Source organism: Cygnus olor, chromosome 1 (assembly GCF_009769625.2).
Source record: "Cygnus olor isolate bCygOlo1 chromosome 1, bCygOlo1.pri.v2, whole genome shotgun sequence".
In the NCBI taxonomy this organism is placed as follows: Eukaryota; Metazoa; Chordata; class Aves; order Anseriformes; family Anatidae; genus Cygnus; species Cygnus olor.
The window spans coordinates 136,667,451-136,718,317 of record NC_049169.1 but is presented as its reverse complement, the minus strand read 5'-3'; the positions used below and the strand labels follow the sequence as shown (position 1 = coordinate 136,718,317).

General features: G+C 41.5%; 1 protein-coding gene and 1 long non-coding RNA gene across 6 annotated transcripts in view; one reads left to right on the top strand and one right to left on the bottom strand.

The window, feature by feature from the left end:
• Positions 1 to 4,601: 4,601 nt before the first annotated feature.
• On the bottom strand, positions 4,602 to 39,481 carry P2RY8 (P2Y receptor family member 8). 5 transcript variants are annotated; one of them, XM_040534688.1, is made up of 4 exons: positions 39,170 to 39,223; positions 37,376 to 37,439; positions 35,558 to 35,644; positions 4,602 to 9,650 (listed from the first exon to the last, which is right to left on the bottom strand). In XM_040534688.1, the coding sequence occupies exon 4, from the start codon at positions 9,582 to 9,584 to the stop codon at positions 8,511 to 8,513; it is 1,074 nt and encodes a 357-aa protein (XP_040390622.1). In that variant the 5' UTR covers positions 9,585 to 9,650; positions 35,558 to 35,644; positions 37,376 to 37,439; positions 39,170 to 39,223; the 3' UTR covers positions 4,602 to 8,510. The 5 variants fall into 5 exon arrangements, 4 of the variants coding, with proteins under 4 accessions (XP_040390622.1, XP_040390630.1, XP_040390640.1 ...); XR_005814337.1 differs by lacking the exon at positions 4,602 to 9,650 and adding an exon at positions 31,558 to 33,674 and having other exon boundaries at positions 39,170 to 39,239; XM_040534696.1 differs by lacking the exon at positions 37,376 to 37,439 and having other exon boundaries at positions 39,170 to 39,234.
• Positions 39,482 to 49,795: 10,314 nt separating this feature from the next.
• The window catches only part of LOC121058768, a 2,900-nt gene continuing 1,828 nt past the window's right edge, over positions 49,796 to 50,867 (top strand). The window contains exon 1 of the long non-coding RNA XR_005814338.1: positions 49,796 to 50,738. This is a non-coding gene — a long non-coding RNA (uncharacterized LOC121058768). The remainder of the gene's footprint in view (positions 50,739 to 50,867) is intronic.

Genomic DNA, 50,867 nt, shown 5'->3' with positions numbered 1-50,867 from the left:
GGAACACAACAGCATCCCAGTGAGAGGAGCACAGAATGACAGGCTTTGTCCCTTTGCTGTCCACAAGGATTAGCTGCCAGCCAGCTCCGTGGCAGCAACACCAGGCTGAAATAAGAAAGGAATGCTTCCTTCCAGCTTGTGCTCATTCAGGGAAGAAACAGTGTGCTGCAAACACTTCCCAGTTTACATGATACAGAAGCAACAACACAGTTGTGCATGCTTCCAGTGCTGTCATTCACAGCTGTTGCCACAGCCCAGCATCTGCCACTGAGAAACTTCTCTGATCCACAGCTTGCTTTCTCTCTCCTGTTATCCCAAGGCCACCAACCAACCTCAGAGGAGAAGACATGGTAGTGCCTAATAACCCTGTAATCACTGGGACAGGGGGTTCAGTGTTTGCTGACAGCATCCCTAGTTTTTTGTGTGCTTGTGGGGCAGAGGTTTATTTCAGATCCCTGAATCTCTCTTAAAGTTGCATGGCTTGTTGGTGGTAGTTCCACATCTAATGGCTCTGGTAGTTCCACATCTAATCTCAGCGTTTCCCCAATCTCATTGCTGTTAATGTTTGTATAAGCTTTAGAGAAAAATAAATAGCATATCAGACTATAAAGAACACTTTTTCTAGATCGTTTATTCTAAAAAAAAAAAAAAAAAAAAAAAAAGACTTGATAAAATATTTTCAGAAAATGTGTGTACATAATGCATATATTATATGCACAGCATGTGCACACTACATATGTTTGTGTGTCTGTATTAAACACATGTACACCTATATTTGTCTAAATATGCAAAACAGATGTTTCTCTTCTCCTTGTATAGTATAATGGTTACTGGAATGAAAACGGTGCAAAGGTAGTTAAACGAAGCTAAGATGCAGAAAAGAGGTTTATTGGCTCAGCTGGAATACCACCTCTTCCAGAAAATGATTTCCCAACTGAGACTCCAAGGTCAAGCACGTTTTGTGGAGCTCTTAATATGTTCACTATACAAATCTCCACAAGAGGGCAGTACGTCCCATGTTTTTTTTCTAAGGTTTTGCTTGCATACTGTAATTTTCAAATAGCTGTAGAGACCTGTAACTGGTAAGGACAAAAACTAAGCACCACAAACACTCGAAGTCCTAGTCTGAAGTACAAGGACTGCTTAATATTAACTGTGTATGCTTGCGTGTGTGTGTGTGTGCATATAGGGGTAATCTGACACAAAGTTAATGTCAATAGGTCTAGTGATATCTGGAAAGTTAATGCATAAACGAGATTGGAACTATAAAGGGGCATCATAAAGATATTAATAGGTGCTAAGATATGTTTGTAACAGGGCTTAAGGCCCCTTTGGCAGATTTGCATGACTGTAAGAACAGGAGTAATTCCACTCTGGGAGTCAAATACCTTTATTGAATATGAAAAATTAAAGTGTATTATAACAAAACCTAGTCTAAATATTGTTAGGTTGAAGGGTTTATTTTTGTCTTTTATCTTCTTATCTATTCAGATTTGTTGATTAAAGAGAAGTTGTCTGCTGCACTGTATCTTATTTTTTACTCCTTTAAAGGCTTGATTTTAGCAGCAGTATATAGAAACAGTTGCCTTGTTACAAAAGTTCAGGTATATTGACATTTTAGGTAAAAGTGTACAGTGATTTGCATTATTCATTAAAGAACACTAATACTAAGTGGTAAGAAACTGATGCATTCTGCATATACTATGGAAAGCAGCGTGAAATACGGAAAGGAAAAATGTCAGCCCGTGGGCAATAAGTAGGAGCTGAGAAAATCGGTGTTGCACTGCGGAAACTTTTTGAAGAAGAAAAGGGCAGTGCACCTCCCTAGAGAGTTTCGAATTGAGAAGGTTGTATAGAGTCTCTGTAGAGGTAAACAGTGGGAAGAGGTTTCCAGTAACTTAACTGATATATTTGCATTTATTTTGTGAAGCCATCCAGGTTTGACAAGGTGAGGGAGACCTGCATTCTATTTAAGCATTTGCTAAGGTCCCCAGAGTATTATTTCCCAGCACATGGCTTTCTATCAGATGAACAAGCTCCCATTAGAAGCATGAAGTTGGCAGAATTAGAAGAAAACTGTCAAGAAGCAGAAGGTAACAGGCCTGGAATACCAACGTTGCTTTTGTGGTGGGGTTCAATGGTAATATGGAAGTCTACTAACGTCTGGATGTCTGAATGCAGCCAACAGCCAATGCAGCTATCAAAGAGACTTAGGAATCAGAGCAGGCAGTTGACTTGAATGTTGCCAAGCACTAAGACAGCTACAGTAACACTTAATATCTAGTTTTGATCAGATGAGTTTCACTTTTTGTGCCTGGCAAGCCCACATTTCCAGAGACCTGCGTTTTTCCGTGAGACGTTTACTCTGTATCTAGGCAGGGGTTTATTTATCTGTTAATCACATTCCTTTCCTTACGGCAAGAATCTGGAGCGCTGCTGATGATTCCAGCTTTCACACTGAAAGGGCCTCATGTTTCTAAAATGAAATTGGCTGTTTATGTAGAAAACTATTTACAGACATTCTCTAACTGTGGATGGTTTCCTGCAGACACCAACTTTCTGCATCTTTTTCCAGACTCTCACTTACTGTATTTCTTCCCCCAGCTTCCACAGAGGTTACTTCTTCAGCCCCATCCTATCTCCAGCTTGAATCTGTTAATACCTCCCTGAAGTCTGTTGCTCTTCCTTCTTTGACAAAGCCTTTAAGATATACCACAGTGAAGTCAAACCTTGGAGTTTCCTTCAATTGGAAGTACTCCATAAAACACTTCCCTATTTTTTCTGGTAGCTCACCTATGTTCCAGCAGCAGCAGTTAAGGATATGAACATACTGGGAAAAGCTTAGCCCTAGTAACTCCCAGCAGGACAACATGCACACTTTACTTTCTGTATCCACATAATTCTGGTATACCAGAGCCAGGTCATGTAGATACTGATGCAAGAACTGGGGCAACAGAACCGTCATAGTTACAGTCCTGAAAATTTCTGCAGAAGAAAAAAGCTTCCTGAAAAAGAAAAAGACTGTCTGCAGGACATCATCGTGAGTCAAGATAGTCAAGCAAGTGGCTGAGGTATTTATGCTGAAATCGTGAACGGTATTCTGGCTGACAGCTCTGAACTTCTTTAAGAGGCCTGAGAGTCTCTCCATTTGATAACATATCTCCAGCTGTTTAGGCTTAAAGGTTAAAGATTAAAAGTAATAAGACTTGGAAGCAAATCATGAAAGACTGAGTTAAATAGGAGTCCAGACTTCAGACAGGTTTTTTCTCAAATGAAGAAAGAAAGCTTTTAAAAAAATATTTCAGCAGAGCATTATCCTCTACTTTATTATGTTCTCCATAACTATACTTTCTAGGTTTGACAAGAGAACACATATGCAAATATTTAACCCAGAATGATTGTAGTCCAGAAGAATACATCAAGATGAATAGCATGACTGAAATTTTGTTCTCAGTGACTCCTTTTAATCCTATGAACTGCAGCATAATTGAAGAAAAACGGTACACAATTTATTCCAATAATGTGTTCCTCATTTTTTTTTTCCAGGATGGATTTAATTACTAGAGTACAGTAACCAAAGCTTATATCCTGGTCATTCTTGTGAGAGTCATCATATATTAGAATTTTCATTCTGGGCTGTTAAAAATCTACAATATTAACGACATCTAAACATTTTTAACCTCTTCTTGCTGCTACCCAGCAAGCATGATAGTGTTTTGTTTATTTTTTTCCCAACTCCTAACAACTTGCAATGTTTTACTTGCTTTCTTTCCACTGTCACTGAGCTAATGCTTCAAATTATGTACTATGATGTATAGTGGTCACTACCAAGCACATCATTTTGTATGCAAAGCTGTGACTGGATTTACCCATGTTCATCACTTCATGCTTACCAACACCGAGTTTCTCCCTCAAATGTTCATGCTATCATACATACCTTTGGGCACGTAGCATAATGTAGCATATACCTTAAACATCACCTTATAGAAGACCTACTCTGGTGGGCAGTGATGTAGACCTCATCTTATTTCAAATACTTTGAACTGAGAAAACAGACAAAAAATTACCAAGTGAATTCAAGACAATCTCCGGCCCTCTTTCATTTATCAGCATAGACACGCCCACACAGATCCTGAACCCCAAATGAAGCACAGTCAGTCTAGGGAAGGTTTCTATCAGGGTGTCATGTCCTGAGCATCCTCACAGCCCTGAACATCTCTAGAGGCCTGACCCACTCTGCCCTGGGACCAGGACCCCACATCAGCCCTGGGGGTTCCCCCACTTGCCCAGGCCTGGGTCCAGGTCCCCACATCACCCTGGGACCACCAGCCCCCGCCCTAGCGAGGCCACAGCAGGGCTGGGCCCCAGCTCCCCACAGCCGGGCCTGGCCATGGCCCTTGCCCAGCGGGGTCCACCCAGCAGGCCCATGTCCCAACCTGTCCCTGTCCCCAGGGAAGTGCTTGGGGCTGGGGCTTGGGGTTGGGGCTGCCCCAGTGCCCCCTGCTGCCTGCTGCCAGTTGAGTGGTGCAATGGGACCTGGCCTGCTGGCCCTCTAGAGAAATGCACTGAAATTAAAATATATATAGAGAGAGACAAAATAGCAATGGAAAACTGATTCATTTTATTTTATAACTTGATCTCCCTGCCCTGTTCTAAGTTGAGAAGTAGCTCACACATGACAGGTGCAAACAAATCTTAAATCTTAAATCCTGTCCTTTTCATGGTTTCTTTCTTGATTTTTATGTACAAAAGTCAAAGAACATTCATAGGTTAAATTGTTACACAAATAAAACATACATATATATGTAAAACAACCACCGCCACCACCACCAACAAAAACAGAACAGAAACCTGTACATTCGTGTCTTCCTCTCAGTAAAATTACTACCACAGAGGCAATCAAGTAAGCATGTCATACAGAACCCACATTTCCCAAACTGAAGGCAGTATAGACAAGAACTTTTTGATAACCTCTCAAAGGCAACCTCCATTTATGTGTATGTTTATATATATGTTTATATATATAAATGCATTTAAGCTCACATCCACTGAACAAGGTAGCAGTCTTGCGACCTCATAGTGTCCCATGAGGACATGTTTCAAGTGTTGAAGAACAGTTAATTGGGCTACTTTTAAAAAGAATTTATTCTCCTCTCTTAAAACACCCCTCTAAAACTTCACAGTATACACCATCAGACTCAAAAGATATCTGGAGGAAGCAATCAAAGATTGTATTTCTTTCTCAAGAAACAATCCCGGTAACATGAATTGGAATTTTGCCTCATCTGAGCTAATTTGAGACTAGCTTATACAATGGTGTAAAGAATGGGACATCCCTTCTATTCCTTTTTAGGCACCATTGAAAAAGGAATTATGTGCTATGGAGAGCTGTGTGAGGCTTGAGAGAAAATTTTCAGTCAGTTGTGAGCATCTTTTCTCTGTTGCAAAAGGAGCAATTCAGTATTTTTCAAAATATAGTTGCTGATGTCCAAAGTGCAAAGTCTTTGCTTTTTCAGCTCTGTTTGATGTCAGTTACAGTTGAGGCATGTTTCAGCACATTTCAGGATGCACTGAGTGCTTGAAGATTAGGTTCAAAATAAAACAGAATGAAAATCTGCATTAAAGCTAGGGGAAGTAACAAAGAAGAATATTTGCAGAAGGAAAAAAAAAAAGGGTGAGAGAAGGGGATTTTAGTATAACCTCCAAAACAGTTTCTGACACCATAAAATGCGAAAAACAGTTTTGGTAGTGAGAAAGCTGGAGTTCTGTGAAAGGGGATGGAAGGGGGATTTGAACAGCCAGGCAAAGCAGTGCACTGCTAAATTAATACACAGGTTCGAAAAACATAAATAAACTAACTGAATTTCCACCTGATGGATATGGGACAAGTCAGGAAAATCCCAGCCTGTGATTTTTTTCAGACAGTGTAGGTAAACAGAGGCACATATCCAAACAACTGAAATTTATGTAATGCTTTATGTAATGTATTGTGGTATATTTTGTATGTCTTTTTATTAATATTATTTCTTTCTTTGGAGGGGTAGAACAGGCAACTGTGTAGGGCATGTTCAAAGAAAATGGCACTGAATGAGCTGGACTTGGACACTGAAGTCCCAAGCAAGCAAGCAGTATTGTTTTGTTTGTTTGTTTGTTTTGGTTGGTTGGTTGTTTTTTTTTTGCTTTAAAGACATAAAATTATCCTTCTTCCTTTTACCTCCTCCTCTATCCTGGATCTTGTCTATCAAGGAAGCGGTAATCTCATATCTCATACCTTCACCTCAACACTCGTGCTCTTCCTACCCAAGCTAACAGCTCACATTTCCTGCCAGAAGCTTATATCCTGGTGCAAGCAGATATTGTGGAGGATGTTCTAGAGCTGACATGGGAGCTCAGAGCCCCTGACTTGTACAGGCTCCTCTCTTTCAGAATCTGTGAGGTGGTTTGTAGTTCTAAGTCCATCTCACTGCACCTGGCACACAGGCACTAATGCAGCCTAGCTTCCATGAGGCTTGATGGGAAAGTTTTGATGGGCTACTTGTGGCTAAAGCTGTGGGCAGATGTGGGCTGATGGGCAGAAAATGTGCAGATCACTTAAAGCTAATGCTGTGAAATGCACAGAACACCTCACATGGCTTTTGAAAGGTAGCACTAGGTCCACTCACTTTTATCCTGCACTAATAACTGATGATACTTTAGCAGAGGGTAGGAAGTACAAATATCTCACAATTGAATTTGTGGGTATCCAGCCTCTACAGCAATGAAATTCATGATAATTAGTGGTAGAAAAATGGCTTTAAATGATGTCATACAAGGGAAAAAAAAAAAAAAAAAAAGGAGCCAAATAGATAATAGGAGCCATGGGTGATGTCTTTTACTTAGCTACTTAGCTGCAGGAGCTCAGAAATCAGTACAGCTGGCAGCCACTGCTCAAGGGAGACGAAATGTGGTGTCTGAACCAACCATCCACAATGTCGAAGAAAGCCTCCAGCTCACTAATGTAGCACCATCCAGCTTGCAATGTAGCAAAAGGAAACAAATAGCTTCATCTTGCTTGTGAGGGGTAAGCTTGTCTGGCTCTGTCAGGTGGATTTTTTTTTTTTTTTTTTTTACTCTCCTGAGATCCAAACGTAGATAAAAAGCTGAAAATACAACAGGAAAAACTTTGTCTTTCTCTGTCCCCAGGATGTATTCTGTAGCAGTTGTCTTTCCAAGCACCCGGGCAGTTGCTGAGATGTGAGAAGAAAAACATCACACAATATATGCAAACAAGCCAGAGAAGGATATTTCCGAGAGAAATCCCAAGCACATGACTGCACTATCAACCTGGTTATAGTTACAGCCTCTTTCCAGGATACTTGGTACATCTCCCACTATCAAACCTTGCTTTCATTTTTTTCTGCTTTCTGTTTGCCTGTTTGAAAGAAGTACGTTTCTGATATCTGGCCATAGGGGTGGGTTTTCAGGCAGCTTCTGCTTGCACAGAATCACTGTGGTCAAATTCTCATATATCCTGCAGAAGGTCTGATTAATAATCCACACCAGTACCATAAGGAAGATATGTATATCCTCACACTATGTAAAGCTAAATTGTCTGCTGAGGGGGTGGTGCTTCCACATACAGTCTATAGTGATTTGGTGAAAACAACTTGTTGATACCAATCTAACACCAGAAGCATTATTACTGTAGTAGGTCAATGTGGGAAACCTGTTTTCTTAAACCAATTTCTGCCCACTATCCTGAGAAATTAATACCTTCAGGAAATGAAAATATAAGCCATGCAGCAGCTGAAGTTGTCTCAAACACTGTTAGTTCTAGGTAAAACTAGCTTGGAACTAGAAAGAAATGCTCGATTTTCTTTCATAGCATGAGATATTTTGCTGTATAAAACTGAAATAAATAATATCACTCAATCTAACCTTTTCAAAGGTTAGTGTGGTTTGATTCAGATAAACGGGTGAGTGTTGTGGTGAATTCACAGTGGCTATGCATTATGCATTGATGGTAAAATGACAAGCTATGTTTACTCATTTATAGAAATGCAACTGAACAGTAAAGCAATACATTAACCCCCCCCCCCCCCAAAAAAAAAAAAAACAGCACATTGCTTAGAAAAACAACTCCCCTTCCCAAAATCCCATTTCAATGTATGCTATAACTCATATACAGTAATATTTCACATTCACTGAGGATCTCAAGCATTGGGTAACACTGAGATTATACAACTTGAAAGTAATTCTTGTTCTAAACTTATCCCTTGGACTAATTCCAGGCCAACCCTTAATTATCTACACTGGGTTTGCTTCAGGGTCTTTTTGAATAAACTCAGTTCCTTTTGTGCTTCCACTTTTTATCAGAAAATAGTCACTTACTCAAGTAGCATGCACAATATGCATATGGTTTGACTTCTGTCACTAGAGCATGTTACTTTGAGGGTAGACATTCAAAAAGAAATATTTTCTGTCTCTACTCATGGAACTCACAGGTGCCTTTCTGCTGGGGAAGTCTAAGGCTAGAAAACACTTTCCTGCCTTTGCAAATAGACTGTTACTCCCTCTAACCCATCCATAGGTCCACTTGACATCGATCTGGCTGACATGGTCCTGCCAGAAAATAAGCTTTCCCTTCTGGTTTCCAAGCTGTCACTGAGCAGTACTTTAGGGCGAAACACTTGCATCAATTTCTGGTAAAATTCTTTAGAGGCAAAGTAGTAAATGAAGGGATCTATGCAGTTGTTGAGGCAACTGAGGCACAAGGTGAGCTTGTAGGCAGGGTACAAACTCCTCTTGTAAAACAGGCGGACGATCATATGCGCAAGTAGGATAAAGTTATTGGGGGCGAAGCAAGTGACGAACACCGAAAGGACTATAATTGCCAGGTATATGGATCTAGTCTTCTGCCTGTTACCATATCTGTTTGATGTCTGAATAAGCTTCCGAATGATGCCGATGTAGCATCCAACTGTTACAATGAAAGGGATCAGGAAGAGCACAACAAATAGCGTGAGGAGAAAGGCCACCCAGGCTGCAAAATTGGGCAGCATATCCCACTTGAGAACGTCAAAACAGGTTATAATCCCCAGTTCTTTCACTTCATAGGTCAGATCTGTGCTTTCCAGTGGATAGAAAGCTAGTAGCAAGAAAAGCCACATTACCATACAGGCACCGAAGGCATATCTTTTTCTTCTCCACTTGACCAACTTCATGGGATATACCACACCCATGTACCGCTCAATGCTGATACAAGTCATGGTCAGTATGGAAGAATACATGTTGGAGTAGAACATCACAGTCACAAGGCTGCAAAGAATCTTGCCAAAGATCCAATGATTGCTCTGGATGTGATAAGATATTTGGAAGGGAAAGCAGAAGGCCAGCATGAGATCTGTGATGCTCAGGTTGATCATGAAGATAACAGAAGGCGTTTTGGGTTTGATATGCAAGCAGAGCACCCAAAGGGAGAACAAGTTGCCAGGGATACTGATGATAGCCACCAGTGTATACACCACTGGGAGGGTGACGGAGATAGCTCTATTCTGGAGCATTGCAAGTGTTTCATTGTCCAGGTGGGATCCGTTTTCAACCATTATTCACAAGGTGGTTGTTGATCTATAAGCCAGCTGGATCATATCATGAACTCTTGGCTTCCAAACCTAGAGGGCAAAAGTCAAGAGAAAGAAAAGCAATGTGTTAAAACAAATTACAAACACGCTTCTTATGCAACCTGATCTAGTGGGAGGTGTCCCCCTGCCCATGGCAGGGGGTTGGAACTGGATGGTCTTTAAGGTCCTTTCCAACCGAAACCACTCTATAGTTCTATCATTCTATATTAATTTAATAAGAAAAAGGCCTGTGTAGTTTGACATTTTTTTCTGAATGAATTGAATCAATTAAAATGTTCTCCTGACAAATGCCTCCTCCCTCCAAATCATTGTAGTGTTTTACCTGTCTCATTTCTTTCTAGCTTTGAACAGCTACTTTTTCCCTACTGAGAGGCTTTCTGATATTTTTTTTGCAAACTACACGTTATCATACCTTATTGTTTTGTTATTGTGGCACACAGAATATCACATCACAAATTGAAATGAAATTAATGTCTGCATGAGAACACTATGCCATAAGTTTCCCAAGAGCTAAACCCATCCTATCTACGTCAGATGCCAAGACCTTGCTCTCTTGTAATATAGAATATTTTCTGATTTCTTTTGTCCAACTAAACAGAGATCCATTCCAAGTAAATGCTGGGTTTTTTTTGTTTGTTTGTTTGTTTTTTTGTTTTAATAGTTTGAAACTGCTTATTCGAGTCACCTATAATTCTGCAAAATGAGTTTCAGTTTTGCAGTCTGCAAAATAAAACCATGCTTTCACTGTCTGGCCTATATAGACCTTTCTTGGCAGACACAGTCTCTTATGGTTTAGCTTACTTATTTTACACAGTGTAGCAGCATTTAGCAGATGCAAACAGGAACTCATGCCTCAAAGCACTACATGCATGCAGGAGTGCAATTTAACAAAAGTAGAGGGTCAAAAAAAACAAAGAAGTGGTAATGAATGATGTGAAAGGCAGATAATCGATGATCAGTAAATTCTATGAAGAGTGGAACTATGGACCTGAAAAGGATCCAGGCCAAGCCAGCTGGTAACTGTGGGCACATCTATGCTGATTAATAAAGAGGACCAGAGAGTGAGTACAAGCACACAGTATTACTCATGGACTCTGATCATCTCCACTGTTTCATCTCTCCAAGAAACACTTGCCACAAGAGAGGCTAGTTTCTAAAAACATAAGCACAAGTCATTCGGTGTCATTTAACCTCAGATCCAGTTAAATAAGACCTTTAATTTAACTGTAGTCATAGCCAGGGAGCAGCATAGCAGATCTGCCCCTCAGAGAGGTGATCAGCCTTCAGTCCTCATATCTCTGGCTGGCTACTACCATTCTGACAAAAGCTTAGGTTTCTGACAAAAGCTCTTATCAAATGACTTTCACAAAATAACTGTTGATGATTCTTGAGACCTGGCAAAGATGAAGTCTCTATTGATGGCTGCAGTGCAGGAAAGAAATATTCAACCCTAAAAATAAACTGAGTGCAGATCCAAAAAGAAAAAAAAAAAAAAAAAAAAAGGCAGCTGTAGCAGTAAGAAGATTGGTGTAGGCTTATTTCTGTTATTTCTTGATTTCATCAGTAAGATATAGTACTTCAAATGTCAGCTGAAAATATTCAGAAATAGTCAGCATCAAGCAGGTAATGTTTACTAATGTTGCCAGTCTTTCACGGGGTTTCTAGCTGAACTATTGGAAACACAGAAAAAGGCACAAGAAAGTAGGAATAGCAAAGATGTCAGAGACATGTTCTGAATATGGCACAGAACAAACACGTTCTGAGTAATAAGCACATCACATGATCACAACTGCAAAAAACCCTTTGAGCCAAATCCATTCCAGATGAAATTCTGTGCTTGGTGGTGGAACGATATCAAGAATGAAACTAACTCTTCAGTTTTCAGGGGAACTTGGAAAGGCACTTAACTGACACTAAGCTCTTGAAAAAAGGTAATGCTATCTATTTCAGCTCTTCTATCTGTGACATACCATAGTAAACATCTATTCATGAACCCATTATTGCCTCAGAAATCTGTTTCAAGTGACACCCATTTGTACCTAGTAACCCTGCATTTCCCGGAACAAAGGTTTTATGTATACCAAAGTAACTACAGAGCCTTAATAATAGGCCTTTGCAAGTGAAAGATATTTGCTCTCAGGGACTGAGAGATCTCACCTCTAGATTGCCATTCCTACAGCTACTCTGTACTTGGGAGGTGGGAGTATGGGTGAAAACCTCCATTAAATCTATCGCACTATGCATAAAGCTGTTCAATATCTCTTACACTGAGTTTTATGTTAGGGCTAATCACAAAGGTATCTTCTGAAATCAGCTTCTAATTTGCTTTTTCAGATAGCACATGCTGATAAGAAATATGCAAAACAGTGTCGGGATTTGTGGCCTGCCTAAAGGTAGATTTTACATGTTTATGGAGCAGAACTGTCAGTAAAACACAAGTGCCTCCCACATTGAGGCACCTCTTGAGCAGGGTGCCTAGACTGTAAAGTTCTGAGCTTTGTGTTTAGATGCCTACAAGAGCTCTCCAAAGAGGGTGGGTCCCCTTGGCATGATTTTTGGTAAGGAAGATGTCCTTCACAAGGAGCAAAAGAAGATGTCCATCACAAGGAGTGAATAGTTCCCTAGCGTCTTCTGCAGGGGAGGAGGGAGCATGCAGAGCACACAAGACTTGCACGTTCACAACCTGTTTCACATCGTAGGAAGATGTGGAGTATAGATAATCATCACTCCCTCTTTGCCTTTCCTTTTGCCAAATCTTTCTGGGGCTCTATTGTTGAATTCCTTGCTTGTGAAAGCCTGGGCCAGCAGAAATCCCTGCACTGTCACACTTACTTTTGATACTTTGCCTTTTAAATAGCCAGATTAAGCTGCTGGACTCACAACATAGCATTTCAAAGTTCTTCAGCTCTCCCATTACTGTTTTTATTTGGGTTTAGTTAGCACTGTATTTATGTTTCCATCTCGTTCAGGGTACTTATAAGTCCTTCCTCCACCGCAACCACAGCATCTGTCTACCACTTGTGGTTTTAGTTGAAAATGTCATAAATAAAGTGAGAAAGTATTTTTTTATAAGCATTAGAATTAGATTTCCCATACATTTGTGAGTTGCTTTCTTGCAATTTCAAGCCTACAACACAATTCAAATCTGTGGATCTTGCACGATACACTGCAAAAGAAACTTTCCTGTAGAATAATTTTAAAATATCAACCCTCAGCTATGTTTACATAAACTGTAAAAATACATTCTTTCTATATAAATATCCCTGTAATAAAGACATTGTTTTGCTTTTATTTTAGCAACAGCCAGATCTGTACTATGACAAATGAACATATAGGTAGACTGAAAGAAAAACTCAGTAAGGATTCTTTAAGTGAGAAAGTCCAGTCTTATTGCCAATTACATTAGTCCTAGAGATTTTGACATAGAAAGAGAAATGTTAAGCTTTTCTGCCTGCCTCATTTCTAGAACATTTAGTGAGCAGATGTATTTCAGTTCAATATTAGGTACTAAGAGCACCTGCATCTTCTGGGGCAACCCTCACTAAATCCAGGGAGGATTTTTTCGCTCTTCTTCATACCCTATCACTCATGGCACTCTACACAGAAAGCTCACTTGGAACTTCAGTAACATCAGTTTCTTTCTGAGCTATAACCATAAGCTAAGGTGACAGCTGCTTAGTGCCTCTTTTGACAGGGATGGTGATTCCTTTCTGTTTAGTGGACAAAACATAGCGATTAAAACAGTAAAAGGTATACTGAAATAGAAAGATTAAAAAAGCAGAAAAGAAGATGACTGACTTATTTCTTTGTCATGGAAGAGTAACAACAGAAATGTGTCAACCTTTTTTTTTTAGGAGACTACTAAATAAAACTGATATATTTCCTTTCTCACATCTATTCTTTTCCTGTTATCAATGTCAAGTGCACCTGTGAACAAGACTGAAAAGCCTGTGAGTTGACTGAAAAACAGAAATACCATTTTATAAAAAGTTTGTGATTTGAGATGGAAAAAAAAATTTCAAAACATTCATTGCAACAGAAAGTCTTCCAAAGCCTATTCTGTTTCATTATTTTGGTTCTCTGTCTGTTAAAGCTCTGTTGTCTAGAATAAATAAGTCTAATTTCCTGAATCCTTTGATATCTTTGCATTTTAGAAAGACACTATTCCAGTTGAAGAATGTAGGACAGCATACTTCAGACTACAGGAAAACAAACATACAAACATGAAATGCTGAACTCAACTGCAAACGTATTCAGAATGAAATAAAATGAAAGCAGATATTTTATTCTAAGCACTTAAGAAAGTCATATTAGCTGTTTTTAATCAAAGCAAATGTGACTAAAGAATGTAATTTATTTTTATCAAGATAGTACATTTTTGGCAAAAAAAATGAAATTTTTTACTTGCTGTTCTTATGACTTATAAAACTGAAATGAGAGCTAAAGTGTTAGGACAGTTTATTTCTCATTAAATTTAGCTAAAACTGCTGAAATTTGGAATTCTTTATGTGCAATATTCCTTCTGAGGATTGAGCCTCTCATGGACCGTCTGAATTGCTGGTCAGATGACAGAATATTAGACCAGTGTAGAAAACAAACACTTAATTTCCTTTATACACTGCGTATGAAGAGAAGAACAAGCAAGGAAGGCAAAGGGATAGCATTCTGAGTTGTGAGAAAAATGACAAGCACTTTGATATTTAGATAGAGAAAAGGGTTTTAATAAGAGGAACAAGAAGAGGAAGTTCCCTTTTTAACACATTTTAGATCTTGCTCCCCAAGCGTTACTGATGTGATTCAGAGAAACACTTATTTCTGTAAATGTTCACGTTCCCCCAGCCGAGGAATGTCAATAAGTGCATCGCTGACTGCGCACTGCCTACGCTGAGGGTGGGCTTTGCTGAAAGAGGCCAAAGGCCTTGTTTGGATGTTCTTTCTCACCCTTTCAATAAACTTTTGTGGAAATTTTAACTTTTAGTGTTACATCTCTACAAGCCGAGGGTTTCCTTCACCCAGTCAAGATGTGAACATAAGTGTTCTAAGAAACTTCTTTGAATTGGGCCTTCCCTTCCCTGTTCTTTTTGCTGAGTTCTTTTTTTTTTCTTTTTTTTTTTCTTTGTTTCGGTTGTTTTGTTCAGAGCATCATTCTCGCAATCGCTAAATGTTGCTGAGTCTGTAGCTATGTTATCACAATGGCATTATTTCACATTAATCTTTCACTTATCTTCTTTTAAAAATGAATACTTTCAGGAAATGAGCACCTTTGTGCACTTGTGTGTGCAAGTACTGATCTGTATTTCTGAGTAAACAAAGCTGAAAACATCTAACTAGCTGCAATATTCCTGACCTTCTATGTCATTTAGTTTAAGACAAACAAATCTTCATATTTTTCACTGAAGATTATTCAGATAAAGTACATAAGAAAACCATATCTATGCCTTCACTGAAAAAGATGACTTATTTTTACACCGAAAGAGTGACTTCAGAATCTCTATATTGATATTTAAAAAAAAAAAAAAAAAACTCTTGCAGAGACAAACTTCAGTCTTTATTTAAGTACATTTGGTCAAAGCAAGCCCTATGGTGGTTATAGTTCTGACCTCAAATAGTTAGGGCAAGGTAAAACATGAGTGTCTTCTCTCCACAAGTATTTCACATCGAGAGGTGAAAATCCCTCTACTTTTAAAGTGAAAAAATGTAGAAAAGTTACCAGGTTTAGTGTACTGGAGAAATATGTGCCTGTAGAGCTTTTTAACTGTATCAATCTAGATGAAAGCAGCTTTATTCAAAACTGAAGAAAAGTAGTCCTATAATTTCTGCCTATTAGAGAGTGCTAGCATATAATATATATGTTCATCTTTCCTATAGACACAGACTTTGTAAGCTTATTTTATTTAAGGCTGATATTTTAATATAATTATCTTATATTAGCAAAGTTATAACAGCCCTTTATAAGGATTCAATACAACAGTTCAGGAATTAATTCCTACAGGACTCACACTCCTCTGTGGTCACACTCCACGTGCGTGCTCTTATTACCCAACAGCACAAGGCAACTCGCTTCTTGATGAAATAGTGCTACCTTGCACTTATCATGGAGCAAAAGCATGCATGCATGCAAGCAGTTACTGAAAAATTGCTGATGCCTGTCAGGGAACTTGACGTCATTAGACTCCACTCTTTGTCAGGTGGCTACCCAGGGTACGTGGCGATGGACAACCAGCTTGCAAAAAAAAACCACTCTGATGGGTGTCCCTGTAGCATGGAGTTATCCTGTGCCATAGGGCCTTCCTGCAGGTAGCTTGCCCCTAAAATATTGTTAAGTAATACTGAGTTACAACAAAATGGTGATATTTTTATAAACTTTGACCACAAAAACTACCAAATAAAGTCTAAATTTAAATAGTACGTGAACTGATTTCCTTTATAACTTTGCATCTTTTAAATATTGCCTATGTCCAGGATTGACAGACAATAGATTCCAGTCTGCAGTTACTTCACATAGTCCTTTTGAAAGTCAGAGGAAAAAGCAGTCGACCTTTTCCCTTCTGACCTCAAACGCCAGGAAAAGAATCAAAGCTTAATGGCAGAGGCCATTTGTGATAAACAATATGACAGGTTCCCAGAGGGTCCTTCAGTCTTCTGAAAACTCTATGGTCTTATATTGAATCTGTGAGGTATGATTGGCATTTTACAGTAAATAAATATTCTACTTATATATATTATATATTATATATATATTCTGCTTGAAATATGTACTTTCTATCTTTTCATCTCTCTCTTCTGTGAAACTCTTATTGAATGTTTCCTCTCCTGTTCAGTCCACAAAGGAATTGAGGTAGAGCTGTCTGCATGTTTTTGAAGATTATCTTTACAGATTAAAACACACACACTGAAGAAAAAAAAAAAAAAAAAAGAACAACCCTCATACATTGCTTTCTCTTGCAGTTGCATTAAGGATATGAGAGCCTGTAGCTGTTGACTGATTTAACATACACTGGAATACAAAACCAGGCCACTCAACCATGTTTTGCAGGTGTAGCTGAAAGGATAATTTGGCATGGTATCTGGGACATGTTTTTTTAGAACAAAGGATTAATGTAAGGTATTGCGTCAGAACTTGGAGATGATCTTGTTAGTGATGAATCAAAACTCTTTGGCTAAGCATCCACACTATCTCCAGACAGGCCTCCTTCCACTAGTTGGGCTCAGTATGTACAAAACATGGTATTGCCTCCTAGATAAATACAGAGGCACGTCCCAGAAAGCCACATCAGGATCCCTAATGACTGGTAACTCTAAATGCAGGCTGAACCATTGTTCCTCTTGCTAAGATCTATATGAACATCCCAACTCTCTTCCCAGAGAGAAGCATTAAGTAGCAGGATTTGAGTGTAGCTTGCATCTTGCTTCCCTGGTCCTTGCTACAGCTGTGGAGAAGCATCTGTAGAAATCTCAGGGTCTATTTTAGGGTGAGTTGGAAAGTCTAAATGCCACTGACTATACTGGGTGGATCTCCAGTGACTGTAGCAGGCTCATATGTAGTCAATTTTCTTGTAAAGGCAGATGGTTGAATTTGAATCCAACTCATTTTGAATGTCCCGTTGATTCAGATCCTGGTTTCCGGGAGGCCTTTAATTGCCTGGATTTTGTCAAAGTCTAAATTGGTCCCCTAGAACATAATTGTCCCCTTTTACACTTGGATCACTCAGGGGCCACTTTAAAGTGACCTGGCCAGCTTCCATGTGAAAATGAAGTGGTACAGAATAGGACCTAATGCATGATTTTACCCTCCATCTTCCACCTGTGTTTCAAAAGCTACAGCCAGCTTTATGTAAGCATGCCTGTGTTTTTGTGTAGCAAAGATGACACAGGTGGGACTCAGGAGAAAAATTATTTTGTCTTCTGCTGGTCTCACTGTGGTAATTGCTCAGCACAGGTTGTTTAGCCTTTATTGACAGCTCACCTGCAAGACTGACTGCTTTGCTTTCTCCTCAGATGTTTCCTTCTGCAATGTACTGATGGTGAACTCCTGACAGACTGGGCATTCTCCTGGCTCACACTTCAGCTAGAAGTGGTTAACACATCAGGACCAGTAGAAACAGTCTTGGCTGAAAAATGCATGACACGAGGGCCTCTGTACAAGCTAAACTAACATGCATTTGTCTGTTTTCTCTCAAGTGCGATTCTCTGCTCCTGAGTGGGCAAGAAGAGCTAGATCTGCAGAAAGAATAAGCGTCACTTTCTATCAAACCATGACCTACCAAAAGGCTTTGATACAAAAACTAGGTTGTTGGAAGCTCTTTTGTTGGAACTGCTCTTAATTGTGTCTGCTAATTCCTCCGGACCCCTTGTCAATACCACTGAAAATAGGTGCTCACATGTATTCCAGCAGGAGAGGTGTGTCTGGGCTGCCGAAGGGCCAGGAAGCAGTGATGTGAAAGTGTGGAGGAACCTGTAGATTTCCTAATTCCCTAGCACTTTGGGCAATGCTTTTTTGCCTTGCCTGAAGGGAGCAGTGGTTGGGGCTCACCTCCAAAAGAGTTCCTGCACTGTCACAACTCTTTCCTTTGCACAGTTTTACTGCTCATTGTCACAGCTCAGAGTGTGAGCCCTGAATCATCTCTGTACTACTGGGTTATATCACTGCATTTCTTCTGAGTGATGTTCAGTCACCCATGGCGTTACAAATGGTTGCAATTTTCTGCTGCAGAAAGATTCTTTGCTTTTTTCAGCTTTGCCATCAGCAGTCAGTAGCATTAAAGCTATTATCATGAGCCACCCTGGATGATTCTGCTTCTCAGTTATGGTCGTATTATGTGAGGAGTGATTTAGGGCACTTGCATGACTACTATGGAGCCCAGAACAGGATTCATTTATCTCGTGAACAGTCCTGAAAGCCTTGTATCCGTGCAACTCCCATCACAGTCTGAGGCAGCTTCGTGTGCACAGCACCTTAGGGCTCTTTGCTCAGCAGGGAGAAGCCAGCTCACCCTGCTCATGCAAACTCACTGCGTTCATTCACACGCCGAAAGAACTGAAAGCTGGCTACTCTGCAAAAGCTCTTGGCTTATATCAAACATTGATAACTGCAGCTGTGCTGCTTGTGACTGGCACAGGACAAAGTACAAATTCATATGTTCCTGAATAGCACTGAGCAGATATACCCAAAAGGCACCGTGCGCAGGTAACAGGAATCCCAGAATCAGCTAACTACAGTAGCCTACAGACTGCATGACCTACTTTTAAAAGCAACATTATATGTGCACACAAAGGAAAAAGACACAGCCAACAGCAGTTTTTTTTTTTTCCTGACTTCACACTTTTTTCCTGACTTCTTAATTTGATACCAGTTAGAGGTAGGACTGGTAACATACAAGAATTGAAGATCATAAAATGGGGGGAAAAAAATAGAAAGATTTCTAACAAAAGCTCCTCTTCTTGCTCATTTTCTTTGTAACTATGTATGCTGTCACACTAACACACAGAGGTACGACAGGAATAGCACCCTGAAACCACATCTGCTATTGTTTTATTCTTCTGAAAGTCCTCGAATGCAGGTGAGACAGTAGGTGGAAGTTCAGGTCTTTTCAGCTGAACTAAGCTGCAAGTGTCCTTCTGTTCAGTCTTTGTTCTCCTCAAAATGCCACTGCATTTCGGTAACTTAAATGCATAAATAAAGTAAAAATTGGATTCTTCCCTTGTCTAATACAGCCTTCCTGCACTGAGAAGTATATAAGTAGCCTAATTTTAATCAAGATATATGCCAGTATGTAATTATACATAAGTTTTACGTGAAATAATCACAGGCAGGAGTCGGAGTCAAACATTACACTCTGTAGATAATTTGGGGTGTGGGGAGGTGACCAGCCTGTGCTCTTATCAGCAGACAATACATTGCAAGAGCTTGTTATTGGCTTTACTTAAGTTCCCTTTTACCGCTAGCAATATGCCCTGAGATATCTGGACCATAGTTGCCATATGAATCATTGCCCAAGTTTTGCAATGTTGAGAAAAAATAATGAGGATGAAGATATTCTGCTTTGAAGGTTGTTATTTATTGACCAGTGTACTAAAAAATATTGTCTTAACAGTAGTTTTTATAACCCTGGCATTTAGCTCTGATTGATAGAGTTAATTCTGGGTATTCAATTTGTAAACAGATAGTCTGTATCTCAAAATCTCTTCTGCTACATTCAGCTGTAATCTGCTCCTTAAGGGCATGGTCAAGAAAACACATTCTTGCAGTGTAAGTGAAGGTGTGAATCCTTATCATATCAGCTACTCTATGTATTTGACCGCAGTCATAGAGGCACAGGAGCTTGCCTACCCTTCTGCAGTGAAGTGCTGTGGAACAGCTCCAGGTTACCATGTGAGAAGACGTGCTCTTTACGATACCATAGTCCATGCTATACCACAGCCAATGCACTTGGTAGTATGCCCTGGTTATGCCCTGCTTTGTCTCTGCCATGACTTGTCTGCTTGCCCACACACTTAAGGTAAATAAACCCAGCAGAGATCTTTTATATGCTGACCACAAGCAAGTAGCACACGTCAATGTGAGGTGAGACCAGCCTTGGTGTGATTCTGATACAGGAAGAGCCTCAGGACAGGGTACACCAGCAAAGTAAAGGAGAGGTGGGAAGCTGTTATGAGGACAAGTATTCTTATTTGTCCATTTTCTAAAATATATATTATGTATGTAATATTATTATGATAACATATGGTTATATACTGATCTAATATTATATATTAATCATTTATATGAGATATATAGGAGATAAATATCTATTTCTACTGGTACCACAAACTGAAATATCTATTAATCCCATAATCAACACCCCAAGTGCAAGAATTTTAGCCTGTGTTACTGAGTCATCATATACATAGATACACACTATTATATATCATATATGATATATTGTACAGTAATAGGTAATAATGTATGCTATTATTTTCACATTTCATTGTATATCTACAGTTGATAACAGTCTTTTGTTTTTAGAATTATTTTCAGAACTACAGTTGAAATTTCAGCTATTTGGATACTAAGCTCTGAAATGATAAATCTTTAAATGAAATGAAAGCAATCATACAGTGAAAACTGTGTGCCAGAGGTGAAGACACTGAAACTCATGGGATATCTAACGATAAAACTCCAAGGTAGTTTCGAAGACTAGTACAATTATGATCTGCTTAGACACTAATAACAGTAGAGCAGTAGGAGATGGTGCTTTGGAGGCAAAATGTGGGTTGTTAGGACCCCTAGAGACCTTTAAGTGACATGCTTTGAAATATCATCACATTCCTGGAGTGTCAATGTATGACTGGAAACTGATGCATAGGAAACTGATATGAATGTACAAAGAATAAAGGAAAACTTTGACACAGATGGGTCCTATACAGGAAAACATTGTTCAACCTAAACCAAAACAGGCAAGGCTTCTGTTGCTAAAAGTTAAGGTTACAGTTTTTAAACTGAAGACTAAAGAAAGCCAACTGGCACAGAAAAGCATATGGTTCAGGATGACACATACTCTGGGGTGGGAATGTTATTAAATCCTCTGTATTCGTAGAAGAAAGGACAGGAAAAGATATTAACAAAACCCAGGAAGGAACCAGACAAACAGCTTCTACAGCGTTTGAAGCAGATCATGTAAAACAACCAGAACAAACCCAAAATACTTCTGTCTCTACAGGTATGTGAAGAGTGTGAAAATGCTGAGGGTGATTGCACCATCTTACAGGTGGGAACCTGACCTCATTCGGCCACCTGAGAAGTCTGATGAATGAAGGTAGCCACTGGAAATTGTGTGGCCAGGACACACGCTGACACAGCACTGCCAGAGTAGGTCGTGCCTCTGAAGGATTGGTGCAATTGTATTCCAGGAAGCTGTGTGTCACATCCAACAAACAATTCAGCTGCATGAACAAATGATACGGAGTTTAACAGAGTGAAATACCTAAATAGGAAGGCTATAACTTCTTGGACTGTACCATCAATCACATAACGAGGATGGTTAAATGTGGCAGCAATGTGCTTAGGAGAGAAAGAAGGCTGTGAGCTCAAAAACCATGGAAATAGCAAAACCCTTCAGTTGCCACTGAATAGACTGGACAAGTGCACAGAGGCATGACCCCGTGTGCAGGCACCAGCAGCGGGGAGCTCCTTCCCAGAGGAGGTCAGCAGCTGGTGATTCAGGCTTCTCTCTGTCCTCCTGAGCCCCCTTAGTGGCAGGAGCCCTGACCTGGTGTCTCCTGCATCCCCATCAGGACGCCCCCATGTGCCTGGGGCCATCCCCTGGCATGGAGATCACCTGGCCAGGACTGGCCTGTGCCACGTTACCAGGCCTTCTCCTCAGGGAAATGGCACACGACCTGCCTGATCGCAACAGCCCAGGGCCTGAACCAGCTGCTGCTGCTCTGTGCTTGGGAATCCGTGGGGAGAAGTTACCTAGCACAACTGAAACCTGCACCAGCTGGAGCTGTCATGCATTAGCAGTGCAGAGCCACGTTCCAGTGACCAAAGACTTTTCCTTTTGATTTAATATAAAAATACAGCTTGCTGTCCCCAGAGAAATGCAGAATGCATGGAAATATCTGCCAAGAAATGAGACTTGGTAGAATAAAACTGCAAGCTTTAAACCTGGACTCTCGTGAGGGCTTCCCTATCGAAAGGTTTTCGTTCCCTTTTTCACTCCGTTGTAGAGGCATGGGTCTCAAAAGGGAATTGCCACTGGCAGCTCCTTCACTGCCTGGCCCCTGGTGCTTTGGCAGTGGCTGCGGCCTGTTCACAGCCCTCTTCCCAGCAGCCTCCTTCTTTCCCGAAACCCCGAGGATGCCCTCTACATCATGGGAGCAGAGACAGGACCATGCTTTCAAAACACAGCCCACCCTCCTTCTGCGGCAAATGCATTCAGGAAGACCAGCACCAACAACTTCCTCACTTCTCTTTCTGAGAGAATTGGAAGTCATTTAATTTTTTTCTGTGGCTTCGTTCCCAGCTCTTTTTCAGGACCATGGCTCGTGCTTGCTCATGGGAAGCTCATGGGACATGGAACCGTCCCTGGGTTTTCCCACAGAGCTGCCCAGCCCTGCTGAAATTACCCAGGGCCGTGGCAGGGTTTCTACACAAGTCTCCGTGTGGCAGCAGGCATGCAACAGGGAGGCCTGGTGGGGCGTGTGAGATGGAGTCATCCGTGCCTGTGATAGTCACCCAGCATCGCCGCCCTTGGGGCTTTCACTGTGGTTTGGCAGGCAAGTGGTGCAAAAAGGCACTGTTCTGAAAGTCATTCAGGGAGCTGAAGGAAACGGCTCCAGGTCCCTTTTATTTTAAATATCTCAGCAAGAGTCTCTTATAAAAGTATAAAGGTGATATAAATTTCATGAAAGCAGCTTTAGAATTTTTTTTTCTTGTGTGTATTTTTGTCTCTTGCTCTGCCTCACTGTCATAAACACATGTACACAGAGAGGAAGAAACAGAAAGCAGAGTTTTAAGCTTTAAAATAAATAAATTTTCTTGTTAAGTAAAGTTTGAAAATTAGATATTCATAAAAGAGCCTACAAAGGGAAAACAAATTCTTATGGCCCCTTCTAGTACCATCCATCCGGCCATGCAGGTGAGCAAAGACAGTGCTCGAACATCTCAGACAGCAAAGATAAGAGCACAGTGATAAAAGATTTTTCATCACATGTTGTGGGGAAAGTTTTGTACAAGCTAGGACGTGCTGCTCAGTGCAGGTTCCTCTTTCAGTTCTCTGAAACTCTTTTTTAAAAATTACAAAAAAAAAAAAATAATAATAATTCAAAAGAAGCTTCCTCAGTTCAAAACCTCCCAGCACTCCCACACCATCTCTGTAGACGTTGCCTCTGAGACATACTATAAGGTGCACATGAAAGTTATTTGCTTATAGACTGATAGCTTTTAGAGCTTTCTGTTACATTCCGTTATAGAATACCCTATGCAAAAACATGGTTTGCTGTTTAGTTTTGTTTGCTTGTCTTTTTAACATAGAAGAAAACTTTTTTTTTTTTTTTAGTACTAGTAGAAAGAGGAGACATCTAGCAATTCATCAGTTAAAACCTATCCTTTCTTTTTAAAGGTTATACAATCACAACAGGAAATATTTTGAAATGGTCACAGTAATCACAAGACAGACAACTTTTTAGGCTGAACATGTGTTTATACTAGTGCCCTATTTTTAGGTCATGTCACATGCCAACTCCATGCCATTGCTCTTTGTATTTTAATTGTAAATGAAATAATAATTTCTGCAGTCTTCTCAAATCATAGGACCATACTTCATTCTTGCCTTGTTCTTACTTGCTGTGCTCAAATTCATAATCTGACAGAAGCAGAGTCAAAATAGCTATTTTTGATTTAATTAAAGGTGGGGTTTTTCTTTGTCTTGTACTTATAGACTTTTTCTTTCTTTCTTTCTTTAAGAACCTGCAGCAATTTTATTCATTCAAACAATAGTTGGAAAAGATGCTACAGTTGGCCTAAGAGCACTTCCAAGGTTAAGTGCTGGGATGCAATGGGCTGAAGCCAACACCCATGCTGAGCTTCCTCATTATCACTCATGCAGAAAGCCATGTCAATAAGGAGATGAAAATGTTGTAGACTTCTTCATTTTGGGAAAATGTCTCTTTGGAATAGCAAGAGATAGAGAATTAAGAACTGGAACTCTGCTGAGATTTCATAGATGGACTGTAAATAGGTCCTTGAGAATGCTAATCAAACTGTTTTGAATTCCAGTGTTATCTCTTTCACTTGCTTGATACCTTTTTTCAAACAAGGCATCAAGCTCTCTTACACTATAATGTTTGAAAACCTTTCAGTGACTTCTTAAAACAAAGCTGTAAGCTTGATTAATCAAAACTTATGATGGACATATCTTGAATCATAGTGAGTTTTTGAGACATTTTTTGAATGCCCAGCTCAAGAAATATTCAAGGGACTGCATTTGTCAAAACTGTGTTCAGATTTATTTATTTTTTTCAAAATAAGCATTTCCTTGTACCTTAAATTGTGATACACAAATAAGGAGACACCCCAAATCAATTATCAAAATAGAAAATCCTTGCTTTATAAGTAGCGATTTTCTTTCACCCAAATTATAATAATACCAGAATATTCTAAAGGGAAAAATATCTGCAAGATGCAAGGTGCAGCTCAATTTTCTGGTTCTCGTGGTAATTAGTACCTACTTTAACAAAAGCCAGGGTCTGACTTTGTACAAAGGATTTCTAATGCCTTTTTTTTTTTTTTTTTTTTTTTTTTTTTTTTTTTGGTACAAGACAAGCTCAAGAAAGCTGCAGTACCCCAAATTTCAGCTGAAAACCAGTTAAAAGACTTTCTTTAGAAACTGGGTGTAAAAGAGATTGTGGTTAGTTTTGCTCGATTATAAAGAAAGACAGACACAGGAAAGCAACAAGTATCAAGAGGCACTAATACAGAATGCAAATCCACAGAGAGAGCCTAGCACACCCACCATCTGCACCTCCTATACCCAAGGTTGTAGAAGCACGAGTAGACAGAGGCACCTGTCTGCCCAGGAGTCTCCAAGTCCCCATCTGAGATGTCCCATACCTTGTCGATTCACAATCAAGCATTTTAGAATGAGATCCAGAAAACCAGGACACCGCGCAGTAAGCAAGCTAGACAACAGGAAACATCTTGGTCCCTGAGAAAGCTGCAGCTTTCAACACTTTGCTGAGGGTTTCAAGGAGACCTCCAGCTACAGCCATGTATTGCAACTGAAATTTCCCCTGGACTGAGATGCTTGCATTGGTTTTATTGCAAAAAAAACCCTTGAAGGATGGAAGAAACAACAGTACTGCCCATAATCCTCAAATATCACTCAATAGGGATGTGGGAGATATGAATTTATTTCTCTCTTCAGATAAATGAAGTTTGAATCTATACTTCCCACGAAACAGTAAGATCTTCTATTAGTCACTTCATATAAAACATAGAATTGGATTGAAATAGGAACTATGCTTAGGACACCTTCTCCCTTTAGGTACCGAACAAAATACTACGGTTTTTCTTTCTCACCCATTCAGGCTATACCCCAGTTGCAGCATGCAAACTGGTACAAATTCAATCCTAGAAGTAAGCCTGGAAGTTAGGTATGATGCCTTTACTCCCAATTACCAGGCTGAGCATTTGTGTTTCTTTCCCTTCTGACAGCCAGGAGTGAAGTAGGGCTGTTTCTTGTTGCACAAGCATGCCTGATTTATTCAGTGGTTTAGAGCAGGCTGATGAGACTTTGCTCACAGGGCTACAGGTATACATGTTTATAGATCTGCTTGCTCTACTTCTCTTGCTGAGATCCTTTATGTATCCTTCCCTGCAAGCCAGCATGGGAGGAGGACCGTATAAAGATCCTATATTTACACTTTACAACATTTGCCTACTGCAATAACTAACCTTTCCATGGATAAGAGGGGCACTTACTCAGGGGAGGTACCTAGAAAGCTGTTCCCCCCCACCCTATGGGCATAAAAATGAAAGCTGTGCTCATGGAGGAACAATGTGAGGCCTCATTTCTGAGGCCAACCTAATGCTTTTTTTTTTTTTTTTTTTTTTTTTTTTACAGAACTAGGCTCACAGGATATAAATGGAGTAGTTTACAAACACCTCGTTCTCAACTATTTCTCGTGACATCCTGTCACGGCTGGTGTGACTAATTCATATCAGTGCGTATACAAATGCATCACAGTAAAGGGCAGGGTAGCAGATGATCAGGTAATTTTTAGTGTTGTGTGATGGTAGGTAGCAAGCAATCTTGATAATTTTGATGCAATAAGCAAGGTAGGCTTGACAAAATAAAACACTATTAGAAGGATGAATGAGAAGAACATAAGGCTCTTGGCAGATAAAGCCTGACAAAATTCCACTCCTCCCAAACTGTTGTCATCTTTTCAACACCTTCATGCTTTTCTGATGAGAAGCTAGATTAAAAATTGCATGATTTTCATACTCCCGGATGGCTGGGGAGATCTATAGATCCACTTATTCATAGAAAAAAAAAAAAAAAAAGGCAAGAGTATCTAACAGTTTGTATATTAAAGAGTTAAGAGGAAGGGAGGAGAAATAAGGAAGTAGTGGTTGAAACAATCTGCTCTTAAGCATACAAAAACTGTGAAAGAACTTGATAACGTTTTAAACAGAGTATATAAACAACACAGAAGAGCACCAAAGTAGGTCTTCTTTTATTTATTTATTTATTTATTTTTCTAGGAGTGGGGGCATTAAGAAGGAGTGGAAAGTCTAATGGCAACATTGGAAATGGAAACTGCAGTTAGCCAAAGAACAAGCACAAGTTTCTCACCCAGCCAGGTTGAAAACTAAAGGCACCATTTGTAATTTTGAGAAGAGGCTGGTTTCCAAAGCCTTCCATTGCAGGGTAGTGCCACTTTTTTGTACTCAGATATTTAATTTGAGATGGGTTAGATGAAAAGTATATGGAAGAAAATAAATATAGTAAAGTTTTTCACCTTGAGACTTACTACAAAAGGCAGCTGAACTATCAACATGAAAGAGAGAAATGCAAACTTCTTTCAAAGAACATTTTCATAATATATTATTTTGATCTAACAATGCTACGCTGACTTCTTTAAAATTATGCTATATTTGGCTTTCTCTCCACTGGGGAAATACTCTTGTCATTTCTCATCATTGACAGCAGGGATTCAGCAGCGGTGTAGTTTTTGTAGTACTGACCTAGAAAAAACTTTTCTGATACTAAAGTCACTGTGTCCTGAAGAAGAGCATTCAGAAAAGTGTCGTTGTCTATATATATGGCATTGCCAAAATCTACAGCAACGTGTTGCTCCTGTGTGAGGGTTTGTAGAAAAGGACTGCGAGTTTAGAACTAATTTATTTCGGAAGCAAAATAAATGGGAATAAAATTAAAGATTTGAAAATATTTAATCCCAATCTTCAAAGATATTTAATAGTTTAACTGCCACAACCTTAACTTTCTGCTTCTGTACAATCCTATTTAACACTTGTACATGAAACAATAAGCCAGTGCCTAACAGTCTGTAAACAATCAGAAGTGATTTTTATTTAACAGCATCACTGATAGTTGTTTATCTTCACCGCCTTTGATAGCTACAAATCAAGAGAATTCAGCTCCGATCTCAAAAAAAAAGGAAATAAGCACCCACAAGATAATCTCTACAGCACATTTCTCTTGGGGAGGAGAACATTTAGACACTAATGTTGACACAAAGAGCACAGACTGAAAGTATTTCAGGGGAGGCTCTGATGCTCGTGTTCTTCCCAGAAGAAAGTAAAAGGTCACAACGGCACCAGGCTGCTGATCTGGGAGGTGAGGTCCAGGGCTTTGTGGACCATCGTGGACCAAAAGGGAGAAGGCACACCAAGACACTGGGCCATGCAATACCTCATACGAGTCAATGAATAAATGCAGTTCACAGGAACAGTGTAGGCTGCTCATGCCTGAAAGTGAAAGACTCTGTTTTTTTCAGTACACCTTCTTACCTGATGAATAAGGTTTGTGGATAGGCACGTGGCCTCATTTTTAGGGGAAGGATGTGATGTGGGAGAATCCAAAAGGGTAGACTCCCTTCTTCAGTGTGTTAGATGCGGGTCTCAAGTGACTGTCAGCCAGCCCAGGCATCAAACAATTTTAGTTGTTAACATTATCAATAACTTAGAAGCAAGAAAATAAATGGCAAGCAAACAGCTACTGGGGCCAGCTGCTGTTCACTTCTGTTTGAAAAGAGGCTTTGGGCTATGTTCACAAGTCTGTATTTTCTGAATCACCTTCAATAAATGTGAGCATGTTGGTTAATTCCAGGCAAAGTTGATAAAGGGTGTAGGTGCCAAGATTAACTAAGTTTCTGTGCATTGCATTAAAATATCTTGCCAATTGGATGAAAGTCTGGGATTCAGACATTTACACTTCCACAAAAAGTGTTCTTTTGACTGGTTTCTGCAACTGTATAGGCTTCCTGTGTGTCATAGCCATAATAGCTCAGGGGGAGAAGGTTGTAGACAGCTATCTAGTAATCCACCATAAATCACAGAATTGTATGAAGAAAATAAACTACCATTTTCTTCTGCTCACAGAACCACCACAGGACTTGTTGGACACAGGACTTGCCCCTTTGGGGCATTTGTCACTGGGACTCACATGCTAACTGCTCAAAAATCTTCTCAACATCCTTTTTGCAGCCTGAGATCAAGAAATAGAAGCATAGTTCGGATTAAATGGCAGAGTATTTAATATGATTACAAAAAATGGCCTGGAAATCCTTTGCTAGATCCCACTTGACTCAACATGTGACAGATGCAATGTATGAATGGGCCAAGACCCCTTGAATTTCTGTCCAGTTCTTTGTGAACAAAACCCTTAATTATAATTTTTTTCTTTCTTTTCCTTTTTTTTTTTTTTTTTTTAGGTACACTGCAAATGTATAAGCTGATGATAGACAGAAGGTAAGCCCTTTTTTCTTTGCTCAGGCAGCGGAGGGCAGAGGAGTGTGTACAGTTCCTGCAGATTAGCAGGTTAATCTGAACTTTGAAATTGGTGGCAATGGCAAGAAGCTCCAACACTACCTTTTTGACTTCAAACCCAAGGAAGTCAAATCCCCAGGTGTTCCCATGCTCTTTAGAACACAGTAAAAATGTTTCTGCCGGCCTGTTTTTCCTCCTACACTCATGATTGTACTAGTCCCAGAGCCAAGTTAGAGCAACCAGAAGCACAGGCACAACCGAAGGAGCCAATATTTCTGCAGTCCATTTTTTTCTCTTCTCTCCTCCAGCTTTCTGACACAACAATAATCTTTCCACCTGATGACATTTCCCCTACAACAAAGGGATACCCAAGCGCTGCTGTGAGACACTCCAAAGTGTTTTCTTTTTGCAGTACTGCAGCAGAAAATAATGGGATGTGCCGAAGATCCACCCCCCTCAGTACTCAGTGTATACATTCTCAAGGTCTGGGTAGATCAACCATCTACACTATTGATATCCAGATCAGTTATGATCTCTGACTCTCTGATCTCTTCTCATGCAGGGGTACATGTAGTCATGCAAGAGAGCCCACAGACATTGGTGGGAATAGATAAGTGAGTCAAACAAACATATCAGCCCGCTATATGTCCCACCCACTGTAAGCAAAGAGAAGGTTCAAGACCAGCTGATGAAACAAAACAAGTACAAGTCTATGGGGCCCAATGCCATGCATCCCAGTGTCCTGAAGGAATTTTCTGATGAAGTTGCCAAGCCTCTCTCCATCATATTTGAAAAGTCCTGGCAGTCAGGCGAAATCCCTGGTGACTGGAAAAAGGGAAACATCACTCCCATTTTTAAAAAGGGTAGAAAGGAGGACATGGGGAACTACAGACCAGTGAGCCTCACTTCTGTGCCTGGCAAGATCATGGAGAAGATCCTCCTGGAAGCAATGTCAATGCACATGCAAGACAAAGAGATGATCTGAGACAGCCAGAATGGCTTCATCAAGGGCAAATCGTGCCCAACCAGTCTGGTGGCCTTCTATAATGGAGTGACTGCAACACTTGACATGGGAAGACTGACCAATGTCATCTACCTGGACTTCTGCAAGGCCTTTGACACAGTCCCACATGACATCTTGGTCTCCAAATTGGATAGATATGGATTTGATGGGTGGACCATTCAATGGATAAGGAATTGGCTTGAAGGTCACACCCAGAGAGTGGTGGTCAATGGCCCTGTGTCCAAGTGGAGGCTGGTGACACGTGGTGTCCCTCAGGGGATCTGTCCTGGGACCTGTACTGTTTAATATCTTTACCAATGACACAGACAGTGGGATCAAGTGCACCCTCAGCAAGTTTGCAGATGACACCAAGCTGAGTGGTAGAATTGATACAACAGAAGGAAGTGATGCCATCCAGAGGGACATGGACAAGCTTAAGATTTGGGCCCACATGAACCTCATGAGGTTCAACAAGTCAAAGTGCAAGGTGCTGCACCTGGGTCGGGGCAATCCCAGACATGAGCACAGACTGGGAGAAGAACTCATTGAGAGCAGCCCTGCAGAGAAGGACTTGGGGGTTCCGGTGAATGAAAAGCTTGACAGGATCCGGCAGTGCACACTTGCAGCCAAGAAGGCCAGCTGCATCCTGGGCTGCACTAAAAGGAATGGCCAGCACGTCGAGGGAGGTGATTGTGCCCCTCTGCTCTGCCCTTGTGAGGCCCCACCTGGAGTCCTGCATCCAGGTCTGGGGCCCCCAGCACAAGAAGGATATGGACCTGTTAGAACACATCCAGAAGGGGGCCACAAAGATGATCAGAGGGCTGGAGCACCTCTCCTGTGAAGAAAGGCTGAGAGAGCTGGGGATGTTCAGCCTACAGAAGAGAAGGCTCCGGGGTGACCTCATTGCAGCCTTTCAGTACTTAAAGGGGACTTATAAAAAAGATGGAGAGCGACTCTTTGCTCAATCAGATAATGACAAGACAAGGGGGAATGCTTTTTAACTAGAAGAGGGGAGATTTATATTACAGGTTAGAAGGAAATTCTTCACTCAGAGGGTGGAGAGGCGCTGGAACAGGTTGCCCAGAGAAGCTGTGGATGCCCCATCCCTGGAGGTGTTCAAGACCAGGTTAGATGAGGCCCTGGGCCACCTGATCTAGTGGGTGGCATCCCTGCCCATGGCAGGGGGGTTGGAACTATATTGTGTTTGAGGTCCCTTCCAACCCGAGCCAGTCTATGATTCTGTGTTTCTATAACATGTAAAACTGCACATTGTCCTGTTGGCTTATCTGAGACGTATTGTTGATGGAAAACATTTGATTAAAAAAGCTGAAAAAAAACTTTCAAACATGAAAATTATTTAAAATCTCAAACTTTTAACATAGACTGAACCTGAAATGTCTCAGTGATGAATTTGTGAGGCTATTTTATCCACCGAGACCATATTTTAAGGTAATGTATCGATACAGCAGAGAGTTGCTGAGATCATTAAAAACAGACACTTAACAGGAAACTTCATTCTTCCTCCTCTTAGAGGCGTTAACAGTATCTTTATAACCTGCAGGAGAAACTTGTGACTGAGAAGGCAGATCTTATGAAAGAGAAGGTTCCAGAAATGTTGTCTGATAAGTATGTAAAGATTTATGTCATGATTTAGGTTCATAAAGAGACATTGTATGCAATGTGTAAAGCAGAGTTTAGTTCAACCAAAGGGCTTGATCTTGCTCCTATTTAATGCTATCTGATACTCTTATATTAGCAACCAACTTGTGCTAGCTGCACTCATGAAAAAGCTGCAAATTTTTTGACTAACAATGTATTTCTAATGACCATAACAGCACTGATCATCACACTGATTATTTAAGTACTGAATAATCAAGGTTGTCATCTTTGCAGTGACCTGAGATTGAGGACATGGGAAGGTGTCCCTTATGAAAATGTCTTTTCTTTCCCTTCCTTGTTAAAATACTCAAAATGATCATATAGCTTAGGCAGGTTATTGCTCTAACAGCAAATAAACTGCTGAAGAACCTGGGAGTCAGAATCTCGTTGGCAGGTTCCCCTGGTTGCTTTGTAGTTTAGTGATCCTGTTAGTTAAATGCTGGAAGTCGATAACCTGACGAGAGCCAATCAGCCCAGCTGCCAAGAAACTTTACAAGTCAGGTGGATGGAAAACGGGCAAGTTTAAGCCTGCCTATTTCCATCAGATTTGTGTTGGAACCGGAGCCCTCCCAGCAATTCTCCAAAGGTAAAATACCCCACCAGAAAGCTTTAGACTTTGTTCTCCTCATTGTTAGAAGAATAACACTATACCCTATGGACAGTGCACTGTTCAACCCCTTGTTGAATGCCAAGCAAATAATTTATTTCTCAGCATTTCTGTGGCATGTAATGTTGAAGCAAAGGGCGCCCAGAAGACCTGCAAATTTCTTCTTTTAAGCCTTTCTCTAATTGGAAAATTATTTAACCATATTGCAAACAGGAAAGTAGGCAATGGAGAGCCTGAGGCAACCTAGGTTGCCTAAGATCTGAGTACCTGAGTTCTCAGAGCACCTGACGTTACATAAAATTGTATTGTTTCAAAGCCACATTTCTGTTGACTACATCTAGATCTATAAGTGCTCAATACTTCTGCAAGAAAGACCCAGGTGTCTATGAATACATGTTTAAAAATGAGGAAGTCGGAACTGGTGGCCCCTTCTGAAAGCTTAACCCTTTAAAGCCAGATTTGAAAAAAGATTTCATGATCTATGAGATGAGAATCACAAAGATTAAGGCACCAATGAAGAGTAAGGTGTCTCAAAATGAGATCTGAAATAGTCAGCAAAACAATGAGGAACAGTATGAACTTAGCACTCATCTAAGGGAGACTATGGATGGCTCTTGGAAATGTGGAAACTCGGAAAAAAATCTTAGTGAGTTTCCCAGAACGCTCTCTCTTCTTCAGGATGACTACTGGGACACCTAAAGCCTTCGTTCGGCTTGTGAAGTCTCCTTTTATAAATGTTCCCTGTTTCCTTTTCTTTCTGAGGACTAAATATGATTTTCTATAATCTTTTAAGATGATTGATAGAAGAAAAACACTTCCCTTCCCTTTCTAAATGACAGACTAGTGGTTACAGTCAGGAAATAGAGCCTCCCAAGTCTGACCATGGAAATTATTATCTGATCAAGAGATTTTTTTAACCACAAAACGGCTGGGTACTACCCGTATATCATATCAAAGATAGGCAATAAAGAAATTATTGACATGGTAGCTTAGGAAAAAATGCACAACATGTACAACAGCAAAAGATTCCCTAGCCTAGCTTAGCCTAAACACAGGGGCAGTCATCCGTAAGGGAGCGGACATAGCCTGATCTTTACACTTTAGATTGGCCTTTGGGGTTATCCAATGACTACTGAAAGTGAAATAGTGTCTTTGAAGACAAGACTAGAGAATAGATATTTTGCCTTCTAGATGAACTGTATTTCAGGTGTCTGCTCCTCTTTTGTCCAATGGCCATTGCTTCATCTTCCATCAAAGCTGCAGCCTCAACAAGTCAGGTGCAAATCAGACCTGTGTGGTAGTTAGCACACTTTCAAGGAAGGAAGTGGTTAAGACTTTGAATACTTTCCAAAGAGAGCACTAAATGTGCGTGATCTTTCTCCTAGGGGAGTGCTCTAGAAGAGGAGTTACACGTGCTTGAAAAGAAAGTACTCGTATTTTTAAGGAAATCCAATCTTACTGATGTACTTTAAGCATGCTCCTTACTGGCATGAGGCCAACTCTCTCAGTCATGTCTAAACCCAATTGCTCCATAATTGCAAATAGATATCTGCTTTGTACTCGTCTTTAAGTACCTTAAGTACTGCTACTTTATGTTAGGAGAAGCAGTTCTTAGGGGGTTATAGTCAGTGCCTGTCTGAGAATTGTCCCCAGCTGGGGCTGAAGCTCTGAAGTTCCACCTCAGATCCATTTCAGACATTCTTCTGCACCTATTTCTTATGGAGATGCTCTTTTCTCAGCATCACACAAGACCCTCAGGCAGAATCTGGTCTCCCAAGACATAACTCAAGCACCAAAATCATAAAACTACTCTGTCTTTTCCTGCAGTTCTTCCTCTCAGTCAGCATGTGTCCTCCAGCATCAAGCATATCAGGGTTTTCTCAGGCAACAGTCTCCCTCTGAATGAGCAGATGGCTGATTTTTTTGTGTGTCAAAGAATTTTGTAGTATCTACACTTAGATGACCGAGGGCTGTGCCATCTTCCACATGCAGGGAAGGGAGCTGTTACAGCACTAAGGCTAAGTCAATATTAGTAAATTAAACACTGTCAGAGCCTGGGTTCAGGCCATGAAATTCACTTCCTTCTGCGGTTACAGTTCTGGCACAGCTTTGATTCACACCAACTAATGCTCTCTCAAGCAACTTGTGCAACTTAGGAGTTATCATAGACCAAAGGCCATTCCCGAAAAGGAGTTTGGGTGTAGCCATCCTGTTTCAGGGAACAGTTGTTATTACAGATGTGTCAGATCAGCTGAGGACCAGAGCAGGACTGGTCCCAGCACATGGATGTAGAGCAGAATTACTAACCGTACCAGGTAAAAACGCCTTTTCTGGCTAGACCACTAGAGGGTGTGGGCAAACATACATTGCCTTGAAGTTTTTATTTTTAGGTTACAGAGGCATGGATATTTCAGGTTTTTCTCTAGAGTCTTTGAGGAAATGAGCTGGCAGGATCACATTTTGCTGTCCTCTATAACCCACTTACATCATCTGTAACACGCAACCCAAAGTCTATCTTTCCCTCCATTAGCTGCTGTCAAGACATGTCTCTGTTCTCATCTACCTGGACTGGACTGCCAGTTCTCTTCCTGTGGTGTTTTTTTTTTCTTTTTTGTTCCTTTTTTGTTTCTTTTTTTTTCCTTTTTTTTTTTTTTTTTTTTTCCCTCAGCATTTCTGTTCCTGCCTGTCCAGTTTCCTATCTTGCCCTCCCCCCGCACTCCAGGAGGATTTCCCTTTGTTTCCACACCGACAGACTGTCACAAGGAGAAATAATAAAAGCACGAAAGGCTTCTCCAGGCCTTCAGCTGCTGAACCACTGTAGCACAGAAATGGAGTCTACTCAGTGTGCCCACGATCCTGGGATAACAGAACTTCTGTTGAGCACAATTTAGACAATCTCAACAACTAACTATATCTTCTCAAACTTGTAGTTAAACAAACAAACAAACAAACAAACCTACCACCACCACCACTACTAACAACAACAACAAAAAACAATGACAGTCTTTACAAGAGGATTCCTTTCTTTGTGCTTACTAACCTAACAGCAGAGACTTGTGTTCCTGAATATTCCCTTATTGCCTCAGAAATTGCCTCACATATCTAAACTCTGCATGTAACATCCTGCCAAAGAAAATGCAACACGTTTCATCTCAAATGTTGATCAGACTTACAGGCAGCTCCCTAAGGAATTTGTCTAGCCATGGTCACCGCTGAAGTTTCCGTGCTGTAGCAGATCAGATTTCCTCTCTGAGTAAGAGCTGCAGAAAGGACCAAAGAAAAATCTTTTAAGAGTCAGCTGCTTCTAAAAAATATATATTTAAAAAGAGCACATCTAAAGATGCTGAACAGTGGCAAGTACTGATAATGCTGCCTTTCTTAGTTGTAAAATACGGTTCGCTAGCTGTGAAACATACCTGTGCTAGATTGCTAACGATGTACAATATCCACATCTGAAGAAGAGTAGATAAAAGAGCACATATTTTTGGTGACTTTATATTTTCTTTTGTTATTGAATCAGGAGCAGCATGAATAAGATGCAGGTAGTAAGTTACCCTAGCTGCTTCATCACATATCCACATATGCACTGTACCGGTGCATAGTATCTCTCATTATTTCAAGACCTAATGAGGAATTGGGAGACCAAGGGCCTGAGCGTAAAATTATTTTCAATTTACCAGCTGTTGAACAAAAATTCCTCATACAGTAGTGTAAAAACATGACAAAAACCTACTGCTTTTGATGAACAAGCTCATAGATGCATTGCCCCAGCTTGGAGAACACTTGGTTCTTCCTCAGTCTGCGAGCAAAAATGCAGAATCTCTCTTTTAGGATATCAATAATGGTTAACATCCATTAAATATATATACATATAGTTACATGACGAGTATACAGGATCTCTCTCTCGCTCTCTTTCTCTTTCTGAACTTTTAGCTTTAGTTAAATACTCAGCTTACATACGACTACCAACGGAAACTTTCAGTAAGGACTGAAGGTTTCCTACGAAAATTGTGTGAGAAGAGACCAGATCAAATTGACAACACCAGATTCCAAGGATGAAGAAAATTAACCCTGTGGGATATTTCTCTTTGGTTAACAACAAAATGTAGACAAGAAAAAAAAAATATACTACCCATTTTAAACCTATTTAAAAATCACAACCCTAATGGTCGGGTGAGAAGTTCCTCTCAGGTCTCCTGTGTACAAATACTAAGCCCAAGAGGAACACCAACTTGACTTTCCAGTTCCAATCAGAATACGAGATGCTGGCAGTAAGAGAAAAAAAGCCCAAAGCAAAGTCCCAATAACATTTACTTATAACATGAGTACATTTTATCCAGAAATTTTTCAGGCACAAATCAAGGGCCTCTTATTTCTACAAAATCATTTTTCAGAGAAGAACTCCATTTTAAAGCTCATCATGTACACTGTGAAAAACGTAAGAATGGCGTCAGAAAAATATGTCAGATGTCAAAAAGGTCCTTCTGCCCATTTTGAGACTTTGCAAACATTTGTTGTCAATGGTGAAGCATTCTGGACTTCTGCTTCAAAACAGCTTTCAAGGTGGAAACTATGCAAATATGAAGTGGAATTATTAGGCTGCAGTAGGCATGCAAAACACCACTACATCACTTAAATGCACTGAGAAAGAGTCCTGGTGTCTCTGCGCTTTCAAGCAGGACAGAGGGAGCCCACCACACAGTAACATCATAGGGCTGGGTTGTGGGATGCTGGTTTCTCCCCTCTAGCCACTCAGCCAGAAGGCAGCAGCTACCAGGAGAGACCACGCTTACCATACAATGAATGGGTTTTCTAGGTTTTGTTTCTTTTCCATCCTGCTATGCTGCTACATACGAGGTATGCCTCCTTCCAACAGAGAGCGGGAGGAGTACAGCCTTTTCCCACACCAAACAAAGATGCTGAAGCTGGAGAGAGTGCTGAGAGCAAACATTTTAAACCACCTAAGCCAACATCCTATTTTCTACACTTACAGTCATCAGAGAGAGACAATTTGTCTGCCCAGGCAGATGCATCAGGGATGAAACCAAATCCACCCTGAAAGACAGAAGGTGAATAAAACATTTTCAATAAATGCACCTGAAGGGATGTTGAAAACTGCAGGCAGAAGCAGTGGGTAAACTGCTGTTGGTGATAGGGAAGTCCTGGGTTCAGTTTGCTCTCCCCCCAAAAGCTGGTGTGTACTTTCACTTGAGCTATGCCTGGGCGATAAGTGGGAAATGCAACTGCAGGATGGGTAGGCATACCTCCGCCAGCTTTCATCTAGCAAGCCGCAGTATTAATAGCAACACGCTTCAGCATAGATGACAAGTATTTACCAGCTAAGGTCAAACACAAATCTAAGGAACAGCAAAATGCTTAGCATCAATACTCAAACTGATCAGGCTAAGGTTGATGCAGATGTTTCTCCCCATGCTGTAGTCTCTTCCCCAGCAGCATGCTGACATGCTCCCTGGCTGTGTTCACCATGGAAGAGCTAGGGTTCAGATCACCTGCGCTAGGGAGGTGGGAAACCCTGGGCACAAGCCTGGTGTCAGCTGGCTTTGGGTTCATCTGGGTTCAGTGACAAATCCTGCTCCATAGGGTATTTGAAGGGTGAATTTCATTACAGAAGTCCAAGCGCTACCATCTCACAAGTAGGGTGCCAGTGATTTAGGAATGAAGTCCAAAAATTGATGGGACTTATATTTCCAAATAAAACAAATGCCTTGAAAACCTTAAATAGATTCTCCCAACCACTATGCATAAAATCAAGAAAGCGTTTATACCAAACATGAGGCACGGTTGCGGAGCTAATCTCCAAACATTAAAACTGATTACAAGCAAAAATAATTAAAGAAATAAAAAACAAATGCCAGAAAAATGAATCTCCAGTATATGACTTAACCCAGGGATCCTCATCACTTTCTGCAGGGTGACCTGGTGACAGCCCGTTATTACAATAACTGCCATGCGGAAGGCTATTTTATGTTTGTGTCTGAACTATTAAAAAAAAAAAACGTTCACACAAATACTCTCTCTCCCTGTCTATTAAGAGACAACAAATGCAGTATGCAAGAGTGCACTCTGCTGCGAGACTTCCTTCTGGTGCCGCTCTGTCTGAGCTCAGTTTTTATGCATCAAAAGACCCTGATGAAATTATATCTTTTTATGATATGCTTCCACCCTCACTTCTGTGCGTACATTCAGTTGCTGCAAACCTCAGGAACAGTCTCAGGATGACTATAATATGTGACTCTGCAATAGCTAAAGATAAGTATCAGGTCCAGTTTTATGAATAAAACTGGTCCAAAATTATCTGGTTTTGTTTTTCTTACAGCATGTAGCAGCTCACTCTTCCTCTTTTTAAAAAAGACCTTTGAGGACACGCTACGATTAACACTGCCCTCCGTACTAAAGCAAACTGTACACCTGAGAATCCTTATTTTGATCATGGTTTGCAAAGTGAACTCCTTAAACTGGCGGTAAGAGTCTTCTTTGTCTTCTACTGCAGTATTTGCTGTGATTATTCTGACCTCTGACTAGTAGTAACATACCTTCTTCGTTATATCTGCTCTGTTATTAACCTATACAGTTCTAACTTTATTTGTAATGCCCACAGTCATCTGGGACAAAGACACACATGCAGTTCTTGGATTCAATGAACTTTGTTCTCCCTTCAGATATAAATAATAGGAGGGTGAACAAATCAGTCCTGGCTGAGACTGACTCCACTAAAAGGCAATTTTGAAAAAAACAATCAAGAAGTGAAAAGCTGCAGTCCTTACCTGATCTGGGATGTACAGAGCACCTTGAAAGCCTCTTAAATGACAGAGAAGAATTAGAAATAGTTGAAAGTTTGCATTCATCCAACCACAGGGCTCAGGAAATGACCTTGTATTTTGCAATGATTAACTCCTTCCTCACTAATGTCTTCACTTTTTCAAGTACAATAAAAAAAATAAAATAAAAAAATCTTATCCTTCCACTGCAGTTTGGTAACTAATGCCATACTTTACACACAATTTCTGTTTCACACTGAGAACATGCAGGTGGCCAGAGAAGATGACTCTGATCTCCTCCATGGAAGAGAGAATTTGAAGCGTCTTCTGCATAACTGTGACAAAGTACATTTTACTGTTGTGTGAAGCTTATGTGACGAAACATAGAAATGACTAAGTAATGGCTTGAGCAGCTAATTCTCAGTTTTAGAAGATGCTTAGAGCAATATTCTCAACATGACTATGTGTCTCCCAGCAGAGCAAGAAAAAAAATGTTATTTAGAGAGCAGCAGCTATTATAGTCTGGACAGGCATTTGGTGCATATGTGGTCTGAAATACTTCTTGGCACGTAGGTTCTTTGGGTGAAAGCTGGGAATGCTGGAACATCAGGAGTTAGGTCCCGTGCACATAAAAACCTTCTGCCCCTAAAAGACTGTTCCTTTGCTGGATGTACCCGTTCAACTGAGGCATTTCTGAGCCTGAGCATCACATAAAGCCATTGGCCTGGAAGTTGTGAAGGTCAGTCCCACCAGGTGCACAGCTGCCTTTGGGGAACTGGCACTTCCATGCTGAATCCGTGCTGGCACTCGGGCTCTCTGCACACAGGCGTAGGGGAGATCAGCACCCCAGAATGAATTCCTCCCACCCAAAAGCAGCAGTTCAAGGAAGAAAACATTTCCAACAGTCTGGATGGCAATGCTGAACACAGACCTGGGTTTTGTACCGTTCTCCTTTTCGTATGATTTAGTAAACAAGTCCTGGACATGCACACGTGTATGTGCCTTCCACAGCTCTGAAGTCTTCTCACCTAGGCACATGTGTGTTTTATTTTAAAAACCTTATGGGGGAGGGAAACGTCACTCCTGCACTTGGGATGTTGGTAGAGGAAAAGAATAGAAATGTCCCCAGCATGCCCTTTTGTACGACATTTTCATAGCTACAGAGCCCAGCTAGAATGGTCTGGGTTTTGGCTTGTCTTTGACACAAACTAAATCTGTGTTTTGTGCAGCCCACAAAACAATGCCTGAACCTGCAAACTGCATCTTTTCATGGAGTAGGAGGTGTAGGGGAGGGACAAGTCTCTCTCCCTCTCCTGAACAGGATGCTCACACCTTCTTGGGGGCACCAGGAGGGGAGGGGAAACAAGGAGGGAAGACAGGTTGCTGAGGATGAGGCTCAGGTTTGGGTGCTGCTCCGAGGACAAAGAGAGTCCTGTCTAAAATGTGTCAAAAGTCCACAGAAACTACAGAAGTGGGTGTAGTCCGAGCTTCTCAGCAAGGCTGAACACACAAAACAAGATTTGAAGTGTCAGTAAGACTGTGCTCTGGGAATTTTCCATGGGAGATGCATTGTATGAACTACATCTATCAATGACTTCAGTAACAAGAATCAGCGCTCAGCATTGTCCAGCTCTTGGTGGATGGTGGTTTTCATGAAATGTGTTTCTTCTTAGGTTATTGATACTTGCAAGATACTGTCACTCAGATCTTGGATTCCTCTTTGCAGAGTAGTTGACCTTCAGCAAAAAGGCTGGGAAAGGTATACATCCCAGCTGTGCGCTTAGGGAATTATCCCCAAACATGGGAGCAGGGACCCAGAAAATGTTCAGACTTCAGTATCTTCCACTCTCCCCACCAGTACTGTGGGTGACTGTGGCTGAGAACACTCTCCAGCGCTGCCCACAGCTCCTGTGCCTGGTGCTGAGAGCAGTGCTGCACCCGTGTTGGACAGGGTTTAGGTTCCCCCAAGCAGGCAAACACCGTGGGCGCTTCCTCCCTCCCACAGAAAGCAGCAGAGGCTGGTACCTCAGCCTGCAGGCTGAAAGCCTCTGAGCTTGTGGAGAGACCTGTTTTGGGGCTGTCTGAGGCAGGGCTAGGGTTGTCTCTCCTGGCCCTGAGCGCTTGCACTCTGGATTTCTGCACCAGAGCTACTTGTTCAAGACACCTTGAATATAGGCAATAAACAGACATTTGTAAGGCCCTTTCTCTGAGAGTTTTAGCAGCCAGCAAGAGTTCCTTTTGCTATATATATACATTTGTATAATTTTTAATAAATTCAGCATTTTATAAAACCAACAAATAAAATCATTCAGATTATGTCCAGTAATAATGACTCAAGGTGGATGCTCCTGCAAGGCTCTTGATCTGCCCTAGATGTTAATCCTTTCACACCCAGAACTAATGGGGATACTCACTGTTTTCATTGTAAGTGAGTGTTTAGTTTCTTTTTTGGGAAAAATAAATAAATAAATAAATAAATAAATAAGGACAAAACCTTCAGGTGATTCCTCAAGCTAGGGCTACTTATTATACTGCTTCACATGCAGAAGCATCTGGGAGTTTTATATAAAACACAGTTACAGGACAGAGACTCAAGTTCTTCTTGCCTTGACTCCTCTCACTTTCACATACAAAAACTGAATCAACTGTCAGTCTGTGTCAGCTGCTGGACTCGCTTCTCACCATGGGCCTACAGGTAAACAGGAAGGAGTTTCAGTCTCATAACCTCAAGCATGCAAAAATATTGAATAAGGCATCCTAAAAGCTAATGAAATTTGGTTTGTTTCCTAGGTTGTTATTTTTTAACAAGTCTTCTTTCAGCTCAAACATGGCAGTTTAGAAATAGAGCTCCATTTCCACTTTTTGATCCTTAAGTCTACAGATATTTCAGATTTTATAACTTTAATTCACTACCTGTTTTAAAGGACCTTCACCCCCTAAAGGAACTTTCTGAAAATAACAAATAAATAAATCAGCATTTACTTTTGATAAAAAATACAAAATTTGGTGGTACTGTAGTATTATATGATATAATGGGTAATATAATTGTTGTTTCAGGATAATCCATATGATGGGACCCATTTGTCCACTTTCAGATTTCCTGAGAAAGCAATAAGTGCTAAGAAAGCATTACCCTGAAAACTGATCACGTCTTTCAGAATGATTATGAGTGATGCTATGGATTTTTATAGGTTGGTTGGTTTCCTTTGGGTGAAGTTGTGGCCCTTTGCAAGCCCATAGTCAGCTTCTTACTGAGCTCAGTAGGGTCAAGAGTTCATCTTGTGAGTCTTCCCTGGAGCCATCTCAAGCAGTTTATGAATATTTGTGTTCCTTCCTCTGTTGGTATGAATCTGCACTTTGACTACATTCTCCTGGGAGAATGGGTTGTGATTTTGCTACTGTAAGTCATCTAGGAGTACTCTGGTAATTAAAGTTTTTTTGTTTTTTTTTCTTTTAAGTGATGTTAGAAAGCTCCTAATTATAGAGCCACTGCAAAGATCTTCCTCTAGCATGAATCCATGCCAGCCTTGAGGGTGACCTGAATGTGCCCCTGGCTCCTGGTGCCCATATGAAGTGGAGTGAGGAGTTACACAAGGCACTGAGGGCTCTCTGGCCTCAAGACATACCGACAACTTGCACAAAAGCAGAAAAAAAATAAATGGTCTTGGGGAGCTGCACTAAGGCTAAATGTGGTTATTTATTCCCAGAGGAGCAAATGTGCAGTTACAGGGTAATTCTGTACCCGCTTTGGGTCCCTCTGACAGACCCAGCCTGGCAGTCAGCATGAACAGAGGAAGGCCTGACCATTGGAGCATGTGGCATGACGCTAGCTGGGATACAATAAAAATAGGAGAGGCAAGCTGTCATTGCACTCTTCCTAAAGGGTTCCTCATCTTGGTTCTAGGTGCGTTAGGAGGCAAAGAGAGGTTGTGCAGGTGGTATGTGTGCGTGGAAGTCTGTGCAATGTGGGAGTGTGAACAGAGTGGTGGTAGATGGGCAACCATGAGGAAGAAGTCCTGTGTGCTGGGAGTGAGGAGGTGGGAAGGTGAATCTGTACAGAAAGGAGGAGCAGAGAGGGAAGGGATGTGAAGGGAGGTGGTGGGAGCGAGGGAAGCTGACAGAACAAGTCCCACAACCGTGGGAAGGGGACAAGCAGAACAGAGGGGAGGAAAGAGATTCTGCTGATGTCCCTTCTGGATCATAGCAGAAGGGAAAGAAAGCAGAAGATTATTCTGTGAGACTTCTGCTTCTTTGTCGTCCAGCTCTTGGAGGTCTGGGCAAGTCTCCAAGACATAAACATTTTTGTGCATTCTAGCCCGGCAAGATTGCCACAGCACGAAATGTCCCACAGCAAGGTAAGCTCTTCACAGGGATGGAAGGAAGGCAGGTGACCAGTCAAGAGAAGGAGCAGAGGCCCTCCCCACAGTCATCCTGGTATCTCCACACTCCTTAACACCCACCCACCAGAGCTTGGAACCAAGTTGTGATGCCAGCACTGACAAGAACAGAATACATTATTTCAGCCCTCATCATCCAGGTGCCAAATCTCATTTTTGCCCGTGCCATTGAGCTGACTGTACTATGATGCCCTTACACATCCAGTGAAACTCCAGACCTCAGCTATCCATTTCAGTGCTATCATGCCACAATCTATGGAGCTCCCCAGAAAGAAGACACTCATCCTAACAATCCAGGAAATAAGCAAACAATCTTGGCCCATTTCTTCTAAACCTAGATTCAGCATCCCGATGTGCTATGTACGTGATCAGGTGTATGATGGGAGATAAAACCCGCCTAACACTTTTGCCTTGCACAAGGAGATATGACCTGTTTCCTTGTCCAACTGCAAGGCTTTCATAGTGTCAAACAGTTTCAACTGTTGGCTATTCTTATCCAAACTGCACGTTCATGCAATTCTGCCCAATAGAAAATGAAGGGAAAAAACTCAAAGCCAAAGTAAATCATTTCAGTGCTTTCAATCTGACATTTGTGTTTCAGCATAGGAAATTTCTGTCATAGGAAATGAGTACTGCCTAATTCAGTAACAATAGTAGTAGTATATGGTATAGGTCTTTGCTTTGCTTGAAAAGGGTGTTGCATTTCTTGTGGGAGGTTTTCAGCTACTGGACTGCAATGTAGTTTGAAGCCAGGATCTCTCCAACTACATCTGTTCCATCTCATCCAGAAATATATCTTGGTTTTTACATTGAGGTGAATGTCCTGGCTACATTCTAGAACTGAACTGTCTCAAGACTTTGAGATACTCAATCTCTTCTTCTCCAAGCACACTCAAACTTGTCCCTTGGTTTCTATGCAAAACTGGAGGCATTCTCCAAATGAGACTCCTGCTTATATTTTTCTTTTAAGTTTTCCTGTGCTGCATGGAAGGAGAGTGGGAAGAGGTGAGTGAGACCTTATTGCAGGAAGAAACATGAGAAAGGCTGGAAGAGAGAGAGGGAGAGTGATGACAGATGGCAGAGGGGAGTGAATAGTCTGTGGTGTGCGAGGAGGAGGGCAAAGCAGGAGAGTAGGGGAAAGGAGAAAGATCTCTTTGGCAGGAATAGGCAGGGGCCATAGCTTGCAAATCAGGAATGAGAGAAAAACAGGGCTAAGGACCCAGGCTCATCAGAAGTACTGTGGCATGCATCAAAGCACAAGTTCAGATGCAGAATTCATCTTTCCTGGTCAGTGTTGTACAAAATATTAAACTATTCTCCATGCAGAATGGATCTGCAGCCTGGTGACTGGTGACTGTTCCTGGGAGGGAAGCAATGTTTGGGTTGAGCAGCAAAAGGTGCTTCAGTTTCTTGCAGTTGAAACTAAAGCTCCCCTTGTGAAGCACAAGACCTCTGCTTCCAGTCCTGTGGCTGCCACCTCACAGGATCCCTGTAGCACTGACTACTTAGAAAAAAAAATCTTTAACATAAAGATGTGTTTGGACGGAAGATAAAGTTTTCATCGGCTCAAAATAAAATGTGCACCTCTTGATTCACTGAAAAATCTTGAAATGTTTATCCCTGACCTCAGTATAATGAGGATTTTAAGGTTTTGACTACCCTTTCAATAAATCAATATTTTTTGCAGTCTTAAGATTTAAGTTTCTCCCTGCTCTGCTAATGGCCTCACAGCATGCATCTGATGCATCTGATGCATGCTGAATCCATGGCCCTGATATGCAGAAACCTCACAATGTCACGACCACCTACAACAGAAACAGCACACTAAATCTTGCACAAGGTTTCCTCTGACATCACAGAGACTACGTTTTTGGCCCATGTTTTCTGCTCCTTGTTCCCCTTCCCTTGTCATGAAAAACTCTCTGACTTGTTTAGAAGAGCATCTGGTAAAACCAAATCACAGTGCAGAGCTGGAAACACCAGAGTCACTGCTGTGAGAATGTAACATGAATTCTGGGAGAAATTTATCCTTGTGAAAGATTTTTCTTGCTCCAGCATGACCAGCACAGTTGCCTCTATTGCAGACTGCAGAGAAGTGTATCAGTACATAAGCTGGCTGTGAATAAAACCACCTGCACAGCACAAACTGGCTAAGCTGGCTGTGAATAAAACCACCTGCACAGCACAAACTGGCTACAGCCTTAGCCTGAGTTGACTCAGCTTCAAGAAAACTAATAACTGCATTTGAAATCGTTTAGAAAATTACATGCTGCTGACTAATTGCTGGCCTGACTAACCCCTACTAGGCAGATTTCAGTTTGATAATCCTGACACTCAGTAAAACTTTAAGTGACTTCCTCTTGCTATTATTGCTATTTCAGGGTATCATCCCCACATGTGTCTCCCTTACTTTTTCCTGGCAGTGTAAAAGAGCCACTGAACACACTAAACAGGAACAACAACAACAAAAAGACAGAAAAAAAGAAAAGGAATCAGAATTTCTTCCTTTGTATTTAATGTTTGGAGGTGTTTTCCCACCAGTCACATAAAATCCAATTCTGTTTGTCATTTTTCTTTGTTAAAGACATATTTAAATTGCAGATTAAGGACTGGACTCAGGACTGAACACCTCAAGTGTTATTTCTGGGGAAGGAGGGCTGGAAGGTGGCAAGATCCAAACCTCAGTCCACTATTTTGCAGGGGCAGCTCTCTCCCAGGCAGAGGCAAGCAGAGTCATCAGGACCTCAGCTGATTAGGGTTGGAGGAAAACGTACTTACTTGTTGCCATTCTCCATGCATTGGTTTGAGCTGGGCCCCCTAGATTAGGTGGATGGGATGCTCTCTGGTTACACAACCACTTACTCATTTCTCTGAAGCCCTCCCAAAGAGTGAGTCAGATCAAGAGACAAATATCTGTGGTTCTGCAGAAGGCAGTGGTCTGGTGGTCCCTCTGCACTCTTGCAGTTGAGGCAATTGAGTGGTGCCCTAGAACTGGACTTTGTCTTGGTCCTTTGCCCCACAGTTCCCAGGAGCTGCCAATAGGACCACTTCAGCCAAAGTTTTCCCAGATGGGTATGTTACTGGGACTCAGTTTCGGGGTGTGTGGTGGGAGACACATGGGGACTGATCAACTTAGGTCAATAGTAGAAAAGCTTTAGTCAAAATCTGTGTTACTAGACACATAAAGGTTCCAGAAAATCTGTGGTGGTCATTAAGGGAGTTCCGTTGCCCTAGCCGCAAGCAAGGCTTGTTTCCTGCCACACCTCAACCAACCCGGACAATTGACTGACTGGTGGGCAGGCTGGCAGGAAACCAATGCTTCCTGCCCGCCTGCTTCCCAATTAACCAAGCTGCTGGATATATGAAGGAAGAGCAAAGGGGAAGGTCTTTCCTCAAGCTGCTCATCTTCTCAATTCCTTGTGGCCGCAAACTCTACCTCTTGGACAAAACAGGCAAGAAAAGGGCCAGCTCCTGAAAAGGTTGATACATGCATCTTATGGAAGCAACATATTTGACTTATTGCTCTCTACTACTACCTGAAAGGAAGTTGTGGTGAGCTAGGAGTCACCCTCTTCTTGCAGATAATTAGTGATAGGACTAGAGAGAATGGCCTCAAGTGCCTCAAGTTGCACCAGAGGAGGTTTCGGTTGGAAATTAGGTGACATTTCTTCTCAGAAAGAGCAGTCAGGCATTGGAATGGGTTGCCCAGGGTGGTGGTGGTGTCACTGTCTCTGGGGGTGTTTATGGAAAGGTTAGACGTGGTGCTTAGGGACGTGGTTTAGTGGTAGGGCGATGGTTGGATCAGATGATCTTGGAGGTCTTTTCCAACCCTAATGATGGTATGATTCTATGACTCTATGACTGTGGTTAAAACTAACAGGGTTTTAATGCATTTTTTATTTTTTTATTTTTTTTTTTTTTTTACAATTACATGTTTCAGTTGTGTTTTGCACCTGTTTGGGAGGGTTTTTTTTGTTTGGCTTTTGGTTTTGTCCTTGTGGTGTAGGATGTAACAAATTGGAATCTGTCAAGTAGATGTTTTGGAGTACCCACCATCTCCAGATCACTGTTTGCTGAAACATGAGGTTGTAGCTGTCTTTTACAGAGAGGTAGGATTCCTTTAGTTTTCCATTTCTTTCTGACTGCATTTTGTATCACATGGTTGCCGGGAAAATACATTCCCCTGTGACTGGATGAGTAGATGCTTTCAAGTCTTGGCTGCTGCGAAAACACACCCAAAGATGTGTTTACTTCAACCCTCAACACTAGGTGTGACTGGTGTGCAAGAAGAAAGCCTGCCTACAGAGTAAGAAGAGAAATCAAAACCTGAGTTATCAGCTGTCCAGAGCCAATGATCCCACATGCTGAGGCGGGGGGAGTCACCTAAGCATTTAAGACGATTCAGGATTAGGCCCAGAGCTAAGCCTTGGAGGTGAGAGACCCCCTTCTTTCAGTGTAAAAAGTCTGTATTTCAGATGTTATGTAAGATACCCTGCTTGTCTCTTACTTCTCACTGATTACAAACGGGTAACAGGAAGGAAGCACTCCACCCAGTTTCTTAATTTGTCATGCACCGTTGCTTAAAGGTGTCATTACCGTCTCAACAGAAAACTGTTGTTTTCTTTCTTTTTAAGAAAAATAAAAGGGGGGAAATATAGCAGATGATTTTACTGCTTGTTAATTATTAATTGTATGGCAGTTACAGCCAGAAAAGCTTTTGATATTTCCAGCCGCACATTTGCTAAGAAATCCTTTCACCAAGATACAGAAAGATTTAGCATTCTTTCTCACAGAAAGGAAGTTGAATGGGAGATCAAATGAGATTTGGTGCTGTGCATTTCCAAAGGGCTCGGTATCACAGCCCAAATCAGAAATCTGGATCCTAGTTCTACAACACAAGCATCGGTCAGCACTCTTAGTCTTGTGATTATTCCTGCAAGACCACCGGATGAAAAAAGTGAGGGTGAAATGCTGTTCCCGGTTCTGTGAAGGCTGGGATAATTTTATTGCAGCTCCAGGAGGTATTCTATAATTAACTACCTTTACATGTGGCTATGATTTTATTTCTTAAGTCCACATTTTTTTGCAGGGATAAGCTTGCAAAACCCTCCCGTGCAGAGCAGCGAAGGTTCTTGGGGGGCACTCGAGGAACAGCCCCGCTCATGCATGGGCTCTCCCTGAGCAGTCTGATGGACAGGAGTGCTGTTGGGATGGGGTGGCATCCAGCAGCAGGTCACCCGCTGGGGAGCAGACGTGGCAGAGACCATGGAGCAGGGCTCAGACTGGGGCAGGGTGCGAGCGGGGTGGTGCGGGCCTCCTCCACCTTCCGCAGGCCGGAGCTGCTGTTGGACACCCGTGCAGCATGTCCGGGCTTGCAGTGAGCGCTGTGGGGAGGGGAAAGAGGCGAGGAAGGAAGCAGGACAGCTCAGGAGGCCTTTATACGAGCGCCAGGCAGCTGGGGGAGGATAGCCACGCTGGGTGCTCACTGGACCAGGTGTCCTCTCAGCTGCGTGTTTCCAGAGGAGCGGTGGCCCCATATGAAAGCCTGCTGGCTCAGGTGCTCCAGCCATGGCAAGCCTTGGGCTTCCACGGGGGCAGCCTGTGCTCCCATGGGTGCTGCCACTGCCTGCAGGGTTGCTTTCACAGCCAGCTTTCCACATCAGCAGGGACAGAGCAAGGCCGAGCCATGAGCAGCCAGGCCGGCACCTGGAGGTGCAGAGCACTGGGTAGTTTTTGGCTGTGCCAAGCTTTGCCGTGTTTTTAAGACATCAGGGGCCACGTTATGTGATGGGCTGTGCCCATAAACGGCTGACAAAAGCCACAACACTATTAGACAATGTACATGTAACATGCTAACACCAAATGTACCAACAATGCAAATACTAATCGCAAAGAGGAAACCAAGCATACGTAGACAGTTTAAAGCCAATCTGTGGGCCTTCTTGCCATTCCGTTTTTTTAACTGCGGACTCTGTCAACTCATCTGTACTTATCCTTGACCCAGGCAACAATGCACATTGATCTCAGTCCAGATATTCCTTTGCTGCATGACTGAATGCTTATTGTATTGTCTTCTGTCATTTCCTTTAATGGTGCAAACAGGAAAGAAGCTTTAGAAGAATTTCTTTAAGCCCAAGCGGTGTGGTACAGAGTAGAGTGCAGGGCCCCTGCACTGATGTACATCTTGCTTTTCTAAGTCAGAGCCATTCCTATGATATAACGTTCTGATTCCCCATCAGGTCAGCTTTTTTTGCTGTCCACACTGAGCTGTTTTTAGTGACAAAAATTGTCTCCTGAAGAAGTTGCAATCATGTTCTGGCAAAGCGCAGCATACACTTTTCTGTGGTTTTTGCAATCTGAGCTCTAAAATAGCAGTCTTTTCAGGTCCCAAATAAAACTGCAATGTGTATCTATTCCAGATTAAGTGTATTTTCAGTTCTGCAGTTCTTTCAGGAAGTTCCTGGCATATCTTCATTTCCATTGCATGTCTCAGGAATGCATCTGCAGATCTTCATTTCTGCCTTTTGTTGAAACTCTTTGCAACACAATAAAAAAAATGGGATCAAAGCCACAGTGGAGACTGATGCCAACAAAAGCCTATATAACCCCAAACAAACTCTTCAGTTTGGCCCTATAGGCTAACTGAATTACTGTTATCACTATATCATGCACATAGCACACCATAAAAATCTTACAGAAAACCAGTTTGAAAGCACAAGAGCTCTGCTTGGTTTCACCAAACGAGGGGGGAAGTAAGAAGTTTTCAGTCAGAAGTTTTTGAATAGTTGTGATGCCACTGATAGTTGGGGGGAGAAATCACAAAAAGACCTGTGAGCCACTGCAGCACCTCTAGGGCAAGCAGCATTTCTCGAGGAAGACACAGTTTGGGGTAACACCTCTAAGCCAGTTGCTGCTCGCCATTTGTGCGCTGAAAAGTGAGGTGCATTTCCATAAGTGGAAGCCAAAATTTGAAGACGTGCCTCAGCAGAGCTGTGCTAAACATCTCATAGGCTTGCAGAATTTGGTGGCAAACCCCAGCTGTCACCAGTGCTGGAGGCTGCTGCCTGAGGCCTAAAATGGAGCACGGCTGGTTTCCGCAGCAGACAGCAGCCACAGGGTGACAAAGAGTGCTGCTAAAGAACTGGTTATGTTGTGGAGGCAGCAGACAAGATGAAAAGGTAGGGTCGAGCTGTTCAGGTGAAGGGAGAGTTTCACAGGGGAGTCCAAGGCAGGGGGCTGCTATGAAGGCCCACTGGTAGATGGGGCTGATGGGGAGGTGCAGCGCCCAGCATGTGCTCCCTGTCCTG

Excerpts from the sequence above, each read along its gene's own strand:
- P2RY8 (XM_040534714.1), bottom strand. The coding sequence starts at position 9,584 with ATGGTTGAAAACGGATCCCACCTGGACAATGAAACACTTGCAATGCTC.